This window comes from Xyrauchen texanus, chromosome 22, assembly GCF_025860055.1.
Source record: "Xyrauchen texanus isolate HMW12.3.18 chromosome 22, RBS_HiC_50CHRs, whole genome shotgun sequence".
Lineage (NCBI taxonomy): Eukaryota > Metazoa > Chordata > Actinopteri > Cypriniformes > Catostomidae > Xyrauchen > Xyrauchen texanus.
In genome coordinates, this window is record NC_068297.1 from 41,649,727 (window position 1) to 41,721,815 (window position 72,089).

The 72,089-nt window shown below is 39.5% G+C and overlaps 1 protein-coding gene across 1 annotated transcript; it reads right to left on the reverse strand.

Annotated features, from left to right (window-relative positions):
* Positions 1-16,663: 16,663 nt before the first annotated feature.
* LOC127662126 (ribosomal protein S6 kinase-like 1) lies at positions 16,664-52,097 on the reverse strand. Its single transcript, XM_052153156.1, has 11 exons — positions 51,993-52,097; positions 50,048-50,339; positions 48,837-48,961; positions 44,795-44,887; positions 44,580-44,627; positions 24,709-24,841; positions 20,484-21,689; positions 18,766-18,855; positions 18,413-18,495; positions 17,240-17,335; positions 16,664-17,164 (listed from the first exon to the last, which is right to left on the reverse strand). Exons 2-11 carry the CDS (start codon positions 50,181-50,183, stop codon positions 17,054-17,056), a joined length of 2,121 nt encoding a protein of 706 aa, XP_052009116.1. The 5' UTR covers positions 50,184-50,339; positions 51,993-52,097; the 3' UTR covers positions 16,664-17,053.
* Between the last annotated feature and the right edge of the window lie 19,992 nt (positions 52,098-72,089).

Here is a 72,089-nt window from a genome sequence, read left to right on the forward strand (position 1 = left end):
ATTAATGTGACAGAGTTGCGTATTACGCCTACGGTCAAGAGTTGAAACTAGATAATTCAGGTCCGACACCTGCCGAACAACCGTATAGGGACCTGCGTATTTAGCAAGAAAGGGTGAACCGGCTATCGGCAACAGCGCCAGAACCTGATCTCCAGGACTGAACACTCTCGGCTCAGCCCGGCGGTCATACCAACTCTTCATTTTCTTCTGAGCCTTAGTCAGATTTTCTACAGCCATCTCACAAGCTAAGAACAATTTCCGGCGGAAGCCGTTCACATACTCCAACAAGTTAGAGGGACTCTCAGGACACTTCAGCTTATCCCGCAGGACAGCTAATGGCCCACGAACTCTATGGCTAAACACCAAATCATTAGGTGAGAAACCTGTACTTTCCTGTGTTACCTCACATGCTGCAAGCAACAACCATGGAAGGAAGCCCTTCCTTCCAGTCTTTGCTGAGCTGAACACAGTAACCTCTAAGCAATGACTTGAGCGTCTGGTGAAAACGCTCCAGAGAGCCTTGACTCTGGGCGTGATAAGCGCTACTAAGCTGATGTTTAACACGCAGCTGCTCAAGCACTTCTGAAAACATACGTGATGTAAAATTAGAGCCTCTGTCACTCTGAATAATCTGAGGGATGCCAAAGATGGAAATAAACTGGGAGAGCGCCTTCACCACCGACTTGGTAGAAATTGTACGTAACGCATAGGCAGCGGGGTAACGGGTGGTCTGACACATCACAGTCAAAAGGTAAACACATCCTGACTTCGATGGAGGCAATGGTCCTACACAGTCGATTAGCAAATGCTCAAATGTGTTCCCTAAAGCCGGAATAGGGTAAAGTGGAGCTGGCTTGATCACCTGATTAGGCTTTCCCATTATCTGACATGTATGACAGGTCTTAATAAAGCATGCCACATCCTTCTTTAGGCAAGGCCAATAGAAGTACTTCATAAGTCTGTCATACATTTTCCGCACACCCAAATGGCCTGCTATATCACAATGAGCCGTCTGTAGTATCAAGTCTCTAAACTTCCCTGGCACTACTATCTGGAAAAAAGGATCCTCAAACATCTCTTTATTCTGAGACGTCCACTTACGAACCAACAGCCCATCTTGAACAAAATAACCCCTCGCTGCACTATGTCGCTCCTCAACAGGCAAAACCCCAGCAAACAGTTCACTCAATGTTGAATCCTCCTTCTGAGCTACAACAAAATCTCTAAATGACAGAGAAGATGGCAAATCGGGCAAAACAATAGGCTGTAAATCAGGCTTACGATGTTTCTCTAGAACCTCAGTTCCAGAGGCACGGTTCATGGCGCGTGTTACTGCACAGGCAGTACACACCTCAGGTAAGCTCTGCAGGCTACAATCAGTACCTGATGGGATAGATGGAACACTCTTAACCACCACAGGAGGCGGTACATCACGCCAAACACGCTCTACAGCCAAGTTATTACCCAAGATGAGATGTACACCATCTACAGGCAACGAATGGCGCACGGCAATGACAACCTCACCCTAAACCAGGTCTGAATGTAACTCAATCCTATGCAGAGGAACAGTTACTACCTGCAACCCAATTCCCCTCACCAAAACATTACCCATGCTGGACTCACTAGAAAGAGGCAAAACAGACTCTAGAAGAAAAGATTCACAAGCCCCCGTATCTCTAAGAATTTTAACTGGCACCTTTTCAGAACTGCCCACCAATGATACTAAACCATCTGTAATGAAAGGAGAGTAATCATTAACATTGGCTTCAATTACATCAGACCCGCTATACTGGCTAGATCCCACAGGGCTGTCCGCAGACAAGTTAGAGGAGGCCACACCCCCTTCAGGGTTTGACCTAATCTCTGTGTGGATGAACTCAGACCGTGCGCGCGCATCCGAAACGGCAAGAGCAACAGGTCTTGCCGCGCCAGATTTGCTCCTCTGGCCCCTTGCTCTCAAGGCCGGACACTCGTTCTTCCAATGCCCCTTCTCTAAGCAGTAATGACAAGCATCCGGATCTGCCTTACCACAAGACTGTTCTTTGGCAACAGACTGACTAGCGGGAGTATTAGAAAATACTGAACGTTCACTGAAACATCCAAAGCGCTGCTCGCGGTAGCCCCTTCCTGAATTGTGTTCTTTAAAATTTTGCCTGTGCGTTAAAACGTATTCATCAGATAAAACTGCGGCATCTGCTGCTGTTTTTACCTTCCGCTCATTTATATATATCGCGATTCGATCAGGGAGGATGTTTCTAAATTGCTCTAAAACAATTAAATTACACTTTTCAAAGGTAGAAACGCCTACTGCAGCACACCAACGATTGAAATGACAATTCAGCTCTCTTAATACCTCTGTATAAGTCTGCTTTTCTCCCTTCTTCCAATTACGAAATCGCAGTCTATATGCTTCTGGAACTAACTCGTATATTTAAGCACAGCATCTTTCACGCTTTTATAAATCCTTCATTCAGGCACCGATAAAGCAATAAATGCCTCCTGCGCTTTTCCAACTAGAACGCTCTGGAGTAACAATGTTCGTTCAGAATCACTCCAACCACGATCATCTGCCACACTTTCAAACAATGAAAAGAACACATCCGGATCTTTCTGACTAAACCTTGGAAGCAATCTGGCCATATTAGAGATATCAGGAGTGCGCGCTGGTCCAGTCGGAACATCGCCACCGGTATCACCCGTAATTTTCCCTTCTGCAATCAACCTAAGACGTTCTAAAGCAATTTCTCTATCACTTTTGATTTTAGCAATTTCTAGTTGACGTACAGCTTCTCTCTCTCTACGTTCGGCTTCACGTTCAGCTTCTCTCTCTCTACGTTCAGCTTCTCTCTCTCTTTGTTGCATTTCTAACAACTCTTTTTGTTGTTCAATGGTAAGACCAAAATTACTGCGAGACTCACCCAATGTTGCCAATGGCGTTGAAGCACCTGCAGGATCCAACTCATCCATTGGAGCTATTGATGGGAGAATTTTTCTTTCAGCCAATTTAGTTCTGACAGCCTGCCTTATCTGCACCAATTTCGCATTTTTCTTCAAGCCCAATTCAAAATTATAATGTTCACTAACGTCACACAACTGCTCCTTAGTCAACGTATCTAAAACCTGATCTGATGGAGCAGTGAAAAAATTATCCAAAGTATCCATTTATTTACTCTGCCCTTTCCTTTAACCCCTAAACAAAACAACAAAAGCACATTTATCAATGTAAGTGTGGCCACCTGCAGCTACAAGACAAAAACAAACGGAGCTGCCCTGCACACATCGATCCACTTCATGCATACCCCAAGAACAGAGATTTTTAATACACGATATCAGCGGCACCTAACTTCCCCGACAAAATGCCGTTAAAGCAGGCATCCATGACTGTGCCCTCCGCCCAGGTTATAGCACAAAAACAAATAACTAAAATAACAAACAAGCGTTAAGCGCTTAACAGGGTTCCGCAAAGCTCCAATGGCTACACCATCAATTTGTTATTCATAAATTTTGTCTCGCAAACACAGCAACGGCCCGCACCTACCCAACAACCACCCCCTAATACTATAACCCATACCTGTCAACATTTGGTTTTCAAAATCCGGGAGATTTGTTTTTGGGGAAGTATATGAGCCTACCTCTTCATGCTGTAAGAGGTAGGCTCATGCTGTTAAGTGTACTGCACGTGTTAAGTGTATTATTTACATTGCAATACCCATAAATGAAAACATAACTTAATTTATTAATATTTCTTAATTTTTTTATTTGTCATTTTATTACAACAAAACATCACAGTTTTTAACACTGGTACAAACACATAACACTGTGGTACAAACTAATTTAACACATTTATTTACAGTTCATTCCTTGAGCATCAATAACTGTCTCTCTTTTGTAAACATAAGTACAGTATGTTTTGTAAACATGAATATGTGCTCACTTTTTTTTTGAAGTGTTGTAATTGTATGTGGCAAATTTTGCTGCTCTCAGTGCCCTCTTGGACGGAGTGTATTTTGAAACCAAAACGGTGTGGTTTATTTTGCAGGATAGGAGAGAGCAAAGAGTGCTGTTATTCATGCTCATGCGATTTTCTGTAACTCTCTGTCTGTCCTTTCGTGATTTCAGATCGCCTGTGTGCCCTTACTTGCCTCTTCTGCGCGATGGTGCCGCTGTGTTTTAATGTGCTGGCTAATGTCATTTTTCCCGCCGTGGCCTACATTAAAATCAATGCGACATACCTTACAAAAAGCGTTATATGACTGGGTAAGATGCACGTACATTGTTGCGTCCAACATTGTTGAAATTTACAATTGTACTTCAGTTTCTTTGCGGGGACACCGCCTCCTGCCATCATGTCTATCGGCTCGCTTTCGGGTTAAACTTTCCGCGACTGCGCAACTGGGTTATACTAGGTTGCCAGGTTGAGGTGACAAATGGGTTGAAATTGTAAATGGTGTGTGGATTGTGTGAATATAATGCATTTAATACAATCTGGCAACTGATCAACATTAGACAAACATATTGGTCCGATTAATAATAATAATCGGCGATTATTCATAAAGGAGTTTGGGCCATGCAAATTACGGGAGTTTCCCGGGAGAAATAACAAACCGGGAGGGGTCCGGGAGATAGGGCTAAAAAACGTGAGAAACCCGGGAAAAACGGGAGTGTTGACAGGTATGCTATAACCTGGCTGTATTTAAACAACCCCAGGCACAAACGAACCAAATTTCGTCTCCCCCACCGACGTACTGCAAAAAAAAAAATCCAAACCTAATTGAACTGATCCACGTGTGTCTTTCCCAATAATTTACCCTGCATTAAATGCCCAATCAACCTTACTGCGCCGGATCACCGTAGGATCCGAATACAGTTTACAAATTTGGTACATTAATCAAAATGGCCTACGATATAACTACTCAAACGCAATTTAAGAAATGCAAAACAACAAAAAAAACAAAACGCATATTTACCGATTGATGGTTCAAAATCCCGGAAGAGATCCCCAAATCTGTTACGAGCCTGGCTCAACGCAAGCAACAGAGTAGGGAAAGGCCACACACGGAATAGGAATAAACTAGATTTATTAAATTAATATAATTTTAAACAGAATAAACTTTGTACAGCCAGTAATGAAATTGGCTTTAACAGAAATAAGAAAAAATATAAACAATCAGTGCAGTGAATAAGCAAAACAAAATCCTAAACGGTGCGGGAGAGATACAACAGAGGCTGGTGTTGTCTTGTTTCTCCCGGTCTCATCTGAAGCGTCTTTAAAGACCCAGACCAGGAACTAATTAGCACAACTCCAAACACCTGCGCCCAGCTCACCTGTAGGAGACAGACACAGCACACAGCCAGGAGGAGGAGCCAGGCAAGGCCGTAACATGATACACTTAATGTTCAATGTGACCCAACAATGAATCAGCATTAGTATAGGCCAGGCCCCCCCAAATCGAAAGTGATCGTCCCTATGCCCTACTCACTACAAAGGACTAAGCTCTTGATGTGGGCTCTCTAAATGAAGCATGGCATTACAATTTGATTGTAGCATCACAAAAAGAAATGTTGTAAAAGGGCCTTTTGTGAAAAAAATTTACTTTCTTACTTTTGTTTGTACAACCCTTTGAGTGACGTCCCCTTCCTGAAGCTTCCCCTTCCGCCTCCTGAAACTCCCTTGGCTCTGCCTCTCGAGCCTACCAGGGCACCGCCCCTCGAGCCTTCCACGGCTTCAATCCCAGAGCTTTCCACGGCTCCGCCTACCGAGCCTCCTACGGCTCCGCCTCCCAAGCCTCCCACAGCTCCGCCTCTTGAGCCTCCATCGGCTCCGCCTCCTGAGCCTTCCACGGCTCTGCCTTCCACGGCTCCGCCCCTCGAGCCTTCCTCGGCTCCGCCCCTCGAGCCTCCCATAGCTTCAATTCCTGAGCCTTCCACGGCTCTGCCTTCCACGGCTCCGCCTCCTGAGCCTTCCACGGCTCCACCTCATGAGCCTTCCACAGCTCTGCCTCCAGAGCCTTCCACGGCTCCGTCTCCAGAGCCTTCCACGGCTCTGCCTCCTGAACCTCCCTCGGCTCCTCCTCCAGAGCCTTCCAGGGCTCTGCCTCTAGAGCTTCCTACGGCGCCAACTTCCTCAGCTCTGCCTCCAGAGCCTCCTGCGGCTCCGCCTCCAGAGCCTTCCAGGGCTCCACCTCTAGAGCCTTCTACGGCACCACCTCCCTCGGCTCTGCCTCCGGAGCCTTCCAGGTCTCCGCCTCTAGAGCCCTCCAGGGCTCAGCCTCTAGAGCCTCCTACGGCGCCACCTCCCTCGGCTCTGCCTTCCACGGCTTTGCCTTCCACGACTCCGCCTCCCGAGCCTTCCTCGGCTCCGCCTCCCTCAGCTCCGTCTACGACGTTGCCTCCTGAGCAGTCCACGGCTCCGCTACCAGAAACTTCCATGGCTCCGCCTACCTCGGCTCCGCCCTTGGAGTTCCCCATGGCTGTGGTCCTGAGGCTGACTCCCAGACCTCCCAAACCTGTCCTGTGGCCGACTCCCAGGCCTCCAGACCCTGTCCTTGCCCTGTGGCCAGCTCCCAGGCCTCCTGAACCTGTCCCAGTCCTGTGGCCGCCTCCCAGGCCTCCTGAAAATGTCCCTGTCCTGTGGCCGCCTCCCAGGCCTCCTGAACCTGTCCCTGTCCGGTGGCCGCATCCCAGGCCTCCTGAACCGGTCCCTGTCCTGTGGCCAGCTCCCAGGCCACCTGACCCAGTCCCCGTCTTGTGCTCCCCTTGGACTGCCTTCTTGCCCTCTGTGGCCCCTTGGACTTCCTGTCTGCCCCCTGTAGCCCCTTGGACTGCCTTCTTGCCCCCTTGGACTGCCTGTCTGCCCCCTGTGCCCCCTTGGACTGCCTTCTTGCCCTCTGTGCCCCCTTGGACTTCCTGTCTGCCCCTGTGCCCCCTTGGACTGCCTTCTTGCTCTCTGTGCCCCCTTGGACTGCCTGTCTGGCCCTTGTGCCCCCTTGGACTGTCTGTTTGCCCCTTGTGCCCTCTTTGGTCTGCCTGCCCCCCCTCACTCCTTGGACAATTCTTGTTTTTTTGGGGTATTCCCTTTTCTTGTTTTCTGAGGAGCGTCTGGAAGCCGCTCCTTTGAGTGGGGGTTATGTCACGATCCCCTGTTGTCTGCCCCGTGTTTCACTTGTCAATTGTCATGCACTACACTTCCCATGATTCCCGGCCCTCATCACTGTGTTATTGTGCTCACCTGACTGTTGTTTTGTCATCACCATGTCTGTGTATTTAAACCCTGCTGTTTCTCCATTCCTGTGTCGATCGTTGTTGGTTGTAGATGTTGGTATATGTTAAAGTATATGTTAGTTTTGATTTGTGCTCATATATTAGTTTTGATTTGTGTTCTCCTGCTATCCGTGGATGTTTTGTTTGTTCCCCGTATTGTTTCATTAAGAAGCTGCTCTTAGATCCCCACTCCTCGTCTGCCTTCGTCTGAATCGTAACAGCCAGTCTCATAATGAACTGAAATTTTTTTTACACTTCTCATCTAAAATATTTTTGCACTTCTCAGTCTCATAATAACATTAAATAAAAGGTTGTGTTTTGCGCTCTCTCTCGTGTGCCAGTCAGTTCAGTCAGCTACTCACCCACTGCTGTAATAAAGACAAAGATCCCCCATTTAGCCTTAACAGACTGTGGGGGCAAGTGCTGTTAGCGAGCACCTATGAAGGCCGGAACGGTACACGAGGGGGTGGGTGGCCAGCACCACGCCCGACCGCCTTTTGTCTCCCCAGTGGCAATGTTTACACACCGCACCAGGTACTCATTTTAGGCTGAGTCGACCTAGGGGAGACCCAGGACCGGTTCAGATAATCGTCACTGGTGTTGGCCATGAGCGGGAATCAAACACAGGTCGCCAGGCCGCCTCCCAGGTCGCCAGGTTCGTAGCGCAGCGCGCTAACCGGTACACCACCGCTCCTACACTGCTATAAACAAAGATAAAAAAGACAAAGATCCCCCATTTAGCCTTAACAGACTGTAGGGGCAAGTGCTGTTAGCGAGCACCTATGAAGGCCGGAACGGTACACGAGGGGGTGGGTGGCCAGCACCACGCACGACCGCCTTTTGTCTCCCCAGTGGCAATGTTTACACACCGCACCAGGTACTCATTTTAGGCTGAGTCGACCTAGGGGAGACCCAGGACCGGTTCAGACAATCGTCACTGGTGTTGGCCATGAGCAGGAATCAAACACAGGTCGCCAGGCCGCCTCCCAGGTCACCAGGTTCGTAGCGCAGCGCGCTAACCGGTACACCACCGCTCCTACACTGCTATAAACTCACACACTCTCACACACACTCTAGCAGATATATGAGCTGGAGTATTCCTGGATCCGTCTAATGTTACTTGGTTGAGGATGACAAATCTTTGAGGTAAGTAATGTTAACTAACATTAAATGTATCCACTGCATTTATACACTACTCCACAAACAATTTATCATCATCAGTGTGCAAGAGCAAAAGGATAATATTACTGCCGAATTTACAATCATGATGATTAACGTAAATTAACGTTACTAGGTTAATTGGCATAATGTTACACTGCTTACGGCTTCACTAGCTAGCTATCGTTAGCAGTCTGAGGTAACGTTAAAAGATAAAAAGCTGAAACTGACATCTCTAGTTTGTACCCTGCTTTTCAGTATTAGCGTACAAAAATATTTTAAGAGACGTCAAACCCCAGATGAGGAAGAGACAGCTAACACTGAGGTAGGTAGCTGGCTAGTAAGCAGAGTAAATAAACAGGAGGGTACTGGCAAATTTTAATCTTTTTCTTTGTAGCATAACAGACTCCAGGTAACAGGAGAGACAGCCTCAGGGAAGGTAGTACCTCCAGGGAGAGGGGTAGCAGGGGAGAACTCCACAATTGGCACGTTTGCTGCGGTCCGATTCCGAGTGCGATTGTTCCCTGCGATTGTTGTATATATATTTATATATAATCTTTATAAGGTGTATAGATAGACAGACAGTATTTATAGTGTTGATTATACTTGTATGCCATTGTGGTGTCATTACTTTTTGGGACTTTCAGGAATGTGTGGATCCTCGTGTGTTGTCGAAACAAATGATGTCATCATCGGCTAAAACGCATGCACAGGTTAATTCATTTCCAGAATGAGTGTGCACCCAAGTCCGATAGCTTTCACATTCATGTGAATCGCACTACAGTTCCATTGCAACCAAACTCAGACCAACTCCTACAGGTAGTCTCGGGTTCGGTAACGCCGTGCGCATGACAGCTTTCACATTACCAACTTTTCATGCAAACCGTGCTCTGTTTTGAACTGAACTGCCAGTGTGAAAGCACCCTTAATTTTGCTCTCAAAGTGCACCAGATGGAAGTATTTAACTTTAAAATGTACAGCATTTTCTTACATGGGAGCATGCCTCCGGACCCTCCCAGTGGGTCAGAGGTCCACCCCCATAGTCTCACAAACTCCTGTGGGAAACACTGAAATACCTAAAGAATTGAGATCTGGGGATCCCAAAACGTTTAACTAAATCTTCAAATCATCTCAAAACCACTCTCATACAGGTGAAACTCGAAAAATTAGAATATCGTGCAAAAGTTCATTAATTTCAGTAATTCAACTTAAAAGGTGAAACTAATATATTATATAGACTCATTACAAGCAAAGTAAGATATTTCAAGCCTTTATTTGATATAATTTTGATGATTATGGCTTACAGCTTATGAAAACCCCAAATTCAGAATCTCAGAAAATTAGAATATTGTGAAAAGGTTCAGTATTGTAGTCTCAAAGTGTCACACTCTAATCAGCTAATTAATCCAAAACACCTGCAAAGGGTTCCTGAGCCTTTAAATGGTCTCTCAGTCTGGTTCAGTTGAATTCACAATCATGGGGAAGACTGCTGACCTGACAGTTGTGCAGAAAACCATCATTGACACCCTCCACAAGGAGGGAAAGCCTCAAAAGGTAATTGCAAAAGAAGTTGGATGTTCTCAAAGTGCTGTATCAAAGCACATTAATAGAAAGTTAAGTGGAAGGGAAAAGTGTGGAAGAAAAAGGTGCACAAGCAGCAGGGATGACCGTAGCCTGGAGAGGATTGTCAGGAAAAGGCCATTCAAATGTGTGGGGGAGATTCACAAGGAGTGGACTGAGGCTGGAGTTAATGCATCAAGAGCCACCACACACAGACGGGTCCTGGACATGGGCTTCAAATGTCAAATGTCTTACCTGGGCTAAAGAAAAAAAGAACTGGTCTGTTGCTCAGTGGTCCAAAGTCCTCTTTTCTGATGAGAGCAAATTTTGCATCTCATTTGGAAACCAAGGTCCCAGAGTCTGGAGGAAGAATGGAGAGGCACACAATCCAAGATGCTTGAAGTCCAGTGTGAAGTTTCCACAGTCTGTGTTGGTTTGGGGAGCCATGTCATCGGCTGGTGTTGGTCCACTGTGCTTAATTAAGTCCAGAGTCAACGCAGCCGTCAACCGGGACATTTTAGAGCACTTCATGCTTCCTTCAGCAGACAAGCTTTATGGAGATGCTGACTTCATTTTCCAGCAGGACTTGGCACCTGCCCACACTGCCAAAAGTACCAAAACCTGGTTCAATGACCATGGTATTACTGTGCTTGATTGGCCAGCAAACTCGCCTGACCTGAACCCCACAGAGAATCTATGGGGCGTTGCCAAGAGAAAGATGAGAGACATGAGACCAAACAATGCAGAAGAGCTGAAGGCCGCTATTGAAGCATCTTGGTCTTCCATAACACCTCAGCAGTGCCACAGGCTGATAGCATCCATGCCACGCCGCATTGAGGCAGTAATTAATGCAAAAGGGGCCCAAACCAAGTACTGAGTACATATGCATGATTATACTTTTCAGAGGGCCGAAATTTCTGTATTTAAAATCCTTTTTTTTTATTGATTTCATGTAATATTCTAATTTTCTGAGATTCTGAATTTGGGGTTTTCATAAGCTGTAAGCCATAATCATCAAAATTATATCAAATAAAGGCTTGAAATATCTTACTTTGCATGTAATGAGTCTATATAATATATTAGTTTCACCTTTTAAGTTGAATTACTGAAATTAATGAACTTTTGCACGATATTCTAATTTTTCGAGTTTCACCTGTATATGTCACAAAGTGTAGTAACCCCCTCACTCTGACCAGCAGAAAGGGGACTTCTTAATACATCATTTAGGGTTCAGCTATATGCTTGAGGCAAAATCTAAATAAATGTCCAAATTAAACACTCTGGACACTTTTGTCCATACCGAGTGCAAATGCGAGATAACGGGGTGTAACTTAACTTCCCCGAATAGTTTTTGCAATGGCAAAATAGGGGCAAGAACTTCCTGTTCTCTCAGGTGGAAGCGACCAATGAGACAAATGTCTGAGACCGAATGCATAATAATAAAACTTTTTTCAATCGGCCTACTGTATATAATTTGTTGAAATTTAATCTGGGACGCTTACCATTCCAAATGAAGGACTTCACTATGCTATCAAATTGATTGAAATAAGAGAGGGGGACATCTTCCAGGGCTCTGCCTCTAGAGCTTCCTACGGCGCCAACTTCCTCAGCTCTGCCTCCAGAGCCTCCTGCGGCTCCGCCTCCAGAGCCTTCCAGGGCTCCACCTCTAGAGCCTTCTACGGCACCACCTCCCTCGGCTCTGCCTCCGGAGCCTTCCAGGTCTCCGCCTCTAGAGCCCTCCAGGGCTCAGCCTCTAGAGCCTCCTACGGCGCCACCTCCCTCGGCTCTGCCTTCCGCGGCTTTGCCTTCCACGACTCCGCCTCCCGAGCCTTCCTCGGCTCCGCCTCCCTCAGCTCCGTCTACGACGTCGCCTCCTGAGCAGTCCACGGCTCCGCTACCAGAAACGTCCATGGCTCCGCCTACCTCGGCTCCGCCCTTGGAGTTCCCCATGGCTGTGGTCCTGAGGCTGACTCCCAGACCTCCCAAACCTGTCCTGTGGCTGACTCCCAGGCCTCCAGACCCTGTCCTTGCCCTGTGGCCAGCTCCCAGGCCTCCTGAACCTGTCCCAGTCCTGTGGCCGCCTCCCAGGCCTCCTGAACCTGTCCCTGTCCTGTGGCCGCCTCCCAGGCCTCCTGAACCTGTCCCTGTCCGGTGGCCGCATCCCAGGCCTCCTGAACCGGTCCCCGTCCTGTGGCCAGCTCCCAGGCCACCTGACCCAGTCCCCGTCTTGTGCTCCCCTTGGACTGCCTTCTTGCCCTCTGTGGCCCCTTGGACTTCCTGTCTGCCCCCTGTAGCCCCTTGGACTGCCTTCTTGCCCCCTTGGACTGCCTGTCTGCCCCCTGTGCCCCCTTGGACTGCCTTCTTTCCCTCTGTGCCCCCTTGGACTTCCTGTCTGCCCCTGTGCCCCCTTGGACTGCCTTCTTGCTCTCTGTGCCCCCTTGGACTGCCTGTCTGGCCCTTGTGCCCCTTTGGACTGTCTGTTTGCCCCTTGTGCCCTCTTTGGTCTGCCTGCCCCCCCTCACTCCTTGGACAATTCTTGTTTTTTTGGGGTATTCCCTTTTCTTGTTTTCTGAGGAGCGTCTGGAAGCCGCTCCTTTGAGGGGGGGGTTATGTCACGATCCCCTGTTGTCTGCCCCGTGTTTCACTTGTCAATTGTCATGCACTACACTTCCCATGATTCCCGGCCCTCATCACTGTGTTATTGTGCTCACCTGACTGTTGTTTTGTCATCACCATGTCTGTGTATTTAAACCCTGCTGTTTCTCCATTCCTGTGTCGATCGTTGTTGGTTGTAGATGTTGGTATATGTTAAAGTATATGTTAGTTTTGATTTGTGCTCATATATTAGTTTTGATTTGTGTTCTCCTGCTCTCCGTGGATGTTTTGTTTGTTCCCCGTATTGTTTCATTCATTAAAGAAGCTGCTCTTAGATCCCCACTCCTCGTCTGCCTTCGTCTGAATCGTAACAGCCACAGTCTCATAATGAACTGAAATTTTTTTTACACTTCTCATCTAAAATATTTTTGCACTTCTCAGTCTCATAATAACATTAAATAAAAGGTTGTGTTTTGCGCTCTCTCTCGTGTGCCGGTCAGTTCAGTCAGCTACTCACCCACTGCTGTGGTAAAGACAAAGATCCCCCATTTAGCCTTAACAGACTGTAGGGGCAAGTGCTGTTAGCGAGCACCAATGAAGGCCGGAACGGTACACGAGGGGGTGGGTGGCCAGCACCACGCCCGACCGCCTTTGTCTCCCAAGTGGCGATGTTTACACACCGCACCAGGTACTCATTTTAGGCTGAGTCGACCTAGGGGAGACCCAGGACCGGTTCAGATAATCGTCACTTGTGTTGGCCATGAGCGGGAATCAAACACAGGTCGCCAGGCCGCCTCCCAGGTCGCCAGGTTCGTAGCGCAGCGCGCTAACCGGTACACCACCGCTCCTACACTGCTATAAACTCACACACTCTCACACACACTCTAGCAGATATATGAGCTGGAGTATTCCTGGATCCGTCTAATGTTACTTGGTTGAGGATGACAAATCTTTGAGGTAAGTAATGTTAACTAACATTAAATATATCCACTGCATTTATACACTACTCCACAAACAATTTATCATCATCAGTGTGCAAGAGCAAAAGGATAATATTACTGCCGAATTTACAATCATGATGATTAACGTAAATTAACGTTACTAGGTTAATTGGCATAATGTTACACTGCTTACGGCTTCACTAGCTAGCTATCGTTAGCAGTCTGAGGTAACGTTAAAAGATAAAAAGCTGAAACTGACATCTCTAGTTTGTACCCTGCTTTTCAGTATTAGCGTACAAAAATATTTTAAGAGACGTCAAACCCCAGATGAGGAAGAGACAGCTAACACTGAGGTAGGTAGCTGGCTAGTAAGCAGAGTAAATAAACAGGAGGGTACTGGCAAATTTTAACCTTTTTCTTTGTAGCATAACAGACTCCAGGTAACAGGAGAGATAGCCTCAGGGAAGGTAGTACCTCCAGGGAGAGGGGTAGCAGGGGAGAACTCCACAATTGGCCCGTTTGCTGCGGTCCGATTCCGAGTGCGATTGTTCCCTGCGATTGTTGTATATATATTTATATATAATCTTTATAAGGTGTATAGATAGACAGACAGTATTTATAGTGTTGATTATACTTGTATGCCATTGTGGTGTCATTACTTTTTGGGACTTTCAGGAATGTGTGGATCCTCGTGTGTTGTCGAAACAAATGATGTCGTCATCGGCTAAAACGCATGCACAGGTTAATTCATTTCCAGAATGAGTGTGCACCCAAGTCCGATAGCTTTCACATTCATGTGAATCGCACTACAGTTCCATTGCAACCAAACTCAGACCAACTCCTACAGGTAGTCTCGGGTTCGGTAACGCCGTGCGCATGACAGCTTTCACATTACCAACTTTTCATGCAAACCGTGCTCTGTTTTGAACTGAACTGCCAGTGTGAAAGCACCCTTAATTTTGCTCTCAAAGTGCACCAGATGGAAGTATTTAACTTTAAAATGTACAGCATTTTCTTACATGGGAGCATGCCTCCGGACCCTCCCAGTGGGTCAGAGGTCCACCCCCATAGTCTCACAAACTCCTGTGGGAAACACTGAAATACCTAAAGAACTGAGATCTGGGGATCCCAAAACGTTTAACTAAATCTTCAAATCATCTCAAAACCACTCTCATATATGTCACAAAGTGTAGTAACCCCCTCACAATCCACTCTGACCAGCAGAAAGGGGACTTCTTAATACATCATTTAGGGTTCAGCTATATGCTTGAGGCAAAATCTAAATAAATGTCCAAATTAAACACTCTGGACACTTTTGTCCATACCGAGTGCAAATGCGAGATAACGGGGTGTAACTTAACTTCTCCGAATAGTTTTTGCAATGGCAAAATAGGGGCAAGAACTTCCTGTTCTCTCAGGTGGAAGCGACCAATGAGACAAATGTCTGAGACCGAATGCATAATAATAAAACTTTTTTCAATCGGCCTACTGTATATAATTTGTTGAAATTTAATCTGGGTTGCTTACCATTCCAAATGAAGGACTTCACTATGCTATCAAATTGCTTGAAATAAGAGAGGGGGACATCTACAGGGAGAGATCGAAACAGGGAGTTGAATTGTGGAATACAATTAATTTTAATAACGATATTGATTCTGTATAAATTTCTAACAAAAGTGGAGCCAATTCTGCAAAGCCATCTGGCCCCGGAGCCTTCCCAGTAGGCAAGGCCTTAATTACCTCACCAAGCTCCTCTAAGGTTATCTCAGAATCAAGAGATTTTTTTTTCTCAGTTGTCAGTTTAGGAAGTTCTAATGGTTCCACAAAGTTTCTAATATCTTCATCAGTAGACAAATATATAGATGCAACTATAGAGATCATTATAGAATTATTTAAAAGCATCATTAATATCAATGGCCAAGGTAAATATTTCACCACCAGCAGATTTGGTAGAGGGAATGGTAGAAATCTCTTTCACCTCACTGGCCAAATAGAATTGGCTTTCGGCCTGTTGCTCAGGAACTTCAGCTTGAATACGAAAGTGTCTTTTAATGTCTCCAGAGCCCAAGGATTTTGAATTCTTTGACATATTGTCTTCCTAGAACAGTTAAGAATCAGAGTGTATCGAATCTCACTGGCCTATGACATAAAAAGCATTAAAACTAGCAAAGTGCGCAGAGCTCGCCATTCACACGTCCGAACCTGACATGGTGCCATGCGACTCCTCGAAAGACATTACTTTAACAGTGGATAGAAAAAGGTCTTTAAAGAAATAGTTCACCCAAATCTAAAAACTGTCATTATTTACTCACTCGAATGTCTCTCCAAACTATGTGACTTTCTTTCTTCCGTAGAACACAAAAAGGGAATTTCTAAAAGGTTTTTACAGGTTTTTTTTTTTTTTTTGCCATATTATGACAGTGAATTGTGACTCTGGTCTGTCAAACTCAAAAAAGGATAAAAAAAACCCCACCATAAACCCACAGTATAATTAATCAATATGACTAATACGCTACATTCCATGTCTTCTGAAAAAATACGATCATTTTGCACAATGAACTATACTAAAGCCAAAAGATTTTAGAATCGTTCTATGACAATATAAAAGTCAATTATTTCATTTTGCAAGCAAGCCAAAAAATCTGATTTATGCATTTCAATTTCAGAACAAAATGTCATTAAATTGAATAGGAACTGGAACATGAAAATAAAGGTTCTTCCAGTTCAGGGTCCCTCACAAGGGGATCCACACATTTGAGGGTTCTTGGCATCAAAAAGTTTGAGAAACCCTGTCTTAATATTTTGTGTGTGTGTGAGACTGTCACTCCCACATGGTAAACATGGTACATGGTAAAACTGACAACATTTAACCAAAGTAGTGAAATTATTTTGAATTCATCCCCATGTTCATTTCATTGTGATTTTGTGATGAAGAAAACGTTACAAATGTTTTTCTAAACAAAACAAATCTCTATATTAATAAATTAGTACAATATATTAAGACATGCAGACACCCGGAGATTACCAGCAAAGTGAAACCCTCAAAACTGCCACTTATAATGCATGTCATTGGTATTCTGCAAGCTAATTAGATAATTTCCTGCAATTACATAAGAAGACAACAAAGAAAACTAGTAAGAAATGAGTGAATTTATTAAATGCAGTCACACAAGTTAAATAAATGACATTCAAAATATAATTAATAAAAAATGGATAGGTTCTGCATGCTTGAAACACATGGTTGAATGTTTTGGTGTTCAGTCATATTGCGTTTTACCAGCACATCTGCATTACACCAGGTGCACATTTTAATGCCCAAAATGCATGTGTTTATATTTCTTTGCTCTCAGGCAGGTACGAACATTTCTGAATTAAGTATAAGGACATGTGTGTGACAACTTGATAGTTTCAATGGGTTTTCCAGAAATTTGACTTCTAATTGACTTCACTGCAGGTGGTGATGTGATGAGGAGTCCATCAATCCTTCTGATATCTCATGGTTCTTTGAGACTTGTTTTTAATACTCTATAAAGCATCAGTTAACTGTTGAGTGTGAGCCACGGGATGCTGTTAAAGAACGGATGACACTTGATGTCACTCACACCCCCTCCTCCAGATCCCAGACGATAACCGGCATCATATTGGAGAAGCTGCAGGAACATAAAGACAGAAGTGTTCATGTAATTGAAAACATAGTTACATATGCAAGTTTTATTCAGAGTTACCTCTGTGAGAAGGGATGTGGCTGCTGTGCTCAGGACTTCTGGGATATGTAGCGAAGTGTGCGGGTGAATGCCTGTAGGGTGGCACTGCCAGAGAGGCTGCAGAGACACAGAGTTCAGAGGTCATGGCCATCTCAATAACAAACTGTATAAACTACCTCTAGAAACAGGTGATGGCTTGACGTGCTGCATAATTAAAGCAGTACATTTAGATTAACCCTCAAAGACCCGGAGCAGCATAGTTGGAGTGTTTGTTGAAAGCAATTAAAAAATGAATTTTTATTAAATATGGATAAAAAAACATATAATAGCGGACACTCTGACAGCAACAGTTTTGGCAGGAAAAAACTTTGCATATTAAGTGTCAAAGCTTGCAAACATCACACAAAAAAAATCACAACTAGTTCACACAACTGCTAACTAATTTTCCAAGTAAGTATTTCACCTGTAGTACTTTTTTCTTCTTACTCAATTCCTAACATGTTAACTGACTGAAAAACGATTACACCCCGAAAATATTAACTTTCATTCATTTGAGAGAAGCAAAAATGCAATGCTGGGCATAAGCGATCAAACTATTTCTATAGCACAAGATTTTCAGCTGCTTTCTGTGCTGTTCTGTCATTAAAAATCCTTTTTAATATAGTATTAATATACAGTATTAAATATACTACATTACGTAGAGATGGGTATTTTTATTACTTTGATTATATATCATCAATATCTATCCTCAATAGTTTTAAATAGTAAAATGTATTAAATGTTCATGAATTTACCCATACTGCTTTTAATATATACTTTTGTGTGTTCAGTTGCATTATGAATTTGAAAATGCCACTTGCTATCTAAAGAAACAGCGGTGACCATAAATGTCCAGCAATGCAGCGGTTTTCCAAAATTCACCCCAAAACAAAATATATGGCTTTCTAAGAACACTTTCAAGAAGAATAAAAAAATATATATTAAGAAAATCAATACTTGGGTCTCTGAGGGTTAAAGAAAACTGCTATAATACCTCAATAGCATAATAATTAATAAATATATAACAATAGCCTCAATAAATGATAAAACAAAGACACATTTTAATGTCATTACTAACACAATAACAATTCTTATATTGGATTACTTTTGATTTGATTCATTTTAAACATGCAGAAACAGAGTAACTTTGTTTACCATGCCTGTAAGCAGCTCATATAATAAAGCTCCAAGACTCCACCAATCACAAGCCTCTGTGACTTTTGACACGCCTCCGATTTCTGTTGCGAATCAGTACAAACAAATTCATAAAAACACTTTATGGCAACCTAGGAGAACATAGTATGGCTAATGTAAGTACAGTGGATGTGCATGTTATTATTACAACTGAGGGAAATGCTGTTGATCGAGATTAACTTGTACTGAACCCGGAACATTCCTTTAAGGAATATTTGCTCTTTTTTTTGTCGCAAAGTGTATCAAGATTAAAAAAGCACATTTATTTTAGCCCTACTGTATCATATAGAGATGAACTGTTTGAAATGCTTCACCTGGTGCACAGTACATCTGTTCCATTGATTTTGGGCTGATTTCAGGTTGAACTTCTGTCCACTGTCCAAAGTATGTAAGACACACTTCTCCTGTGTACATTATGTTTAATCAGTTATACTGACAAACTTATACAATACTGAAACTTAATGGAATAGCTCTACCAAATAAGTTTGATAACATTTTGTCAACATTTACACAACCCCATGCCATTCCAAACTATTGTTTTATTTCTTTGTTGAAACACTAAATGACATGTTAGATAGCATGTCCAAACTGCTCTTTTCCACACAATGAAAGTGGATGGTGATGTTTACTGTCAAGCTCGAAAAGGACAAAAAAGAACCATAAAAGTAACATGAAAGTAGTCTATACAACTTGTGCGCGATATTTGACATCTTCTGAAGTCTAACAATATATTTGAATGAAGAGTTCAATTTAAAGTCAGTGTTCACTGATGATCTTCCCCACTGCACTTATAGCAAAGGGTGAAAATAATTTACAAATCCCTCATTTTTGTTTTTATTAGCATTTTTCAAACTGTCCAAACATTTTTGGAATTGGGGTTGTAATTAATCTACTATTCTGTAACCATTTGATTCTATTTTAATTCAGTCATTATTAATTGAATGAGAGAGATTTTAGTTATGATCTTTTTATTATCCATGTTTTTATATGGTTCGGAAAGCATCCATTGCATACAACATATCTACCTCATGTAATCATTAAACTGAAAAATCGAATTTTTGTATGATTTTATTGTCATATTAGGTGACTGTGTGCCGTATTAGGCCTTGTGTGCTCTTTGTCGTTCTCTGTGCTCTTTCCTAATTTTCCTCAGATGGTGAGACCCTGCATTCCACCAAGGTTAGGGGGAAGGCCTCCAGTCCTTGAGGAGATAACACCAATGTCTAAATCATTCAGTGTTTGGATTGTTTATTGTGCCCTTTAACATGTGACTTTGCCATAGACAAAAACTTTCAAAGGATTTGAATTGCTCTCTTTGGTACCTTCTTCAGTTGTCATAACTGATAGCTAACCCATGAAATCTGCACATGAGTTCTGTAAAACCAATGATGGAAACTTGATTAATGTTATGGTTAACAAATTATTGTTTGCATGAAGGTGGAAACAGTCCATATTTGTAATCTGCTAAAATGTTTGAAGTGACCTATCAGAATCTTAGAATATGTCGTACTGTGACACCTCTAATAGCATTTGCATTTTAATATAATTGCTTGTGAACGTTCTTGAATGGGTACTTCTATTGCTCATTCGTCTTCTGTATTTCTGAACTACTGGATCCCATTGACTTGTGATGCTTATTGGAACTGCAGAGAACAAACAGTAAACTCTCTCTCAATTGATTGCAAACCTGACTCTGAGTTTTTATTCCTCAATATCCATATTAGGGACCAGCTGTTTCCCCCAACAGAACAAAATGTGAATGTGAATTGAGAGCTACAACTGAGTGAAAAATGTTAATTCAAGCCTAACTTTTCATATTGTGTTTCACAGAAGAAAGGAATTAATACAGGGTTGGAACGACATGAGGGTGAGTAAACAATGACAAAGTTTCCATCTTTAGATGAATTATTCCTTTGATATACCAGACGATTATGCAAGTAACTTCTAACCAAAGATAAATTAAACATTAATGCAGTCATTACTTTGCAAATGTAATTGTCAATACAAGATTTTCAGGATAAAAGAAACGTACCACTGCTCCTTAGCAGAATGTTTCTGGGGTTGAGGTCCTGGCACACAATGCCCTGCTCATGAAGACTCTCCAGGGCCAGCAGGATCTGAGCCACCCAAAGTCGCACCTCCTCCTCTGGAAGTCCCCATCCACCCTGCTTAGATTCTGCATTGAAGCTTTTGGCCTTCAGTAAGGGTTGATGGCCCAAGTTGTCCACCTCAACCAGCTGTTCGACATTAGGGCTTTGTAGTTTATTCTTACTCAAAAAGGAACTGTTCAATGTAGGAGCTGATTCAAAAAAGATAGTGCCCTCCTGTGGATGTTTAAACAAAGGGTTGAGGAACTCCCAATTGTCCATGCCCTCTCTCACAGTATCATCAGAGCTCCCCCGAGAGGCCATCTTTGTGAAGTCTAACAAGATTCCTTCTTGCTTTTGAAGTTTACATTCAACTGGACAGTGATACAAATTTTCTACGCTCAATTCGGCCACAAACTGCGAAAGCTGTCCATTTCCACTCGGTTTAGAGTTAATGGCGCACTGTTCGTGGTGAAAGCCGTCATGCGCTTGGCTTTGTGGAGGTAAATTAGATGTGTTAGAAACTATACGCACCCTCTGTGGAAGAACGTCAACAGTGCTGCAGAGGGTCGGTTGGGTGTTTCCACCAAATAAAGTGGCGGGAGTGATCTGAGCTGCAATGCTGAAACCGAGAATGTCAGAGTTTGGCCCTGGAATAGTAAAACTCCAGCGGTCTTGAGCAGGTTCCAAAGCATTCCAAGCTTTGTTCAAATCTACGCTAGAGTCAATCCGCTCAATGCGGACATCGTTTCCTAGAAGGTCAGAAGTGACATCAAGAGGATCCCGAGTGTCCACGATCACACAGGGATGAACAGGGAGAGGAACATTATCCTGAGATGAAGACCTTAGACACTGACCATTGGACAGACTGACAGATGCCAGGCCATAATCTGTCCTTGCTGCATACAAAGCTGTATCTTTACAGTAAGAACGGGTTTCACAGTTCTCAACACGAGGATTAGTAGGGCTTCCTGGCCTCTCAAGAGGTGCTGTTACCCCACAATTCTCATTCAGGTAACTCTCCTGGCTGAGGGCAGGGAGGGTGTAGCTGTTCTTCATGTGGATCTTGTGCTGGCTGGGACTGAGACACTCGGGATGCTCCCTGACTGCTTCGCTTCTGACCCTGCAGAGTCTGGAAAAGAGCCTTCCACCTGTAAAGAGGGAGTGTTGCTTGTAAATGTAACAAGTCGTTGCTTGAAGGTTTCTGTTGTTGCCATTAGGGATGGGAATCGTAAGTAATTTAATGATTCTGGTTCCGGAAACTATTTCAGTAAACGATTCTTTTAGGACTTTTAAGGACGAATTATTGGAAAAAAGATATGCAATTATTATTCACAGTCTGTTGCCAAATTATGAGATATTTTCAAGTTTCTACACAGCAGATACTACAAAATCAGAAATACATTAAAAAAATTATTGTAAAAGATATGTTTGCAGACTTTTTAGAGACATAAATGCAATCCAAAAATTGATCCTTACTCTATTTTAAATCAAAATTATAAACAAGAAATTTGATAGCATGTTTCCTTCATTCATTTTATACAATTCTAGACAAGAACCGGTTGTTTGTACCCAACCCTGACTGCCATACAGTGAACAATATGCCATTTTGAGATGCTGTACCACTTTTACAGTAATCGAGTGACTAGTGATGGGCACGAGTATCTAAATATTTGAGCACTCGGAAGTGACAGCAATGATCATGAAATCATGAAGATGATCATGAAAACACAATTTCGTGACTTCACTTTTTTGACATTTCAGACTGATCAAAATCCAGTAACATCTATATGCAACCATTCCAGAAAGGAGCCTTGTAATCAAAATAAAATGACTTATTTTGATTTTGCATCAGTCCTGTACACGGAGGTGTTTTTTCATGAATATCTGTCAAACTTGTTCATAAATACATTTGTGCGTAAATCGTTGCATTTATTTAAATGGGATAATTTATGTTCAAATGGTCTTACATGAACAGGGTTCTTGAAATGTGTTTATTAATATTATAAAAAATAGAGCAGATGGGTACACCCTTTGACTACAGATTTATCTGTTGAGCACTCAAGCAGACAAAATGACTAAAATCTCCATCCCTACAATGAAAAACTTAAGACATGGCAACTGTTGAAATAATATAGAATTTCCATTGCAATTAACAGGGTGTGTGTAACAATAATTGTTCCCATCAGAAGATTCAATTTGACGATCAGTACTCGATATTCCCTGACAATGGTTCTATCTTATTATTAGACCACAGAGCTGATTTTGATCCTATAGAGCAGTGTTTCCCAAACTGGGGTATGCGTACCCCTGGGGGTACGTGAGGTGACAATGGGGGTAAGCGAATAACATTCTGAGATTTACCGTTCTTTCAATTTCATCAGTCTAAAATTACATTCAAACCCAGTTCATGTATTTCTCACTGGCAAAAGTATTTTGTGTGCCCTCTAGTGTAGAAACACCAAAATGGTTGTGTCATAAAGGTCAGAAAAATATGATCTTTTGCGGTAAAACAAAAATGCATCTACTCATGCGTCGTACGTCACACAAATGACGTAGCTTAGTGATAGCAAGTAAAATACATCACTGTTTTACCAGACTTGCGCATGTCAGTCATCCACGATTTTATTACATTTTTTTCGCAGACTGAAACTAACATTCTCCCTAAAACCTCCTTTTGAGTTCCACGGAAGATAGAAAGCCTTCTAATACAGGTTTGGAACAACATTATGGCAAGTAATGATGACAGAAGTTTTAGTAACACTTTACAATAAGGTTTCATTCATTAACATGAGATAATGCATTAGCTAAAAATGAACAGTATTTTACAGCATTTATCAATCTTAGTTAATGTTTGTTACTAAAGAAAAACAATACAAGTGTTCATTGTTAGCTCATAGTGCATGAACTAATGTTAAAATATACAACTTTTTATTTGAATGTAAGAAAGTTTATTAATATACTGTATGTTTGAATTAACATTAACCAAGATTAATAAATACTATAAAAGTGGTGTTTATTGTTAGTTCATGTTAACTGATGTAGTTAACTTATGTTAACAAATGGAACCTTTATGCATTGAAAATGTGAATGGATAAAATACAGAGAGAACTAAATCAGTTATGTTGTATATTCAAAACAAATATTAAAGATGGATAATGTGTTTTCATTGTGTGTAATTTATTAATGTTATAGAGTTAATATTATTATAATGTGTTTTGTTATATACTATACGTTTCTATATACTCTACAGACGGTATTATTACACAAAGCATTTCTGCAATTTCGGACTTTCTTGCTGTTTTATGAGGGAGCGCCATGATGTATCGAGACAAAATTATATTTCTCCAACTTTGCACGCTTACGATGAAGAAAGCTTTGTTGATTATTAACAGGAGCAATAGTTTTATTATATCACTCACTTATAGAGGCATGGCACAATACCATTCACATGTCCAATTAACAGGTTTATTCCTGTATATACAATATATGTAAATCTAAAGTTCAGTAAATATGCGCTTCCCCACTGCTCGCACTAACAAGCTGCTGAATACTGCAGCACGAGTGAAGGCGAGAGTGACACACTACAGGGAATTCCCTGCATTTTGAAAGTGAAACACACAGGAATAATTAAAATTGTCCTCAATCCCAGCAATCCCGTGCTATTGAGCTAACATTCGCTATTGAGATTTGAATCAGGCTACTTGATTAAGTCTGGTCGGGCAAGTAAAATTCTCTTTAATTTGCCTGTTCAAAATTGTCCAAACAAGCGTTGATGTCGAGCCCTGCCTGGTGAAGTATGGTGTGCCACAAGGCTCTGTCCTAGGTCCTCTAGCGTTCTCTTTGTAAATGACAGAATTAGGTAGCATAGCCTATTGAGGACTGGATGGCCAGCAGCTAAGTTCTGATAAAACACAAGAATTGGTAATTTGACCAAAGCCTTCTAGATGTTAGCTGCTTAAATACAGTATTTGTCTCGATGGTTCTACTGCAATGCCATTCACTACAGTTAAGGACCTGTGTGCCATGACTGGTAGCAATTTGTAATTTGAAATCCAACTACTGTAAATACTTAAATTAGTTGCTCTGTAAAGCTGGTTTGGAGCAATATTCATTATGAAAAATGCTGTACAAATAAAAAGAAATTGGATTAAAATTGATTTGACTCACCCTGAACATGCTCTAGATGTAGGAACACAGAGTCTTCACTGACGTAGTACTTCAGCAACTTTACCATGAATGGAACACCCTGAGGAATGATGGTTGACCTCTCACGACTCTCCCAGCTGGACTTGGGTAAACTCTGAACAGGAAGCACAATTTTACAGTTTACAGTGTAGTTTAGACTGCAATTACATTTTAACATTTATATTTGTAATCAACCACTGGACTATATCAGTAAACTGCTAGAAGGCATTTAAAATGGTGACCAGATACACCACCTAAAATTGACACTTTCCCTTATAAATATATATAAATTATAACCTAAAATCATGAAAAATTATGTCCATGTTATTTGTCTATTCATTGATTAGACAAACTGGAATACAATTTCATCATGATTCACTTGTGCCAACCTTAGCATATACCAAACATGTACAAAATACCCAACTGAGCTAATCCCTTCTGTTACGATCCCTTGTTGTCCGTCTCGTGTTTTCCGTTTTCACTTATCACGTTCTGTGTCACGATCCCATGTTGTCTGTACCATGTTTTCTGTTTCACTCATCACCGCCGTCTCTGTGTTATTGTCCGCACCTGTTTGTTATTTTGTTATCACCATGTCTGTCTATTTAAACCCGCTTGTTTTCCCCTTTCCTTTGTCGTTCGTTGACGTTTCATGTTCGTGCCTACGTTTGTAAAGCTCTTTTGTGTTCTTAGTTCATGTTCTCTGCAGTTTGCTGGTTCGCTCGAGGATAACCCTGGTTCGTTCGAGGATAACCCCGCTGTTCATGTTTTCCTGTTGTTTGTTCGTTCGAGGTTACCCCGCACTTCGTGGATGTTCGCTCCCTGTTCACCCTTGTATGTTATCTCATGTTTTAGTTTCTTTTTCCCATCGTGGACCTTTTCATTTGTTCCTGTGTTTTGTGTCCTTCCCTTGCTTGTAAAATAAACCGCGTTTGGATCCAAACCTCCCGTCTGCCTTCTCCTGACTCCCCACATCATAACAGAACGAACGACCACTATGGATCCAGTGGTTCAACAAGCAAACTATGACCTGCTCTGCTTAAAGCAGGCTCCCTCAGCTCCGCCTCCAGAGCCTCCCTCAGCTCCGCCCTCTGAGCCTCCCACGGCTCAGTCAACCACGGCTCCGCCCCCGGAGCCTCCCTCGGCTCTGCCTACAGAACCTTCTATGGTTCCGCCAACCACGACTCCGCCTCCGAAGCCTCCCCCGGCACCGCCTTCTGAGCCTTCTGAGCCCTCGCCTCCTTCGGCTCCGCCTCCTGAACTTCCCTCGGCTCTACCTCCAGAGCCTCCTTCAGTCCCAGCTCCTGAGCCTCCCTCGGCTCCTCCTCCAGCGGTTCCCTCTGCTCTGCCTTCTGAGCCTTCAATGCCATTTCCTCCCTCGGCTCCGCCTCCCGAGCCTCCCTCGGCTCCGCCTACGCCTTCCACGGGGCCTCCTCCCAAGCCTTCTACGGCTCCGCCTACGCCTTCCACGGCGTCGCCTCCCAAGCCTTCTACGGCCCCGCCTCCGAAGTGCTCCTTGGCTCCGCCCACCATGGTTCCGCCTCCTGACCCACCCAAGGCCCTACCACCTGAGTCTGCCATGGCTCAGCCTACCTCTGCTCCGCCCCCCGTGTTTCCCACGGCTGTGACTGCCTCTGCTCCGCCCACAGTGTACCCCACAGCTCTGCCTGCCTCTGCTCTGCCCCCAGGGTCTCCTGCGGCCCTACCTGCGCCTCCCTCGCCGGCGCCCAAGTCTACGACTGTGCCGCCTCAGAAGTCTTCCTTGGCTCCGCCTCACGCGGCTCCGCCAGCTTCCCCAGAGGCCACTCCTCCTCCCAGGCCCCCCGGACCGGCCCTTGCCTTGTGGCCAGCCCCCGGGCCACCCAAACCTGTCCCCATTTGGTGGCCGCCTCCCAGACCACCTAAACCTGTCCCTGCCCGGTCGATACCTCCCTGGCCTCCTAAACCTGTCCCTACCCGGTGGACGCCCCCCAGGCCACCTGACCCGGTCCCCGTCACATATCCCTATGGACTGCCTGTCGGCCCCCTCGGCCTCCCTGGTCTGCCTGTCCGTCCCTTGTGTCTCCGTGGTCTACCTGGTTGCCCCTTGTGCCTCCCTGGTCTGTCCCTGTGTCCCTTGTGCCTCCCTGGTCTGTCTCTGTGTCCCTTGTGCCCCCTTTGGTTTGTCTGTTCTCCCCCTCTTCTAGCCCCTCTCTCCTTGATCATTTGTTTGTTTTTTCCTTTCTTTTGTTTGCTAGGACCGTCTGGAATCCGGTCCTTTTGAGGGGGTTAATGTTACGATCCCTTGTTGTCCGTCCCATGTTTTCCGTTTTCACTTATCACGTTCCGTGTCACGATCCCTTGTTGTCTGTACCGTGTTTTCTGTTTCACTCATCACCGCCGTCTCTGTGTTATTGTCCGCACCTGTTTGTTATTTTGTTATCACCATGTCTGTCTATTTAATCCCGCTTGTTTTCCCCTTTCCTTTGTCGTTCGTTGACGTTTCATGTTCATGCCTACGTTTGTAAAGCTCTTTTGTGTTCTTAGTTCATGTTCCCTGCAGTTTGCTTGTTCGCTCGAGGATAACCCTGGTTCGTTCGAGGATAACCCTGCTGTTCATGTTTTCCTGTTGTTTGTTCGTTCGAGGTTACCCCGCACTTCGTGGATGTTCGCTCCCTGTTCACCCTTGTATGTTATCTCATGTTTTAGTTTCTTTTTCCCATCGTGGACCTTTTCATTTGTTCCTGTGATTTGTGTCCTTCCCTTGCTTGTAAAATAAACTGCGTTTGGATCCAAACCTCCCGTCTGCCTTCTCCTGACTCCCCACATCATAACACCTTCATAGCATATTTACAATAAAGAGTACAAAATTACAATGACAAAAGTGACTGAATGGAATTTCGTGAACTCAATTTGTCTTCAACGGTTAAACATTGTGAGAGATCCATAATATTGTAAGAGATCCACTGGTTTGTCAGATAATTGCTCTGTATTGTCTGCTAACAAATACATGGCCAAGTTGCACCAAATGGTACAAAGTACAAACAGTGTTGATTATTCCCTATTTAAGGGTTGTGCCCCTACCACCACAGTTACCATAGCTAAACCCCATATCATTTAGATGTTAGACCTTTACTGCCCAAAAACAGAAGGTTTTCTACTTATACTACACTGCGATATCTCTGTCACACAATTCAGGACTTCTATGATGGCACTACAAAGATGGCTGTTCTGAAGTCAAAGAGTGTCCCCACTAATTACTATTAGGTCATTTATATGTACTGTATGTATAATTACTTTCTTTTCTTTTGCCTCTATAGTCTAATATCTAGATATGTCATATCTTGTAGCTCTGATTTTGACTGATTCTTGAGTGTCTGGTTACAGTAAACTGAGATGAGTTTGACTCAGAACTTCACAAGAGCTTTAAGCACAATCAGTCCACACAGACTCTTGGTAATAAAAGAAGAGCTGGGTGTATCCCAGAGGCATGATACACTCAGCTGGCCTGACGCTAACAGCACTCAAGCAGCACTGTGGTCGCAGACAGACACTAGGACAGGGCAGTGCTTCTCAACTGGTGGGTCATGGCCCAAATATGGATCACAGGTCTGCACTTATACATGCATGTCACGATTCTAAGTGTGATTGTTTGAGATAACAGCGATTATTGTGCATTTCACATTCCAATCACATTTTATTGCGCGAATTAGGGAATATTAACCAAATACGGAATTTCACGAACGGCGCGTTCTCATTTTCCAGTGTTATTGAATCATGCGAGCACTCCGAATTAACGCTCAACATGTAACGCACTCAAAGCAGCTCCTGAGAAGCGTGCAAGGATGAACCACTTCTGAAGTGCTTTGATGTGTATGCCATCTGTGCAAGTTCATGCCAAACACCCGTAAAAAAATAAGCGAGGGCATTGATAGTGAATGCAAAGTGTTCTTGGTCGTTGCAGGTTTATTATATTATATTATATTAAATTATATTATATTATATTGTATTGTATTTTATTGTGAAATTTAATATTTTATTATATCATATTATATTTGATAGGATTAGATTAGGGCTGTTAATCTCAAATGATTAAAAATTATAACTGAAATAATTAAATTATATGCTGATGAATTAATTAAATTAATTGTCTCAATATTTGCCCCAGAAAGGCCCCAGCCAACCTGAATATTATATTATATTATATTTTCTTTATTATATTGGATAAAATTATATTTAAGTAATATCACACGAGTGCTATTTGGCCCTACATCAGCACTGCTGTGATTCGGCCGTAGGTCGAGTGCCGTAGGTAATTACAGCAGTGCTGTTTTAGGGTTATATAGCATGATTGCGAGTGTGATATTGCTTATATACAACAGTTCAATGAACAAGTACATTTTAAAAAATTAGGAAAAACTGAGTACGGGCATAAAAACGCATTTTTGCATGGAACTACTTTATTACGCGACCGATCAGAATCTGCTGTTGCTGTTCAAAACAAATTATGCGTCCAAACCTCCGTTAGTAATTCAAAAAGTTCACTTCAGAAATAGTATCACGGCTTGTGCTGTTTCGAACAAGTTATTGGATAAACAAGGATGGATGTGTGTGTGTGTGAGAGAGAGACAGAGCGTGTGTGATCACCTGATGCCAAACCCAAGCAGAGATGATGTCAGCTTTCTGAAGGTCAGCATTCTCAGTGGAAAAAAAGTGTCCAAGCAGGGGTATTTATCCCTATTTCGTGGTAACCAGTGTCATTCACTATAGAAACAGCGATGTCCTCTGCCATTTTAGTGTGAGTCCAATGTGGAAACTAGATAAGAGGTAAGCGCCTTGTGTTCTGTAATCAAACAGTCTATGAGTCTCTCAGCTGTGATGAGCCGTAATGCTGAAGTTGTTCTTTTAAATCCGTTTAAAACAATGTCCTAGCTTAAGTAATGTAGTAGTATTACGAGCGATCAAAAAGCGCTGTTCTATGTAAACAATGACTAACAGATTCACTTTACGTCACCAACTGGCTCATATTACACACAAAATTATATTTTGCCACCACCTGCTGGCTAAAATATGTAATTTAAAAAATAAAGACAATCATTAGTTCTCCTTCTGTCACTCACTCGACATTGTGTCGAATGAAGTGACACAAGGGGTCTTCCTGGGACGCCAAACGTACCTCTGAACCTGGGAAAAGGCCAATGTTAAGTTGGTAGACAGAATTTGCATGCCCCGGAATGGGTATAAAGGGAAGCGGGGCAGCGAGTGCCAGTCAGAATTTTTCTTCTGAGCCGAACAGTTGTACAACAGCAAGCTGAGTTCACTACTGTCCCACTCACCTATACTGGCGATAAACACTGCTGTTGGATCTACGGCGTGTTTCCAGCTGGTGTTCTCTCTCTCTGCACGCTGTGCAGTCTACGCCCCTGGGCGCTTCGACAGCGCATTCATTGCCTGAAAGAGTGTTTCCCACTCCTAAAAGAGCAATACACAGCAGGCTTTGAACGTTCTTTTCAGGACGCGTATTTTTAAAGATGTATTTTCCGCCTCTGTGTAGTTCCTGGATGCGGTTGATTTCTCTCCACTTCTGACGGTCATAAGAGCTGCCTCACGTGCCTGGGCTGCGATCACACGCAAGCAGCGTTTTATGAATGGTTCTTGTTCTCAGTGCAAGAACATAGACATGGCAACATTGCGATCGTGTATTTCTTTTCTCACGAATATTATATTCTATTATATTGTTATGTTATATTGTTGTTATGTTAATTTATGTTATATTATATTATAAATATTATGTTATATTATATATATATATTATGTTATGTTACTTTGTTATATTATATAATATTGTTATGTTATATTATGTTATATTGTATTAAATTGTTATATAATGTTATATTATAGTGTTATGTTATATTATATATATTATAATATATTATATAATATTGTTATGTAATATTATATTGTTGTTATATTATGTTATTATATATTCTATTATATTGTTATGTTAAGTTATATTGTATTATATTGTTATGTTATATTGTATTATATTGTTATGTTATATTATATTGTTATGTTATATTATATTGTATTATATTTTTATGTTATATTATATTATAAATATTATGTTATATTATATATATATTATGTTATGTTACTTTATGTTATATTATATAATATTGTTATGTTATATTATGTTATATTGTATTAAATTGTTATATAATGTTATATTGTTGTTATGTTATATTATATTGTTATGTTATATATTATATATATTATAATATATTATATAATATTGTTATGTAATGTTATATTGTTGTTATATTATGTTATTATATATTCTATTATATTGTTATGTTAAGTTATATTGTATTATATTGTTATGTTATATTATATTGTTGTTATGTTATATTATATTGTTATGTTAAGTTATATTGTATTATATTGTTATGTTATATTATATTGTTGTTATGTTATATTATATTGTTATGTTATGATATATTATATTGTTATGATATATTAAATTGTTGTTATGTTATATTACATATATTCAATTATATTGTTACGTTAAGTTATATTGTATTATATTGTTATGTTGTTGTTATGTTATATTATATTATATTGTTGTTATGATATATTCAGTTATATTGTTATGCTATATTGTATTATATTGTTACGTTAAGTTATATTCTATTATATTGTTATGTTATGTTATATTGTTGTTATGTTATATTATATTGTTATGTTGTGAAATATTAAATTATATTGTTATGTTATGTTATATTGTTGTTATGTTATATTATATTGTTATGTTAAGTTATATTGTATTATATTGTTATGTTATGTTATATTGTTGTTATGTTATATTATATTGTTATGTTAAGTTATATTGTATTATATTGTTATGTTATGTTATATTATATTGTTATGTTATGTTATATTGTTATGTTAAGTTATATTGTATTATATTGTTATGTTATATTGTTGTTATGTTAAGTTATATTGTATTATATTGTTATGTTATGTTATATTATATTGTTATGTTAAGTTATATTGTATTATATTGTTATGTTATGTTATATTATATTGTTATGTTAAGTTATATTTTTGTTATGTTATATTATATTGTTATGTTAAGTTATATTGTATTATATTGTTATGTTATGTTATATTATATTGTTATGTTATATTGTTGTTATGTTAAGTTATATTGTATTATATTGTTATGTTATGTTATATTATATTGTTATGTTATGTTATATTGTTATGTTAAGTTATATTGTATTATATTGTTATGTTATGTTATATTGTATTATATTGTTATGTTATGTTATATTGTTATGTTAAGTTATATTGTATTATATTGTTATGTTATGTTATATTGTTGTTATGTTATATTATATTGTTACGTTAAGTTATACTGTATTATATTGTTATGTTATGTTATATTGTTATGTTAAGTTATATTGTATTATATTGTTATGTTATATTGTTGTTATGTTATATTATATTGTTACGTTAGTTATATTGTATTTTATTGTTATGTTATGTTATATTGTTACATTAAGTTATATTGTATTATATTGTTATGTTATGTTATATTGTTATGTTAAGTTATATTGTATTATATTTTTATGTTATGTTATATTGTTGTTATGTTATATTATATTGTTACGTTAAGTTATATTGTATTATATTGTTATGTTATGTTATATTGTTGTTATGTTATATTATATTGTTACGTTAAGTTATATTGTATTTTATTGTTATGTTATGTTATATTGTTACATTAAGTTATATTGTATTATATTGTTATGTTATGTTATATTGTTATGTTAAGTTATATTGTATTATATTTTTATGTTATGTTATATTGTTGTTATGTTATATTATATTGTTGTTATGTTATATTATATTGTTACGTTAAGTTATATTGTATTATATTTTTATGTTATGTTATATTGTTGTTATGTTATATTATATTGTTACGTTATGTTATATTGTTGTTATGTTATATTATATTGTTACGTTAAGTTATATTGTATTATATTGTTATGTTATGTTATATTGTTGTTATGTTATATTATATTGTTGTTATGTTATATTATATTGTTATGTTAAGTTATATTGTATTATATTGTTATGTTATGTTATATTGTTGTTATGTTATATTATATTGTTACGTTAAGTTATATTGTATTATATTGTTATGTTATGTTAGATTGTTACATTAAGTTATATTGTATTATATTGTTATGTTATGTTATATTGTTGTTATGTTATATTATATTGTTATGTTGTGAAATATTCAATTATATTGTTATGTTATGTTATGTTATATTGTTGTTATGTTATATTATATTGTTATGTTATGATATATTATATTGTTATGTTAAGTTATATTGTATTATATTGTTATGTTATATTATATTGTTATGTTAAGTTATATTGTATTATATCGTTATGTTATGATATGTTATATTGTTATGTTATGATATATTATATTGTTATGTTAAGTTATATTGTATTATATTGTTATGTTATATTGTTGTTATGATATATTATATTGTTATGTTATGATATATTCAATTATATTGTTATGCTATATTGTGTTATAGATATATTATATTGTTATGTTAAGTTATATTGTATTATATTGTTATGTTATATTATATTGTTATGTTAAGTTATATTGTATTATATTGTTATGATATGTTATATTGTTAAGTTATATTGTATTATATTGTTATGATATGTTATATTGTTATGTTAAGTTATATTGTATTATATTGTTATGATATATTATATTGTTATGTTAAGTTATATTGTTATGATATGTTATATTGTTATGTTAAGTTATATTGTATTATATTGTTATGTTATATTGTTGTTATGTTATATTATATTGTTACGTTAAGTTATATTGTATTATATTGTTATGTTATGTTATATTGTTGTTATGTTATATTATATTGTTACGTTAAGTTATATTGTATTATATTGTTATGATATGTTATACTGTTATGTTAAGTTATATTGTATTATATTGTTATGTTATATTGTTGTTATGTTATATTATATTGTTACGTTAAGTTATATTGTATTATATTGTTACGTTAAGTTATATTGTATTATATTGTTATGTTATGTTATATTGTTGTTATGTTATATTATATTGTTACGTTAAGTTATATTGTATTATATTGTTATGTTATGTTATATTGTTGTTATGTTATATTATATTGTTACGTTAAGTTATATTGTATTATATTGTTATGTTATGTTATATTGTTGTTAAGTTATATTATATTGTTATGTTAAGTTATATTGTATTATATTGTTATGTTATGTTATATTGTTGTTAAGTTATATTATATTAATATGTTAAGTTATATTGTATTATATTGTTATGTTATGTTATATTGTTGTTATGTTATATTATTGTCATGTTCATTGGTGTCTTTTGTCTTCGTGCTCTTATTTTGAAGTTCAGTTTAGTCCTTGTTTCCTGTTTCCTGTTTGGTTTCTGTCATGTTCATTGGTTTCCTTTGATGTTGTGCTCTTATGTTGAAGTTTAATTTAGCCCCTGTTTCCTGGTTCCTGTTTCCTGTTTGGTTTTTTGTAGTCCTTTGTAGTTTGTTATTATGTTTGATGTTAACCCGGTGTATCTTTCCCTCCCGAGTTCCCTGTTCGTGTCTACCTTGGTCAGCTTACTCATTTTATGTTTCATTTCCCCATCGTGGGTTGTTACTTTGTGTTTTTCCTGTGTTGTTCACTTAATAAAGTTCAACTGCGTTTGGATCCGCATCTCCTCGTCTGCCTCGTTAATCATTCATAACAGAACGATCGACCAACTATGGATCCAGCAGTTATACGGGCCAACTGCCGGTTGCTCAACCTCAAACAAGAGGGCCGCCCTGTTGAAGACCACATCAGCGACTTCCTCGCGCTGGCGAAATTCACAGACTTCCCGGACTCAGCCCTGGTGGTCTTCTTCAGGGACACTTTACACGGTTCGCTCAGGGAGCGTTTGCCGCCGGCAACGCTTGGTTGGACTCTCCACGACTTCCTGGAGGCGACCTTACTGGTCTGCGGCTCACCCTACACCGTGGTCTTCGCCGAGGAGGATTCCACCTCTCCTCCCACTGTGGTGACTCCCCAGTCGTCCTTGGCGCTTCCTGTCGCGCCAGCCCCACCTGTCAGCGAGCCCGTCCCCACGCCAGTCGCCTTCCATGAGCCAGCGCGGCCCACTGTGTCTGCCCGGAGGAGGGAGAGAAGACGGGCTTCCGCCTCCCGGCCCGCGCCAGCCCCGGTCTGCGAGCCAGAGCCCACGCATGTCACGGTGAGCGAGCTAAAGCCCACGCATGTCACTGTGAGCGAGCCTGAGCCCTCGACCGACCCCGAGCCAGTGCCTGTAGCCTCAGACGTCAGTGAGCCAGTGCCGTTAGCCTCGACCGTCCCTGAGCCAGTGCCGTTAGCCTCGACCATCCCTGAGCCAGCACCTGTAGCCTCGACCGTCCCTGAGCCAGCGCCTGTAGCCTCGACCGTCCCTGAGCCAGCGCCTGTAGCCGTAACCGTCCCTGAGCCAGCGCCTGAAGCCGTAACCGTCCAAGAGCCAGCGCCTGAAGCCGTGACCGTCCAAGAGCCAGTGTCAGTAGCCGTGACTGTCCAAGAGCCAGTGCCAGTAGCCAGGTCCGTCCAAGAGCCAGCGCCAGTGGTCGTGCCCATCCTAGAGCCAGCACCTCTCGAGCCTTCCAGTGCTCCTCCTCCCGAGTCTTCCAGGGCTCCGCCTCCCAAGTCTCTCGAGCCTTCTAGGGCTCCTCCTCCCGAGCTTTCCAGAGCTCCGCCTTCCGAGTTTCCCGAGCTTTCCAGAGCTCCGCCTTCCGAGTTTCCCGAGCTTTCCAGAGCTCCGCCTTCCGAGTTTCCCGAGCTTTCCAGAGCTCCGCCTCCCGAGCTTTCCAGAGCTCCGCCTCCCGAGCCTACCAGGGGTCCGCCCCTCAAGCCTCTCGAGCCTTCCAGGGCTCCGCCTCTCAAGCCTCTCGAGCCTACCAGGGGTCCGCCCTTCAAGCCTCTCGAGCCTCCTAGGGCTCCGCCTCTCAAGTCTCTCGAGTCTTCCAGGGCTCCGTCTCTCAAGCCTCCCGAGCTTTCCAGAGCTCCACCCTCCGAGCTTCCCAGAGCTCCGCCTCTCAAGCCTCTCGAGCCTTCCAGGGCTCCGCCTCTCAAGCCTACCAGGGCTCCGCCCCTCAAGCCCCTCGAGCCTTCCAGGGCTCCGCCTCTCAAGTCTCTCGAGTCTTCCAGGGCTCCGTCTCTCAAGCCTCCCGAGCTTTCCAGAGCTCCGCCCTCCGAGCTTCCCAGAGCTCCGCCTCTCAAGCCTTCCAGGGCTCCGCCCCTCAAGCCTCTCGAGCCTGCCAGGGCTCCGCCCCTCAAACCTCTCGAGCCTGCCAGGGCTCCGCCCCTCAAGCCTCTCGAGCCTGCCAGGGCTCCGCCCCTCAAGCCTCCCAGGGCTCCGCCTCTCGAACCTCTCGAGCCTTCCAGGGCTCCGCCTCCTGAACCTCTCGAGCCTTCCAGGGCTGCGCCTCTCGAGCCTTCCAGGGCTCCGCCCCCCGAGCCTCCTACGGCTCCGCCCCCAGAGCCTCTTGAGCCTCCTACGGCTCCGCCCCCAGAGCCTCTCGAGCCTCCTGCAGCTCCGCCCACGGGGCCTCCTGCGGCTCCACCCCCAGAGCCTCCTACGGCTCCGCCTCCAGAGCCTCCTATTGCTCCGCCTCTCGAGCCACTCAAGCCTTCGACGGCTCCGCCCTCAGAGCCTCTCGAGCCTCCTATGGCTCCGCCTCCCGAGACTCCTCCGGCTTCGCCTCTCGAGCCACTCAAGCCTTCGACGGCACCGCCTCCCGAGCCTCTTACGGCTCCGCCGCTCGAGCCACTCAAGCCTTCGACGGCTCCGCCCTCAGAGCCTCCTATGGCTCCGCCTCCCGAGCCTCCTTCGGCACCGCCTCTCAAGCCACTCAAGCCTTCGACGGCTCCACCCTCAGAGCCTCCTACGTCTCTGCCCCCAGAGACTCCAGAGTCTTCCTGGTCTCCGCTCCTAGAGCCTCCCACGGCGCCGCCTACCCCGGCTCCGCCTCCTGAGCCTCCTTCGGTTCCACCTCCTGAGCCTCCCTCAGCTCTGCCTTCTGGGGCTTCTGAGCCATCACCTCCCTCGGCTCCGCCTCAGAGGTCCTCCTTGGCTCCGCCTCACGCGGCTCCGCCCGGCCCCCTGTGGCCACTCCATCTCCTAGGCCACCAAAACCGGCCTCTGTCCTGTGGTCATCGCCCAGGTCCCCTGAACCGGCCCTTGGCCCACGACCACCGCCCAGGCCACCCAAGCCGGCCTCTATCCTGTGGCCTCCTCCCAGGCCTCCTGACCCGGTCCCTGTCTTGTGGCCTCCTCCCAGGACTTCTGACCCTGTTCCCGTCCTGTGGCCTCTTCCCAGGCCCCCTGACCCAGTCCCTGTCCTGTGGCTTCTCCCCAGACCTCCAGACCCAGCCCCAGTCCCGTGGCCTCTTCCCAGGCCCCCTGATCCAGTCCCTGTCCTGCGGCCTCCACCCAGGCCTCCTGACCCTGTTCCCGTCCTGAGTCCTCCCTCCTGGCCTCCTGACCCAGTCCCCGTCCAGTGGCCTCCTCCCAGGTTCCCTAAATCTGTCCCTGCCCGGTCGATACCTCCCTGGCCCCCTAACCCTCATCTCCACTTGTGCCCCCGTGGACTGTCTCACCTTCATTCGTGCCCTCGTGGACTGTCTCATTTCCCCCCCGGACTTCCTATCTGCCCCTGGCACCTCCCGGACCTGCCTGTCTTGCCCTCTGTGCCCCCCGGACTTCCTGCCTGCCCAGTGTGCCCCCCTGGTCTGCCTGTCTGCCCATGTGCCCACTTGTACTGTCTGTTTGCCCCTGGTGCCCTCATGTTGTTCTTCCTGTTTTTTTTGTTTTGGATCGTCTGGAATCCGATCCTTTGAGGGGGGGTTCTGTCATGTTCATTGGTGTCTTTTGTCTTCGTGCTCTTATTTTGAAGTTCAGTTTAGTCCTTGTTTCCTGTTTGGTTTCTGTCATGTTCATTGGTTTCCTTTGTTGTTGTGCTCTTATGTTGAAGTTTAGTTTAGCCCCTGTTTCCTGGTTCCTGTTTCCTGTTTGGTTTTTTGTAGTCCTTTGTAGTTTGTTATTATGTTTGATGTTAACCCGGTGTATCTTTCCCTCCCGAGTTCCCTGTTCGTGTCTACCTTGGTCAGCTTACTCAGTTTATGTTTCATTTCCCCATCGTGGGTTGTTACTTTGTGTTTTTCCTGTGTTGTTCACTTAATAAATTTCAACTGCGTTTGGATCCGCATCTCCTCGTCTGCCTCGTTAATCGTTCATAACAATTATATTGTTACGTTAAGTTATATTGTATTATATTGTTATGTTATGTTATATTGTTGTTATGTTATATTATATTGTTATGTTAAGTTATATTGTATTATATTGTCATGTTATGTTATATTGTTGTTATGTTATATTATATTGTTACGTTAAGTTATATTGTATTATATTGTTATGTTATGTTATATTGTTGTTAAGTTATATTATATTGTTACGTTAAGTTATATTGTATTATATTGTTATGTTATGTTATATTGTTGTTATGTTATATTATATTGTTACGTTAAGTTATATTGTATTATATTGTTATGTTATGTTATATTGTTGTTATGTTATATTATATTGTTACGTTAAGTTATATTGTATTATATTGTTATGTTATGTTATATTGTTGTTATGTTATATTATATTGTTATGTTGTGAAATATTATATTATATTGTTATGTTATGTTATATTGTTGTTATGATATATTATATTGTTATGTTAAGTTATATTGTATTATATTGTTATGATATGTTATATTGTTACGTTAAGTTATATTGTATTATATTGTTATGTTATGTTATATTGTTGTTATGTTATATTATATTGTTACATTAAGTTATATTGTATTATATTGTTATGTTATGTTATATTGTTGTTATGTTATATTATATTGTTATGTTAAGTTATATTGTATTACATTGTTATGTTATGTTATGTTATATTATATTGTTACGTTAAGTTATATTGTATTATATTGTTATGTTATGTTATATTGTTGTTATGTTATATTATATTGTTACGTTAAGTTATATTGTATTATATTGTTATGATATGTTATATTGTTGTTATGTTATATTATATTGTTACGTTAAGTTATATTGTATTATATTGTTATGTTATGTTATATTGTTGTTATGTTATATTATATTGTTACGTTAAGTTATATTGTATTATATTGTTATGTTATGTTATATTGTTGTTATGTTATATTATATTGTTATGTTAAGTTATATTGTATTATATTGTTATGTTATGTTATATTGTTGTTATGTTATATTATATTGTTACGTTAAGTTATATTGTATTATATTGTTATGTTATGTTATATTGTTGTTATGTTATATTATATTGTTACGTTAAGTTATATTGTATTATATTGTTATGTTATGTTATATTGTTGTTATGTTATATTATATTGTTATGTTAAGTTATATTGTATTATATTGTTATGTTATATTGTTGTTAAGTTATATTATATTGTTACGTTAAGTTATATTGTATTATATTGTTACGTTAAGTTATATTGTATTATATTGTTATGTTATGTTATATTGTTGTTATGTTATATTATATTGTTACGTTAAGTTATATTGTATTATATTGTTATGTTATGTTATATTGTTACGTTAAGTTATATTGTATTATATTGTTATGTTATATTGTTGTTATGTTATATTATATTGTTACGTTAAGTTATATTGTATTATATTGTTATGTTATGTTATATTGTTGTTAAGTTATATTATATTTTTATGTTAAGTTATATTGTATTATATTGTTATGTTATATTGTTGTTATGTTATATTATATTGTTATGTTATGATATACTATATTGCATTATATTATGTTATATTGTTATGTTATGATATATTATATTGTTGTTATGTTATATTATATTGTTGTTATGTTATTTAATTTTGTTATGTTATATTATATATATATATATATATATATATATATATATATATATATATATATATATATATATGTATATATATATTATAGTTTTGTTTAGGGATGCACCGAAATTTCGGCCGCCGGAAATTTTCGGCCGAAAATGGCACTTTCGGTTTTCGGCCAAAAGAGAAAAAAGGCCGAAAATACGAGCCGAAAATATATACCTCCTCGCCCCGCCCCTCAGATTTCACTCTGGATCGATCTAGCCCTTATCACAGCGCTACCAAACAAAGGCCGATCATGTCAGTGGTGTGGAAATTCTTCAAAGTTTCTGATAAGGACATCACATTTGCGATCTGCAGTGTTTATTCAGCAGAACTTTCAAGATATATATATACAGAGTACAGCAAGAGATTCTACAGGAAAATGCCACAACTAGCGCAGCTACACCACAACTTGAGACGTATTTATCTGAACTACGCCAGAAGCGACAATCCCCTTGACTACGGGCGCATAAACAATCCCCTTGACTACGGGCGCATAAACAAAGACCGCTTTCCTTTGCTTGCGCGGATTGCGCACAGGTATTTATCTGCCCAAGCACCAGCACAGAGAGTGAGAAACTGTTCAGTGCAGCATCTCATGTTCTTGATGAGCTTTCTGACAGGAGAGACTGTCAGAACGTTTAGCAACTTTTGTTCTTGAAGAGAAACCTGTCACTTGTAGTTAAATAGAAAGCGGTCCAATATGATGTGTAAAGCAATTACATTACACTTGTTCTTCACTTGAGGATACATCTGTCGTTTACAGTTGCCTTTGGATTTAGTTCAATTACTGCTGTTTTGCACAATAATGTTCACTTAAAGTGTACATACGTTTACATAAACAGAATAGAGCACTGATCTATATATATAATTATATATTATAGTTATAGATCAGTGGAATAGAGGCCCTCTGCCATTCTGTGTTCTGCCTTTTTGTTTTAATTAAAATTACTGTTGCATATTTAAACTTTTTGAAAGATGCTAGCTAAGTTCATTACTTGACTGTTGTTTTGCATATAATAGTTTTCTAAAACTTTACATTATTTGGATAATTGTTAATAAAATCTGTAAAATTTGATTTTTACAGAACTGAAAGAATAATATTTAATATAGTTGTAATATATTTTTTGTCCAATTTTGGTGTTACTTTCAATAAAAGTGTGATTATTTTATTGGTTTGTAGTTTTTCAATTCAGATTAATAAATCTTTATTGATTAATTCTTTTTTTTTAAATAGGTAAAAATTTCGGTTTCGGTTTTCGGCCAAGTGCATCCTGGATTTTCGGTTTCGGCCCAGAATTTTCATTTCGGTGCATCCCTAGTTTTGTTATGTATGTTATTTTATATAATATTGATATGTTATATATTATATTGTTATGTTCTATTGTATATATTTTGTTATATTATATTGTTATATTATAATATATTATATTGTATTATATTATGTTACGTTATGTTATATTATATTGATATGTTATATTATATTATATACCACAGTTAGTTCCGGTCCTCAAATCTGATTGAGAGGCGTTCCATGAGCACTGACGGTCTGACAGGATCAGCACTCGGACGCTTCACTATGTGTGTATCACTACGCTTGTGTCCGTGCCTTTCTAAACTAAGGCGTAAGAGCAGTATATATCTGTTAGGAGTGAAATTACATATGTTAGCCAGCAGGTGGTGGCAAAATATAATTTTTGTGTGTAATATGAGCCAGTTGGTGACGTAAAGTGAATCCGCTAGTCATTGTTTACATAGTACAGCGCTCAGTGATCGCTCGTTTTACCACTACATTACTTAAGCCAGGACATTGTTTTAAACGGCTTTAAATGAACAATTTCAGGATTAAGGCTTATTATAGCTGAGAGACACACCAGACTGTTTGATTACAGAACTCGAGGCGCTTACAGAGTTTCCACACTGGATACACACCGTTTAAAAATGGCGGAGGAAATCCGCCACATGTTATGTTATATTATATTTTTATGTTATATTAATTGTTATGTTATATTATATTGTTATGTTATATTATATTATATTGTTATGTTATATTATTTTATGTTGTTATATTATATTATATTGTTGTTATGTTGTATTATATATTATGTTATGTTATATTATATATTATGTTATATTATATTATATTGTTATGTTATATTATATTGTTATGTTATATTATATTATATTGTTATGTTATATTATTTTATGTTGTTATATTATATTATATTGTTGTTATGTTGTATTATATATTATGTTATGTTATATTATATATTATGTTATATTATATTATATTGTTATGTTATATTATATTGTTATGTTATATTATATTCAGGTTGGCTGGGTTCCAAAAACAACAGTGTAAATGTAAAGTGGACCAAAACTAAAGTTGACCAAAGAGAGAGACATATTTCAAGTATTTGGAAATATTTTGATATGTAAAATATTCATGTCATTTTACTCATGTTCCAAAATTTAGCAAGTTTTTAAAGCCCTAAAGCAGCGTTTCTCAACGGGGCAGTACCGCCCCCTAGGGGGCGTTTGGACAGTGTTGGGGGGGCGGTGTGAACGAGGCAGCAGAGAGGGGGGCATTGTTGCCAACTTTGCGACTTTTTCGCTATTTTTAGCGACTTTTCAGACCCCTTTAGCGACATTTTTTCAAAAAAGCGACTAGCGACAAATCTAGCGACTTTTTGGACAAACCTTAGCAACTTTCCAAATTCCAAATATCGGCAGTACTGCAAGCGTGAGGTCTTACTTCCCCGCTGCGTCTGCTCTGTTCAGTGAGTGGCTGAGAGGAGCAGCACATTCCGTTGACTGCACGCCAGCGGACATAGACATGAATGAGCTGCGCATGTGCACGCTGTGTTAGCAGGAACCAATCAGTGATCACATAGCACCTGCCTTCTCCTTTGTTTTAATTCAAAACATTTAATTTGACCATTTTTTCTTGGCATGCGCTTATATTCACTACTAATCAGAGTTTTAGTTCATTCCGGTTCGGTTTCTGAACTCTCCGACTTCAGATCGTATATTTACAGACTCTATACATTTTACTTATCCAACCACAACAATAAACCTTCTTCAAACTCATAAACATGTAACGTTAGCTAAGTTCCGTTCCGTTCCGTTGTCTAACAGAAAATATGTAATTGAGAAGCGTTTTACTGGACATTCGGCTATATACTTATATAAAAACAGTGTGAGCACGGTTTAGGGGAGATAACCGTTATTATAAACTGAAGTAGGCTACAGTACCGACAAATTAGGCAGAATGCAAATACGACGCGATGACGTCATTAATATGCTAATGACGCATGACGTCATCTGGTGACATTTAGCTACTTTTCGAGCAGGCTTTAGCTACTTTCCATTGAAAATAGTTGACAACACTGGAGGGGGGCGCTCAGGCACAAATGGGGGGCGTTACTCAGAGGTACTCAACAGGCGGCCTGCGCAAAAATCTTTTCAGCTCTTCTCCTTAGCCTATGTCTTCGTCTTGCTCGGATTACTGCTGCCACTTCACCAGGAGGATATGCCAGGAGAGCCGCTTCCTAAGTTACACATGCTTTTAAGAGGCGGAGAATTTTCAGCGCAAAATAGAGGCGCGCTTTCACCGGCTTTTTCTGTACATAACGCGGAATACATAATTAGGCGCATAATTAGTGCTCAGGGCTCACACTAGTGACCGTAATTAATAAAAAAAAAAGTGGCTGTTTTTGACGTCGTTTTTTCTTCGGTTCAGTTCAGGTGGCCGAGCTGTTGTCGTCTTTGTTCGTCATTTGAAATCAAATGACCGTTTGTAGGCTATTCAAATTTGAAGCCTAGTATATATTGCCTAATTGAGTGCAGAACGACCGCTGCTTTTTCATTGGCCATTTAGGTTAGTTACGTTATTGTTCACGTGATTGGTTCATCTTAAAAAAATTTGTGTGTGAGCCTGAATTTGTTTGAATTTCTAAATACATTTGCAATACCTTTCAAACAATCCATGTGTTTTTGCATTTTTTCCAAACACAATATTACTCAACTTGAGGCTTTTACATGTAGTTTAAATACAATAAGAAACTTCTGTTTCAGTTTTTTTACCAAAACTCAGGCTTCAGGTATCAGTGTTGCAATTGTTTGGCTGTAATAGTATTTCTGAAGTGTTTTTTTTTTTTTTAGGGGTGGGGGGTTAGAAGGATCATGAAGAGGTCAGGGGCGTTTGTTCAAAAAAGGTTGAGAACCACTGCCCTAAAGGAATAATATGTCCCAATTTTATTATATGGTTTAAAGTTAAACATCCATAAATTACTTCTTAGTATCTGTGTATTAAGCACATATACACCTTAAAAAGTATGAAAAATAATCATATCAACCATAAAAAGTGCCCTTAAACAGGTAATCAATGAACAATTATTGATATGACAATTAATCGTCAGCCAACTTTCATAATAGTGACAGCCCTACACCTATCAACTTTTAAATGGATGAGAACATGCTACACGGTTCTTTTTTGGTTATGTCAAAAGCAGTGTATCCAATCAAACTCTACATTGTTTTGGCACATCTACAGACAGATCAGACAGATGCCAACATGGAAAGGTCACGTGACATGCCCTCACCCTCAAAAACATCAACAAAACTACACAAGGTGAAAGAATATACAGAGTATATAGAGTACTTTAAATACGGGTTACAGTTTTGGTACTGTGTTATGTTGCCACTTGATGCCAATATAAAACCTGGTCCTGAAGCAAAACTAGTTGCAAACCACTGTGCTTCTGTTTGAAATGTCTACCTTAACGATAAATGTCTCCTTGCTTATCAAACTTTCCACCATCAGCACCTGTGGAAACACACAAAAACACACATTTATTTTTGATGCCTCTAAAATCTGAGCTAGTTTCACTTCTTTTTTATAGAAAATGAGTGACTTTCACTTTCACCTCATATATAGAACATTGACTGAGAGGTCATGAAGGGCTTAACAAAGAGCACATATTTCACACATACCTTATCAATAATTCGAGTTACTCTGCACATGGCCAGATTCTCCACAGGTGAGCTGAGGTGTCTGATCGACCGAAACCGTAAGCTGCTGTAACCCTGACAATCAGAAAAAAACTATATATAAATGGATTTTGTCTTTGTGTTGCATCTGAAAGTCTCAGACAACAAAGCCGAATATACAGTTGTATTTGTGCATCTCTTGGATATCTTTAGTGTGCAATATACATCAGACGGACAGTTAATGGAGCAGTCCGTGAGCACGCCGAGACTATTCTCTACAACAAAACACTGAGACTTTCATTAGGAAACACACATCTGGGGGATTATACAACATAAAGCAAGATTATAGTAACACAACATGAGAGCTTACAGTAATATATAACACAGACATTTGGTTCTTCTTGCCTCTGTTAAAGAGAATGAAGGACACTATAGAAAGCTGGAACCAGTTCTGTTTTAGTAGTTTTGTTCTGAAGTAAAAATATCTAAACATGTAAAAATGACATTCCTAACGTGTATTCTTATAACAAGAAAAACTATAGTACATATATATATATATATATATATATATATATATATATATATATATATATATATATATACAGTACCATGCAAAAGTCTTAGTCTGTCCCAAAAATATTTGTCTTCAGACGGTTATTCTGTATATTTTGCTTTTACTGTATCAGTAGAAAATATCAATTTTAGATTTCAACATTCTCTTTGCAAACAGAAGAACAAGGAGCCCTACAAAAGATGCTCAGATCTGAACATCATTGAGCCCATCTGGAATTACATGAAGAGACAGAATAAATAGATAGAAGAACTGTGATGAATTCTCCAAGAAGCTTGAAACATCCTATCTGCCAACAACCAAGAGAAACTGTGTCCAGGTGTATGTCGGAGAACTGGTGCTGTTCACATTTTACTAAAGTGCCTAAAACATTTGCAGAGTACTATACAGTATACAGAATATATGTACAGTGTATATATATATATATATATATATATATATATATATATATATATATATATATATATATATATATATATATATACACCACAGTTAGTTCCGGTCCTCGACTCTGATTGACACCATCCTCACTCGGATGCTTCACTGTGTGTGTGTGTCACTCCGTTGTGTTCATGCCGTTCTAAACTACAGTTTAAGAGCAGTGCAGATCTGTTAGGAGTTACTGTAATTACCACATATCTGTTGCATATCTGTAAGGAGTGAATCCGTTATTCATTGTTTACATAGAACAATGCTCTGTGAGTTTCCACATTGGATACATACTGTTTAAAATGGCAGAGGACATCACTGCTTCTATAGTAAATGACATTTGCACACCGGCTACCCCGAAATAGAGAGGAATACCCCGCTTGGACGTCTATATTCCACTGAGAAAGCTGACCTTCAGAAAGCTGTAAGCATCTCCGATTGGGTGTGGCAACAGGTGATCCACATGCTCCATCTCTCTCTCTCTCTCTCTCGCTCTCTCTCTCTCACACACACACACACTAATCCATCCGTCTATCCTTGTTTATCCAATGACTTGTTAGAAACAGCACAAGCCGTGATACTATTTATGATGTGAACATTTTGAATTACTAATGCAGGTTTGAAGCATCATTTGTTTTGAACAGCAACAGCAGATTCTGATCGGTCGCGTAATAAAGTAGTTCCATGCAAAAATGCGTTTTTATGCCCGTACTCAGTTTTTCCTAATTTTTTTAAATGTACTTGTTCATTGAACTGTTGTATATAAGCAATATCACACTCGCAATCATGCTATATGACCCTAAATCAGCACTGCTGTAATTACATACGGCACTCGGCCTGTGTCCGAATCACAGCAGTGCTGATGTAGGGCCAAATTGCACTCTTGCTCGTGTGATATTACTTAAATATTTTTTTTTCTTCGGTGTACTGTGTTGTGCTATGAGACCAGCTTAAACCAACAAAAACCAGGAAACCAGCTTTTCTTTTTTTAGATTAAAATGTATTTTCCAGAAGGGCTAAAAACACCAAAAACCTTTCGTTTGCCCTGTTCTTAGTGCAACTGCACTTACAATCAGTATGACTAATAAAAGTGTTTCGATTTGTTTTGATTTATATCAAAATGCAGATTTGGGCCAGTCTGGTGTAGTATTGTTAGTAGGGAAACTGTTGCAAAGGACTTTTAATGAGGGCAGAAACATTTGCAACGGAAATTTTTTGTAATGGTAGAATGTGGTAAACATTTATAAAATTAACATTACACAGACAAACATGGTCTCTTATAATCACGTTACTATACCTACACATTTGCAGAAATTCTGTGGCTTGTTGTACGTATGGCATCAGTTTCCTGGTGAAATGAACACTAGAAGCGCTACAACAGCAATCACTTTTATTCTCATTCACACAAATCACGGGTAAAATGGCAGATTATCATTCATAAACACTTACTTTTGACATCTAAACACGTTTACTATAGTCAGGGTTGTGAAGATTACTTTTGAAATGTATTCCACAACAGATTACAGAATACATTCTATAAAATGTAATTTGTAATGTATTGTTACATTACTCAAAGTCAGTAAAGTAATCTAAATAATTTGGATTACTTCTTCAGCACTGGTAGATATTTTCACTTGATTTGACTATAAAAACAAAATACACGTTAAAAATACATTCTCTGAAAAACCCCAATATCTGATGCAGTGTTGTTTCTAAAACAAGATTAATTGATTTTTAAATATTTTTACAGTAAAACAATACAAAAATTATTATCAAGAATATGATTTTTGCCCTAATATCAAAGATCTTACAAGAAATAATGATCTAATGTGAATTTCCTTGATAAATAAATATGATTGTGTCTGGTCACATGTGCATGTAAAATGGCTGGAAATAGCATTTTAGCTCAGCGTAAAGATGACAATTTACACAAGGTTTATTTCTATTTCTTCTGCTCCAAACTTACTTCAAACGTACTTCTCTGTCTGCTCGTATGAATGTAACACATCATAAGAAAGTGTTTCACCGCTGTTCAAATGCACTTTATATCACATAATTTATATGTATAAATGTTTTCCATCTGAAAGGACTAAATATTAAATCAAACAAATGACAATAAAATGCAAAATAATCTCTTCAGTAATCAAAATACTTTTTAATGTAACTATTCTAAATACCAATGATTTAAATTGTAACTGTATTTACTTATATTTTGTATTTCAAATATGTAATCCCGTTACATGTATTCCGTTACTCCCCAACCCTGACCCATTTTAACATTTGCATTACATAACAACCACATTTTCAAGCTTGTTCGAGTAAGATCATATTGTGCGGTAGCTCGACTGATAGAATGTTGTAATTATGATGTAAAGCAGCGGGTACGAGTCCTGAAGAGCACGAGTCGAAGCGTGAGCCGAAAGTAATTTTAGTTACAGCAGTTGTGCTTTTTAATCTCAGATTTGCCTTTTCTGACACTATGGGTTAGGTTTAGGTTTAAGGTTTAGGGTAGGGTGGTCGGTTTTGTTGATTGAAAACTAGGTAGAGCATTAAAATTAAAAACCTCTTCAGTTTTGGAACTTTGTTTAGTGCCACACAGTGGACATTTCACCTCGCAACTGCCGCAATGTGTGTAATGGACCACATAATATTATTATACAAAACTTGTGCCACAATTTTCATGAGATCTGGCTCAGAAGCAACGCAATAAAGCCAAAAGCGATTAAAGCCTTTGAGTATTATCCTGACCACCTGCGACTGTGACAAGTGACAGGACATTTTATTTTCACTGTCTTCTACTTCTGTGGCACCACGCTGGGAAGCCCCACCCACAGAGAAATCTAACTGGTGCAATGTCCTGATCCAAATAACTGTATATTCAAAATCAACAATGTTCTTATTGGCTGTGATTGTGTCATGCTGTGCAGCAGTTTTGGGTTTAGTGAGAACAGACAAATTACTTGATGGTGGAAAGTTATTGCATCACGCCTGTTTAGGACGCAGCACTACATTATGCTTATATATTATTGAACATGTGTCACCTACTCCTAAGTGAGCGGATCCTTTAGTGATGTTGTCCTGTAAGTAAGAGATGAAGATGTCCTCTGCTCTCTTCAGATATTGAGTGGTCTTCCGCTTCACGGCCTCACGTCTCTCCTTGTTTGGATCCACTGAAAGACACAGTGAAGAGACATTACTTGACCCATAACATGGACATTATTTAGCTTTTTTCTAATGTTCATCCATGGAAGTCCTGTGTCAGACTTTAACTCATAGAATGTTTTTTGTTCTTTGTGATCAAACAACCAGCTAGTGATAGTAGGCAGAGCACTGGAGTTTTATGGATTACTGGCGGGCCAAAAAATAAAAAATAGCCACACACATCATTAATTTATCTGTACACACATTTTATCATCACATGAGAAATTACAGAAATAAGCAAAGGTTTTATTACAGTTTGTATTTTGACCTAAATTATATTACATTATTATGAATCCCAGTTCTCAGAATTCAAAATATGTTGAGAATCAGATGCAAGTGCTTGGATGTAAGTCAGATACATATTTGAAAACCACATTTGAAAGTGGCCCAAATCTAATCTCACAAGTGATTTTGCTGTTTTACTGAACACACGTGCAACAAGTACTGATATGTGCCAGATAATTGATCAAATTAAGAAAAATATCTGATCTTTTTATTACTATTTGTCGACTAACAGTGTCCATCAGCGTGTGTTCATGCATCACAGGAGATTGTCATTCAAATCATTCAAATTCATTTCCAGCACATCTCAAATTCTGTTTTGTGTTTAATAGAATTATGTGATGGAAATGATGCTGATTGGAACTATATTTGTAATAATTAGTATTCCTATAATGGATTTTCATAGTTTAATATTGAAAGTCTGTGTCTCGGACAGGACAAAACAGTGAAATCTATATATAAAAGACATTTGAAAAGTACCAAAAATAAATGATGAAGACCTGGTGAAAAGTTCACAATTCGGTTTTGAATGAGACCAGTAAAAAATAAATTTAAAAAGCTTAAATCTGTTTGTCATGAACTAGCCCAAAGTTAAAGAAACAGCCTTATTCTGTGTGTATTTTGAGAGTTTTTGTGTATCAGTGTTCTTATACACTGTCACAAATGTTCTATTTCTATATAATCTTTTGATATTTCTACATGCAGTCTTTATGGCAGCCATATACCTGGAAGATATATTTGACCAATGAGAATAAATGGAAATGACACTATACCTTGAACTCCATTTAGCAGCAGATCCACTCCGTTCTTATAGTAGCTGAACGCAGCTTCATAATCCTCGTTGATTTCTCTGTCCAGTGCCATTCGAATCTGTTGAGCTGCGTCGACCAGATAGTCTTTCTTTGCCATGTTTGTCTATCAGATGCAACAAACGTCCACAGTAACCAGATGAAGGATCAGTAAATGTAAGATCAGTGAAGCAGCTCATTTCTGCTCATTAAAGACTCTTCCAGCAGCCACTTCTCTATTGCATTCACACACATGTGGATCAAGACCAGCTTTCTCCTGCAGAACAGAAGAAAAATTTACAATGTAGTATAAGACGAGACTGTGTGAAATATTCAGTTGTTTTACACAAAGGCTCTTGTCTTGTGTGGCTTTAAACTGTAGTATGTAAAATACCAAAGCACTGCAAATGTCACTGGGAACACAAAATAAAGAGATGCACCAATGCAAAACTCCAGTTGGAATAGTTTTGTTTGTAACCAGGTAAAACAATAAGTACACTATGGTGTGAACTCTGAAAATATAATTGTAAAAAAACATGCTTACCACGGTAAAATTACAAATGAATAAGTTAGTGCTGCAGTAGACCACAAAAAATAATTAAAGTCACTGGCCAATATTATATAAACTGGCAAGCAATTAAAAATGTCAATGATAAATAAAAACATAATAATAATACAAAAATGTCACCATTAAAGGAATATTCTGAGTTCAACACAAGTGAAGCTCAATCAACAGCTTTTGTGGCATAATGTTGATTACCACCAAAAATGTATTTCGACTCGTTCCTCCTTTTCTTTAAAAAGGCACAAATGAGTGTTCCAGTGAGACACTTACAATGGAAGTCAATGGGGTCCATTTTTTGAGGGTTTAAACACAGAAATGTGAAGTTTATAAATTTATAAAAGCACATTAATTCTTCAGGTAAAACTAATTTATTATTTGAGCTGTAAAGTTGTTTAAATAACAGTTTTTACTGTTCTTTTAAGGTTTAAGGTATTACATTAATGGCAACAACATTGTAAAATTGTTTATATGTTTTACACAGAAAATGTAAATGATTTAATGACAGTAAAATCATGTTAACACACATAGTGTTTATGTCTTGAGTATATACTTCTGAAACAGTGAGTATTTTAATGTTTACAGATTAAACCCCATTGATTTCCATTGGAAGAGTCTCACTGGAACACAAATTTGTGTTACAAATGCTGTCGATTGAACTTAACTTGTATTGAACCCAGAATATTCCTTTAATTGTGTTTGGCGTTGCCCGATATCAAGCCATTGATTCCCAGATTATTTTAAAAATCCTGCTCAGTTTTTGGTAAATGAAAGTGAAATCCACAAACACAGGGAAACAAATTATGTCCTCCAGGCATATTGATATTGACCATAGTTTCCGCCTAAATACCGTAGCTACTACACTTTCACCTCAATATAACTGTAATAACTTCGTATTAGCCACTGCTGTCACTGAAATTAAATACAGTGACAAGACACGAAATCAACGACAGTTTTTAAAATTGTATATTCATGTTTTATTGTTTTACAACATAGCGTTTTATTAGAAATCGTGGTTTGTTTTGTAAGGCTTCAGTGCGTAACGTGAACGCATGACTGCACGCAGCGCATGTGACGTCACTCCTGCGTCGCGTCAGGGAATTCTCAGCGCGTTTCCTAAATCCCATTGTTTTATAATGATGATGATATCATGACACGGCTGTCTGAAGTTACACAGTAAATACTGCTCTGAAATTAATCCGCGAATCAAAACATGACGTTGAAGCTTTACGCCTACTACAATAGAGCGTTTATTGTTTCTCATACGGTACTGTAGGAGTTCCATACGCTGTCACGCGTTTAAAGCTGTTAACGGTAGTCGACATACACCGACCTGACAGAAAAATACAAAAGAATCACAAAACGCACCTTCATCTTCCTTCTCACAGCAGCATCAGCACCAGCACACACGCTCCTGCAAGCTTCACAAAATCAGGAAGAGACCAGATACGCTTCCTATTGGCATATCATGATGTCACCGAGTGACGTCACCGCGCCGCCGTACCTGGAGGGCGTAAGAAATCAAGAACTCCTGCATCATTTTTGCTATTTCATGTGCTTGGTTGATTTACTCCTAATAAATCTGTATATCAATTCAATTTGATAAATCACATTCATGTGTTAGTTCAATACTGAAATATTTCAATATAACATGCAATACACAAATATAAATGTTATGTAGCTCCATTGTGTCAATTTATATTGGATTTTTAAGCAGGTTAAACCATTTAATTTATTTTTTGTAATTTTTGAGAAATTATGTGAATTTTGTGAATGGTGAAATATAAACTTCTATAAAGTTGTTACTCATCTCTTTGTATTATTTTGTGTGTGACCAGGAATGTCAGGAACCCCCTTAAAATCATTTTTATATGGCCTTATTTATTATTGTTGTTTTAAATCTATTTATCTACAGTATTTTTTGCTTGGATTAATATATATAAAGGTATTATTCGTTTCTAATTATTATTTGTATCTAACAGATCATGGATTGAGGTACACAATTAAATACAACAAATCTACTCAATTAGCTCATTGAATGGCTGTGAAATTTAGATTGATGATGGAGTGAAAATTTGTATTCTGTTGTAAATAATAGGATTATTTTGTTAAACTATTTAAATCATTAATGCAGATTTTAAAAATATCCCCAGCAATATTTTAAATATTATTATTACTGTTCTTGTATATCTATATATTGAATATGTCTTTAAAATATTCAGAAGACCAAAAACTAATAAATTATATCTAGAACAATTTGGCTTTATATTTAATTATTTTAAAATGATCTCTCTTTCAGTGTGTGTTGAGTGTGTGTGTGTGTGTGTGTGTGTGTGTGTGTGTGTGTGTGTGTGTGTGTGTGTGTGTATTTATCACTTTGTGGGGACCAAATGTCCCCATTAGGATAGTAAAACCTGACATTTTTGACCTTGTAGGGACATATTGTTGGTCCCCATGAGGAAAACAGCTTATAAATCATACTAAATTATGTTTTTTGAAAATGTAAAAATGCAGAAAGTTTTCTGTGAGGTTTTGGTTTAGGGGGTTGTGTTGGGTTAAGGGGGTGTGTTGGGTTTAGGCGTTGTGTTGGGTTAAGGGGGTGTGAGGTTTAGGGGGTTGTGTTTGGTGTAGGGGTTGTGTTTGGTTTAGGGGTTGTGTTAGGTTTAAGGGTTGTGTTGGGTTTAGGAGGTGTGTGAGGTTTAGGTGTTGTGTTTGGTTTAGGGGTTGTGTTGGGTTTAGTGGTTGTGTTAGGTTTAGGGGTTGTGTTGGGTTAAGGGGGTGTGAGGTTTAGGGGGTTGTGTTTGGTTTAGGGGTTGTGTTGGGTTTAGGGGTTGTGTTGGGTTTAGTGGTTGTGTTTGGTTTAGGGGATGTGTTGGGTTTAGTGGTTGTGTTGGGTTTAGGCGTTGTGTTGGGTTAAGGGGGTGTGAGGTTTAGGGGGTTGTGTTTGGTTTAGGGGTTGTGTTGGGTTTAGGGGTTGTGTTAGGTTTAAGGGTTGTGTTGGGTTTAGGAGGTGTGTGAGGTTTAGGTGTTGTGTTTGGTTTAGGGGTTGTGTTGGGTTTAGTGGTTGTGTTAGGTTTAGGGGTTGTGTTGGGTTAAGGGGTGTGATGGGTTTAGGGGTTGTGTTGGGTTTAGGGGTGTGTTGGGTTTAGGGCTTGTGTTGGGTTTAGGGGCTGTGTTGGGTTAAGGGGGTGTGTTAGGTTTAGGGGGTGTGTTGGGTTTAGGGGTTGTGTTGGGTTAAGGGGGTGTGTTCGGTTTAGGGGTTGTGTTGGGTTTAGGGGGTGTGTTGGGTTTAGGGGGTGTGTTAGGTTTAGGGGTTGTGTTGGGTTTAGGGGTGTGTTGGGTTTAGGGGTTGTGTTAGGTTTAGGGGTTGTGTTGGGTTTAGGGGTGTGTTGGGTTTAGGGGTTGTGTTAGGTTTAGGGGTTGTGTTGGGTTAGGGGTGTGTTGGGTTTAGGGGGTGTGTTGGGTTTAGGGCTTGTGTTGGGTTTAGGGCTTGTGTTGGGTTTAGGGGCTGTGTTGGGTTAAGGGGGTGTGTTAGGTTTAGGGGTGTGTTGGGTTTAGGGGTTGTGTTGGGTTTAGGGGTGTGTTGGGTTTAGGGGTTGTGTTGGGTTTAGGGGTGTGTTGGGTTTAGGGGTGTGTTAGGTTTAGGGGTTGTGTTGGGTTTAGGGGTGTGTTGGGTTTAGGGGTGTGTTGGGTTAGGAGGTGTGTTGGGTTTAGGGGTTGTGTTGGGTTTAGGGGTGTGTTGGGTTTAGGGGTGTGTTGGGTTTAGGGGTTGTGTTGGGTTAAGGGGGTGTGTTGGGTTTAGGGGTTGTGTTGGGTTTAGGGGTTGTGTTGGGTTAAGGGGGTGTGTTGGGTTTAGGGGTTGTGTTAGGTTTAGGGGTTGTGTTGGGTTTAGGGGTTGTGTTGGGTTTAGGGGTTGTGTTGGGTTAAGGGGGTGTGTTAGGTTTAGGGGGTGTGTTGGGTTTAGGGGTTGTGTTGGGTTAAGGGGGTGTGTTAGGTTTAGGGGTTGTGTTAGGTTTAGGGCTTATGTTGGGTTAAGGGGGTGTGTTGGGTTAAGGGTGTGTGTTAGGTTTAGGGGTTGTGTTGGGTTTAGGGGGTGTTTTAGGTTTAGGGGTTGTGTTGGGTTTAGGGGTTGTGTTGGGTTAAGGGGGTGTTTTAGGTTTAGGGGTTGTGTTGGGTTAAGGGGGTGTTTTAGGTTTAGGGGTTGTGTTGGGTTTAGGGGTGTGTTAGGTTTAAGTGTTGTGTTGGGTTTAAGTGTTGTGTTGGGTTTAGGGGGTGTGTTGGGTTTAGGGGGTGTGTTGGGTTTAGGGGTTGTGTTGGGTTAAGGGGGTGTTTTAGGTTTAGGGGTTGTGTTGGGTTTAAGTGTTGTGTTGGGTTTAGGGGTTGTGTTGGGTTTAGGGGTTGTGTTGGGTTTAGGGGTTGTGTTGGGTTAAGGGGTTGGGTTGGGTTAAGGGGTGTTTTAGGTTTACGGGTTGTGTTAGGTTGAAGTGTTGTGTTGGGTTTAAGTGTTGTGTTGGGTTTAGGGGTTGTGTTGGGTTTAGGGGTTGTGTTGGGGTTAAGGGGTTGGGTTGGGTTGGGTTAAGGGGGTGTTTTAGGTTTAGGGGTTGTGTTGGGTTGAAGTGTTGTGTTGGGTTTAGGGGTTGTGTTAGGTTTAGGGGTTGTGTTGGGTTTAGGGGTTGTGTTGGGTTTAAGTGTTGTGTTGGGTTTAAGTGTTGTGTTGGGTTTAGGGTTTGTGTTGGGTTTCAGTGATGTGTTGGGTTTAGGGGTTTTGTTAGGTTTAGGGGTTGTGTTGGGTTTAGGGGTTGTGTTGGGTTTAGGGGTTGTGTTAGGTTTAAGTGTTGTGTTGGGTTTAAGTGCTGTGTTGGGTTTAGGGGTTGTGTTAGGTTTAGGGGTTGTGTTGGGTTTAGGGGTTGTGTTGGGTTTAAGTGTTGTGTTGGGTTAAGGGGGTGTGTTAGGTTTAGGGGTTGTGTTGGGTTTAGGGGGTGTGTTGGGTTAAGGGTGTGTGTTAGGTTTAGGGGTTGTGTTGGGCTAAGGGGGTGTGTTAGGTTTAGGGGTTGTGTTGGGCTAAGGGGGTGTGTTAGGTTTAGGGGTTGTGTTGGGTTTAGGGGATAGAATATAAAATTCATACAGTATAAAAATCATTATGTCTATGGAAAGTCCCCATAAAACATGGAAACACAAGTGTGTGTGTGTGTGTGTGTGTGTGTGTGTGTGTGTGTGTGAGAGAGAGTGTGTGTGAGAGAGAGAGAGAGTGAGTGTGTGTGTGTGTGTGTGTGTGTGTGTGTGTGTGTGAGTGAGTGAGTGTTTTGTATGTGTGTGTGTGTTGTTATTCCATTTGTGTATCTATGCACATGTAATAACACTTATGTTTTTTTCTCTCGTTGCAGAATGTGAATGAAATAAAAACACATCTTTTGTTTTGTGACAGTAATGTTAAAGGGTGGAAATTTAGCAGGCTAATCGTTAATCGGTTGCTACATGAAAACACGAGAAACGTTTGATTAGACCATCGGCGGCTTCAGTTAAATCCCGTTAAATTGTGAAGTGATTAATTGACGGTTTTTGATAGTTAAGATTACACGAATCAGCAAGTTCTCGCTCATTTTGTGGTGATTTACAATCAGGCACTGAATTGACCAGTCGCTCAGGGGTCCTTGTGTGCTTGAATGGGAGTTTGGATTCAGCAACAAACGGAGCAGACGCGAATGTAAAACTGTGTGAATAACTGAATACATCTACACTGAGAAAGCAGATATATAGTGTGAACCTTGACAGACTTTGCTGCAGGTTTGTTTTATCATGTGGTAGTTTTATAAAGTCATTCCAATACCCTCTATAGCTGACCAGTGTGCTGCATTCACATGATGTAGTCCAAGCAAAATTTCGTTTAAATTTCCAATATTGAGCGTTTTGTGTCTGGTATAAAATTCCTTAAATACCTTTTTTCTTACTTCTGACCACTGGAAAGCTTGAAAATGAATCTTCTTCAAACTGTGTTTTATCTCTATGTTAAGACGTTAATCACATGAAAATCTTAAAATTACTCTCATTTCTGATCTTCAAACAGTCAATCTGCTGTGCTCCCCTTTTCATTTCCACCATTACTAAAAACACATCAATATTTAAGATAGGCATATACGTCATTGTCTGTCAATATATATATATATATTACTTTCTTAATAAGCCACTTCTTCAGTTCTGTGTTTTAAATTCTACAAATAAGATTTGAGTCCTTTTAAAATGAATTGTGTGACTCTTTTGCTCATAAATGGCAGTGATGGCACAGTTTGCTCTGCACACTGAGGTGAAGCATTACATTGAGTCTGGCCTTTACCATCTGAACACAGTCAAAGGAGGAAAAGTCAGGAAAAGAACTGTCAGAGCTACGGCCAAGGATTTCATAGTAAAAGGTAAAGGTCACAAGATTCCTCAATTCTTCCTTGTGTTCAACAGAAATTACATGAATGTGAGTTTACAATGACAGAATATTAACTTTTTGGATGACCTGGCCCTTTAATATTATTAGTGTTGCAAATCACTTGAACGGTGCAAATTTTTAATTCTCATGTTATTTAGATGGACAGCTGTATTACACAGGCAGAAATGGTACACATCGTCTGGTGGTGATGAATACAGAGCAAAAGGAAGCAGTGCTTCGGGACTGCCATGAAAACGCAGAGACAGGTCGACATCAAGGCCAGAAGAGGACATTCGCCCTGATTACATCATCATACTACTGGATTGGCATCAGTGCAGATGTCAACCAGTGGGTGAGATGTTTGATATTGATGTTCTGCTCTTGTTTGTAGCATTACAAACACTTACAAATTGAATGGTGACTGGGTCTGTCAAGTTCTGAATGAAAACAAACACACCAGAAAAGTAGTCCATATGACTTGTGCACTACATTTCAAGTCGACTGAAGTAATATGGTAGTTTTGTCTGCCAAACAGACCCAAATTTAAGTAATTCTGAAATGGACTACAAATGTTGTATGTACTACTCCGAGCATGTAATACAGGTTTGGAACAGTATTAGGGTGAGTAATATATGACAGAATTGTAATTTTTGTATTATGTATTCCTTTATTTTTTTCAGATTGCACGTTGTCCTCAGTGCAAGTTGAAGAACACTATTGATACAACCGTTCCGGTGTTGAACACTGTCAAAGTCACCAAACCGTGGACTGTCTTAGGTCTGGGTTTGATGGGACCTTTTCCAGTCAGTCTTCAGGGGAACAGTTATGTGCTCACAATGGCTGACCTCTTCACGAAATGGGTCATCGCAGAACCCTTGAAGATTAAGACAGCAGCTGAGGTGGCGGCAGTTGTCATCAACAAACTGTTTGATTTTGGACTGGTGGAAAACATAATCACAGACCAAGAGAGAGAGTTTGTGGACCAGGTTATTATTACTTTTAATAATTTTACTGTTGTTGATATTGTTGGTGCTATTTGCTAAGGCAAGCAGCACTACATTGCAAAAAATCATTTAGGTAATCAGGATTTTTATATGGTTTTCTAGTAAAACCATCAAAACATACATTTAAACCAGATAAATATACTTAAGCAAAATTGCACAAGATAGTTCCCTTTCAAGTTGGTCACTTCGATGCTGCATCAGTAGCTGATGCTATGGGAACCTCCTCCCAGGAGTGACGATCTCTGAAGCCCTTTAAAATCATGCCAATCTATTGCAGGGTTCGTACGGGTGCTTGAAATCCTTGAAAATGCTTGAATTTTGATGTTGTGTTTTCAAGGTTTGAAAAGTGCTTAAATTTTGGATAAAATGCTTGAAAATGCTTGAAATTGTATTTTTTCCCCACAACAAATACCTATGTGACTGAATAGTCTGTTTATTAAATGGAGAAATAAAATGTTAGAGAGCCTAAAATGAAAACTGCGGTGCTGCGTGCATGTGTGACTGGCACTGCGATCTGCCGACGTGTGACTCGCCGTCCGCCCCCATGATGAAACCACTACTGCAACATGCCGGGAGGTTGTCGTTTCAATGAACGTTGGCTGGAAGATGCGAAATTCAAATTATGGATTAAACGGGGACAAACTCCACGAGTTGCCTCGTGTAAAGTCTGCAAAAAAGACGTGCAGCTTTTCACAATGGGCGAGTCTGCTCTCTCGAGTCACATGAAAGGTAAGTCATAAACTTTTCAATTAAGTCAACTGAAGTAGCCTACTGTACACATTAGCGCCTATTTGTTTACGCTAGTAACTGCTAACTTAGCTAGGAATTCGCATTTTGTGACAGAGTACTTGGTGTGATGATGTAATGTTAGTATTGCATGTCTGTTACACGTTCATTTGTGAACATAGCCAAAGTTACAGCACAGTAAATGTAACGTTAACTACCCGCAAATTAAAACCTGCAAACGTTAGTCCAGTGCGTAACAAAACAATCGTTGATTGCTGAACAGAAATCGTGTCAGATGGAGTGTCATACATGCAATATTTACACTGCTCTATTCCAGTAGATAAATGTATATGTTTTGGCAATGAAATAATTTTTTATAATAATTAATTCATATAGGCTATTTATCAGGCAGGTGCACTGTCAGAGTCTTCTGGGTTAAAATGGAATTACAGGTTGTTGTTGCACTGTCTCAGATTTTGTTAAAACCTTGTCTATATCAAGAATGTGTGCCAAAACCAAGGCCTGTAAAAAAATTCTTAATTTTTTCAAATCCTGTCTTCATATTTTCAGCCCTTGAAATTACTTAAGTTTTACAGCCTGGAAATCACATTATCTGGGAAGCAATATTTGTACATTAAATTAATATAATGAAAAGTATTATTCACAGGCAGCCCACATTTTGTAGGGTGGAAGACAAACATGTAAATATGACTGAACCATTACAAGTTTGTACGGCACGCCCTGGATTTGGAAAAAAGTGTGAAAAGACTGACATTCAGGGTAGCATAAACTTTGAGCAAAATCTAAGAGAGTGCAGCAACTGTTTTCCTGGATTCTGTCTGATTTGACACAGAATGACTCAGCTGCATGTCATTTGGCTCAAATCCTTCCATTCAGTGCTACTCTCCATAGCTGTCTTACTGTATGTTATGTTATGAACCATGAAGAGATTAAACCTTTTAAAGGTGATAATTCAGCATTTATACAGCAACATAGTTAACTGACAACTATAATTTTCAGCATCTTACTGATAATTGTATTGAGAATAAACATAATTAATAAAAAAAAATAACATTTCCCTCCTATTTTTGTTGTTACATAGGAAAAAAGCACCAAGACCTGATGCGAAGTCATCTGAATACAGGTCCAGTAGTAAGTGATTTTTTTGGGCAGAAAAGCACAGCTACATCCATCAATAAAACCAGCAGGGACAGTGCAGTGGAAGCAGCCGGTGGAGTAGCCCCTCTACCAGCCACATCCACTCCTCCAGTCCAGTCTTCTAATCCACATCAGGCAACCAGCAAGACCACAAGCACCATAAAATCATTTGTCAGCTCTAATCCAACACTTCAAGCAGAAATATTCTGGGCAACAAAAGTTGTAACCAGCCACTATTCCTACAAATCATGTGAGAATGCTGCAGACATGTTCAGAACCATGTTTCCTGACATTGACATTGCAAAGCAGTTTACTTGTGGGGAGAGAAAAGCAGCATACCTCACCACATTTGGGATTGCTCCTCATTTCTCTTCACTAATGAAGGCCAAAGCCAAGAAAGAGTCTGAATATGTTCTTCTGTTTGATGAAAGTCTAAATAGGGAAATTAAGAAAAGCCAGCTTGACATGCACATACGATTTTGGGATGGTAACCAAGTAAACTCAAGGTACCTAACATCATTTTTCATGGGTCATCACACTGCAGAACAAATGCATGAGAAGGTTGAAAAGTGTGTTCGGATATAGGCTTCCAGAACCTGAATCAGCTGTCGATGGATGGCCCAAATGTGAATTTGAAGCTTTTCTCACTGGCCCAGCAGAACATTGACAAACAAACAGGCAAGAAAATGTTAAATGTTGGAACTTGTGGATTGCATATACTACACAACTCCTTCAGAGCAAGGTGTGCATCCACAGACTGGGAGCTGGGAAATGCTCTGTCAGGCCTTAAATGGCTATTCAAGGATGTTCCAGCTCGCAGGGAGGACTACACAGAAGTCACTGGTTGCACATCCTTCCCTCTTAACTTCTGTAGTCATCGGTGGCTGGAAAATGTGGAGGTGGCTGAGCGTGCCCTTCAGATTTGGCCCTCTCTGAAAATGTACATCAGTGCTGCTAAAATGAAAACTGTAACAGAACCACTTACAAAGTCTTTCAAGACGGCTGAGATGATTGTGTAAGATGCCCTCTTCCCAGCAAAGCTGAACTTCTTTCTAATGGTAGCTAGGGAAATCACACCATTTTTGAAGTTATACCAGACGGATAAACCCATGCTGCCGTTTATGTGCGGTGATCTCACAAATATGCTGAGGAGTCTAATGGAGAAGTTTGTCAAGCCCAGTGTCATGAAGGATGCAACTACCCCTGTAAAGCTTCTTCAAGTTGACTATGCTAACTCAGTCAACCACATAGATGTCACCAAACTGAGAATCGGATTTGTCACAGAGCGAGCCCTAGAGCACATGAAACAAAACTCCTCTGAGAAGCTGAGCCTTGAGTTCAGACAGAACTGCAAGCTGTTTTTACTGAAGATGGTGTCCAAACTGTTTGAAAAGGCACCACTTAAATATCCGCTTGTTAGAGGCCTGTCTGTCCTTGATCCAAGGGTGCTCCTCAAAAGCAAAGAGACAAGTGTCCGAAAACTGTTCACTGTTTTACGACTCCTCGTGGAATCTGGCCGCATTGAAGAACAAAGCTGTGATGACATTCTGAGGGAGTTTGGCCACTTTTATGACCACAATCTGATGTGTGCATCAGATTCCTTCAGGAATTTCAACCCACAGATGGGAAGGTTGGGTGAATTCTACCATGAACATTTATCAAACAAGGCAGAGTTTCGCCATCTCTGGGAGGTAGTAAAACTCGTCCTGGTCCTCTCACATGGTCAAGCCTCTGTTGAGAGAGGGTTTTCAGTTAACAAAGAGGTGATGGTGGAGAACCTGAAAGAGCATTCTCTGATTCCTCAGCGGATCGTTCATGACCATGTGAACCATATTGTAGGGCTGCTCAACATAGTCTACACGAAAGAGCTACTCCTCTCTGCAGCTGCTGCCAGACAGAAATATCACAATTATCTGAATGATCAAAAACGTCGAAAACAAGATGAGCAGACTGCTCAGAAGAGGAAGGGTGTAATAGAGGAGATAGGTGAGATCAAGGCCAAAAAGAAGAGGGTGGAGGAGGACATCAGGGTCCTCCTGAAATCTGCAGATAGTAATGCAGAGAAAGCTGAATCGGTTGGAAAACTCAGCTTCATCTCGAAATCAAATTGTCTTCGCAGAGCTGCAAAAGAAAAACAAAAAAGTCTGGAGGCTGTAGAAAAACAGCTAAACGACAAGCTGATGGAGCTCAAAGACACTCCTTCATAGGTCCTTAATGTACCATATGGCCTTAACATACAATGATCTGTTTAGTGCAGTTTTTTTTTTTTTTATTCAACAGAGGGCGTAATTTTGGTGTATGTTTTGTTGTTGTTTTATTGTTGTTGTTTTTTTTTCAACAGGAGTGGATAAAGTCCACTGAAGTCAACTTTAAGTTGACTTGTTTACTTGAGTTGATTGTTAAATTAAGTTAAATATGCACTTTGAGGTTATAGACCATATACATAAAATGTAACCTTTGGCCTAATCTTTATAACGCACATGTAGCACTTTTGGCCGCATATACTTTTGCACTATTTTGTGTTGTTAATTCTGTGTTTGACAACTCAAGTTGTTTTGATTTGCACAATATTGTTAAAAAAGGTCAATGAGCTGAATCTGATTGACTGTCTACCTCAAAGACGAATGTTTGCATTTTTTATATTTTCAATAAATTAATTGAAAGTGAAGTGAACTTGTTGAGTGACTTTTGTTTGGGGTAATTGTTTTTACATTGATTCAGGCAGGTTAGATAGTAAGCAAAGTCTACTTAGACACTGATACATTTTGAAAAATAAAACTTGTGATTTGCTTAAATATCTGATACTTCTGCTGCTATTACAAAACACAATTTTGGCTGTTTATAGCATTTAATGAAATAAAAACACTACATATTCATTTTGACTATGTATTGGTATGTAATTAACGGTGGTGTAAGGTGCTGTAAAAAGCTGTAAAATGGACCTTGAAAGTGCTTGAAAAGTGCTTGAATTTGATCTTGGAAAAGGTGTACGAACCCTGCTATTGGCAGATGGCACTTGATGCTCAAAATGTTTCTTTTCAGATTTGCGATAACATCTCTCAAGCTCTGTATGCCAACATTTTTATTTTGTCTTTGAATCAATCCGCACATAATAACAGCTAGTGGGAGATAGAAAATAATCCACTCCCTGCCTATGCTCCGCGTATCCTTCATCACTTTCGTGTTTGAAATGCTATTGCATTGTGATTTGTGTTGTGTGTTTTATTGACTGTAAAGCACATAAGAGCCTTTGCTTAATGTTTTTTCAGTGGGCCTGGGTAACTCAGCAAGTAAAGTTGCTGACTACCACCCCTGCAGTCGCGAGTTCGAATCCAGGCTGTGCTGATTGACTCTAGCCATGTCTCCTAAGCAACCGAATTGGCCTGGTTGGCCCGGTAGCCATACACGCTATGTCTCCGCTGTAACACGCTCAACAAGCCACGTGATTGTGTGGATTGTTGGTGTCAGACTGAACTGAGATTCTTACGCCACCATGAGGACTTAGAGCGCATTGAGAATTGGGCATTCCAAATTAAGGAGAAAAGGGGAGAAAAACAAACAAGATGGTGTTTTCACAAATATTTTCCACCTTGTGAGCAATATATCCATCTGTCAGTTGGCCGTGAGCACTATTTAATATAAACAGTACTGGTTTAAACTGCATTCAATGTGAACACATGCAACTCAAGACGCTTTGCTCTCGCCTCACTTTTGTTCTAAAAGCCGAAGCCTCTACTCCAGCTATACTGCTTTGAGATGACAGGATATAGGGCATGGTGAGTTTGAGGATGATTTGAAATGGGATTAAGCCTTGCATCTCTCCTATTCTTCATCTAAAGCAGTTTTGCCTTGTCAGTTCAGCCATGGCGATTTGCAGCTCGCGCCAGGTCCTCTGCTATCTTTCACGTTTGGTGGTCAGGGATATTTTATTGCTTGTGAGACATGTATGCACTCGGGTGAGATGCTTACCGTAATTTCAAGCCACAGATATGTAAAAGGGACAAGTGGCCTCTGAGACAGAGTTTCTTGAAGTTTCTTGCTTGATTCTCATAAGAAAAAAAAAGAGGATCTTTCCAGAGTTTATTATGACTTTACATTATCCCTGTTCAGTGAGAATTCAGGTCTCTGGCGATGCCATCTTTGCAGTGCTTGTTAAACATGCATTACCACGAATTGGCTCTCCGATCACCAAGGGTTCTGCCCAGGAAAATGGCAGATCTATGGGCGACCCGGTGTTTATGGAGTGACACCCCTGGGAATTTGCTTTTCACTTGAAGACACACAGTTGTCATGACAGATTTGTTCAACACAGGCCGGAAAGCCCTGTGACCCAGTCATTCAGCCTTCGGCACCTGGATGAGTGCGTAAAGTACATGGTACATAAATCATCTGGAAGTCCTATTGGCTCTGGGAGCTTTTCAGACAGACATGCAGATTAATGGTCTGAGCCCCTCGGACAACACTGCAGTTGTGGCCCTGGAAACTATATACCGTCGCCTCTGGTACTCCATGTCTGTGACTTCACTGAGCTTGAATGCCCTAGCTCACAACTGGCCAGTAAAATGCAAGAATGTGTTCCCTCCTGCTTGTTACCTCCCTTGGTTCCCGGAGATGGTGGAGTTGTTGGCATGTGTGGGTTCCCCATTAGAGCCACTTGATGCAGTAAGCCTGGGCGTACCCTCTCTGAAGACGGCACTGTTACTTGATTTGGCATTAGCCAATGTGTTGTGGATCTGTCGGTCCATTATTCTTGCTACCAATCTCCAAGCAAAGATTTTTCACTGGGCGTCGAAACCATTGCACTCACTTATGACTCACAAGGCATGCAATGTCCCATGGGTGTTAATGTTCAATCTTCCAGGAGCATGGCTTCCTCCTGGGTTTTGGCAAAACGTGTGTTCTCGATTTCCACCTGGCTGCCAGCTGGGCTTCCCTTAACCCCATTGCCAGGTTTTATAACTTCGATGTTTCTTCTCTCTGTTTCCAGATCCTTGCTGTGAAGGAGAGTTGATTTCTCAAGTTGGTGTCATGACCGTGACATGAATCTCTGTACAGTGTTTCTCTACCCTGTATGGCTAGTGTCATTGTAAAAAAATGTATTTTCCTTCTATTGTTCAATAAGAAAGGGGAGGCTATGTCAATGCCTTTTCAACTACCCTAATGGCATGTAGGCATTGCCTCGTGCATGTGAATCAGTAGCATAACACATTTTCCCATAGCATCAGCTACTGACACAGTGACAAAGTGATGACTTGAAAAGGAAGCATTTTGGGATAGACTGTAGCGCTTGTTCCCTGAAAGGAGGGAACGAGATGCTATGCTCGCCACACTACTGATTACTCGCTGTTAAGGGACCAAGAGATGATGATGACAAATAGATCCTGATGAAATGGCGCCGTGCTCCGTTGTATACAACCGCGGTGATAGGTGCATCAGTGGCAGAGCGTCAAGCGCCATCTGCTAATAGATTGCCTTGATTTTAAAGGGATTCAGAGATCATCACTCCTGGGAGAGGTTTCCTATAGCGTCAGCTACTGATGCAGTGTTTTGTTCCCTCCTTTCAGAAAACCAGGGTTACAGTTGTAACCAGAATGATTTCTCTTGTCACAAGTTATTTATTTTTTTCTTTTATGCATAAACAGTTGTTAAATTCTTCCTTAAACAAAGGCCCTTTTAATACCTGGCATTAACATGTATTTTTTATCTGGATAATATCTGGATGTTCTTTAGCTGGATTGCATTAACCCTTTGCCATCAAGTACATTTCCACTGTGATCAGATCAGAAAATGGAAAACGGTGTGACAACTGAAAATTCTGTTTAGAAAATTTTTAAAACATTGATTAAAGATTCAAATGACAGTTAAATAAGTTGTCTCTCACGACTTTTGAAATATTTCCACAGTAAAGGATGCTAATAGTGATTAAAAAACAAAAGTGGGGATTTGAGGAGAAAGATGTGAGATTCCAAGTGTATTTCAATCAAATAATTAATGGGATATTATTCATTAGATCAGTTGGCAAGATCGCAAGATGGCAGTGTCTGATGTGTTCTACACATTGTGATGGTAGACTAAATAGAATAAGCCAAGAACCTGCAACACAGCGCTTTAATAACAGATGACTGAAGCACAACAGGGTCACCGCTGAAGTAAAAATTTACATAGTTGTATCCGGATAACAAAAATGCATTTTCATTTATATGTGGTCAGAATCCGTCCCTGACGATCTTAGAATGTGGTTTCAGTGATCCGATGTTATGCAATTTAGATTCTTAAATGTATCTTGAGATTTTTTCCCAGTAAACAAGACAAAAATCGTTGATAAAAAAAATGTTATAATTATTTCTTGCAATTACTCACACTTGTAGTTTGATTTGACCACTAACATTCAGAGCCAAAAATGAATAGGGGCTAGCTCAAAAATGCCACTGAAAGTGACAATTCCCCCAAAATTCTAAATGTTGCTCCCATAATAGATTCCGTTATTAACAAATATTTTTAAACCCAATACATATAATCACAAAATATGAGTTAATGCTGATTTAGATTAGTAGGTAACAGCTTTACTGAATTAATTTAAAATCTGTATAAATGACATAAATTGATTACATTTAAGTATTTTACATAAAAAGATGCGCTTATATAGATTAAAAAAAATAATAATAAATGCAGCAAAAAAAAAAAAACTACAAAAAATAAATCACATCTAGGGAATTTCTAACCCCGCCTTGTGTTACAATTTGGTGTGTAAGTCGCTCAACAATGTTTGGCATGAATGTGGAGGGAGGCTTGGACAATGAAACAAAAATAGACATGAGTTAATAGTGAAAAAAATCACATAGACTTACATTGAAGGAGAAAGTTAATTGTATTTTTGAATATCTTTCTGAAATCAGGTCAACATGGACATGTATAAAGTCCTTGGAGTGAGGCGGTGTATGACATCCGCTTACTACCCACGGTCAAAAGGACAACTGACCCGGACCAATCAGACTATAAAGAGAGCGCTGTCCAAATACTGCAATGATGAGCAGAATGACTGGGACCAGCACTTGAAAGGAGTCGTGTATGCCATCAACACCTCAAGACAGGTGTGTTCAACAGAAGGGATCTTATCAGATTTATTTGACCAGTCAACATTTTTCATTGGCCCCACAAAACAATAATTATTTTTAGCAATGTATTTTTTTTATGTATGAGGAGAAAAAATATTTATATTTGGTATAAAATGTTATCTCTTTAATGAAATATACACTACTGGTCAAAAGTTTTGAAACACTTGCCTGAAATGTTTCTGCCACCATATTAATTTAATTATAAAAAAAAAAAGATTTTGTAATTGATGACTTGGACCGAATAATAAAGAAAAGAAGCCAATAAGTGCCCAACACAGATTAACTCCTTCAATACTGTTTAAAAGCATCTCAGGATGAAACCTCAAGAAGTTGCTTGAGAAAATATCAAGAGTTCATGTCTGCAAATTCTAGACAAAGGGGGACAACTATGAACATGATCAAATATAACTCAGTTTTGATTTATTTTGGATTATGTTTAGTCACAACATAATTCCCATTGTTCCATTTATACTATTCAATAGTTTTGATGACTTAACATCTAAAATGTGAAAAAAAAGAAATGATAATAAAAGAATGAGTAAGTGTTACAAAACTTTTGACCGGTAGTGTATCTATATATTTATATATTTTTTTGTTGTTGTTTTAAATGAGTTATGATCCATTCAATACTTAAAAGTATAGATAAAATATAGTTTTTAAATAATAGTAAAAATTAAACCTTTTTTTTTTTTTTAACCCAAAATATGTATGTGTGGCTTAGTATATTTATCTTGTAATTTCTCTCATGTCTCTGAGTTGAGTCGAGTCTCACTTTTGCTGGAAAATTATGGCATACAGTCCAAAATATTTTATAAAATTTGAAAATGTATCATTATTACGTTATTGCCAATAGCAATAACTAAGCTGGTGGAAATGGCTGATTACTGATTAATCGGCCAATAGTTGTTAAAATCGATTTATTTAAAGTTCCTTGTCTTTGCTTTCTACTTTGACAGGCACTGACATAGAGGCAAAAAGAGTCTAAAGTGAAGATGAAGTTTATATTGCAACCAAAATCACTATAATAACCAGAACAGATTATTTGGAACATAACACAGGGCTTTTAGCTATAAACAAGCCAGAAACACACCGGGACTCTTATTTTGAAATGTCCAGCTTGCACAAACACACAAGGGAATCAAAACAAGCACTCTTACAATCAACTAAAGTGTTACAATATATTCACTATTACAGGGATAGTTCACTTAAATTCTCTCATCATTGACTTACTTTCTTCTGCAGAACACAAATTAAGATTTTTAGATGAATATTTCAGCTTTGTTGGTCCATACTTTGCAAGTGAATGGTGACCAGAACTTTGAGCTCCAGAAAGCAAATAAAGGCAACATAAAATAATCCATATGGCACCAGTGGTTTAATCCATGTCTTCTAAAGCGAACCAGTCAGTTTTGGGTGAAAAAGGTAATTCCTTTTTCACTATATATCTTGAGAGCAGTCTCCTTGGCAATCATGATTTCAAGCTCGATTACATTTCCTTGTGCTTGATGCATGCGCAGAGTGCTAGATGGAGCTATATGAAGTGTAAACGAGCTTGAAATCATGATTTGTGTTCAGCAGAAGAAATAAAGTCACACACATCTGGGATGGCATGAGGGTGAGTAAACGATGAGAGAATTTTCATTTTTGGGTGAACTATTCCTTTATGTAGACATTGTCATATGGGCTAATAAATACTGGATGAGTTGTAATTCATCAACAGTAGATCATCAGCAATCGCTTGTTGTCATTGTCCAGTATTCCAGTAATATATAAAAACTTTTTTCCTTATCTTTAGGGACACTGTTAGTCAAAACCAACACAAACTCATCAATAAAGAAATGTTAAATTAATAAATGTTCAATAATACCTATGCTTCATATGTCTTTCTTTTTTTTTTTTAGAACTTGTTGAATTAATAATCATGCTTTAGTCTGTTAACTGATGGTGATGGAGACTTGGTTTGATTACAATGCTCCACTTCTAAGCATTCACCAAATTAAGCATTTGCAGAAAATAACACCGAAATAAATAATAATAAAAAAAAACAATAGGGTTTCTAGTCCTTCGGGCTAATTAACAGTCTAATTAACTGTTAACAGACTGTTAACAGTCTTGTTCCAAAAGCAACTATCGACATGATTAATAGGTAAAACCGATTGACCTCGAATTCACAGCATCAATGTTCAACACGACAACTCTCTAAATAAATTTGGAGTATTATAATGGATATGAAAAGTTAGTAGGTTTGGTCTTGGTAGACTAGATCTGCTTACACTGCTTCTGCACAATTAGTCATACATACAATTCCTGAGTAGCAGATGTAGAGAGGTGATGCCGAGGAGGAGGAGGGTCTCACTGCAATTTGACCGGCTTGTCTGCAAACAACTGAGGCAATTTAAATATTACACAAAGAGAGAGTATGCAAGTGGATTGATTAAATGTCAAAGGACCTAACAGCTTGGACCATGTAGAGTTTCATGACAGAACTTAGAAGTATTTAAAGGGGCAGTCGTGCAATTATAAAATACATGAGGAATACTGAAGTATTTTTAATTAAGTTACACTGCATTTGTGTTCATTTATTTAGGAAACCACAAAGTACCAACCATACTTCTTGATGTTTAACCGGAATCCGCTCATGCCAGAAATCATCAACAACAAGTCAGTGGCAGAATCAGAAGCGGGTTGTTTTGTCATTGATAATCCAGAGCTCGGTACAGAAACGAGGATTGGGGAGGCGACGGCACTGCATGCTAAGGTGAGTCATTTATATTTACTCTGACAGTCAAAACTTTAGACACACCCTCATTATTATGACTACTTTCCGCATAGTAGAATTATAGTGAATATATCAAAACTATGAAATAACACAAATGGAAATATAAAAATAATGGAGTGACCAAAAATTAAGCAAAAAAAAACATCTTCAAAGTATTGAAGATTATAACAAAAATAGTTTAATAAAGAAATGTATACATAGGCACAATTTGCATTTAAGCTTGAAAACAGTTAAATTATGTTTTATTTTAGATCATGAGAAATTGAAACATACAATTCTGTCCAAACATTTGACAGGTAGTGTAACTATGTGAGTTCACCCCACATTCCTTTCTGCATTCTTTCTGTCAGGTGTTGTATAGCATAGAAAAAGCTCAAGGAAGGCGAAAGACTTTCAGCGAGTCCCGCAAACGAAGGAATGTGTTGGGCAAAAGAAAACGTGTGCAGTCGTTTCACATCCACGAAGGAGAGACTGTATTGTTGGCAAACAAAACAAATAAAGGACAGAAAGGTGGAAAATTGGAGAACGACTGGATCGGACCTTTTCTGGTGAAAGAGATTTCGGAGAAAGGTTTGGTTACGTTGACAGACGAATCCGGCAAAACACGCAAAACAAACGTTTCCAACCTGAAGCTGTACTTAAAATGTGACAATGAGTCAGATGGTGAGATCCATAACATTACTTGATTTGTTATTGCTCAATTATTTTTTTTAACCAAACTGTCGGTTTTTGTAGGTGATCATGACTACTGTGTGAAAGCAGAAACAGATGTGACAGAAGCTGATGCATCAGAGTGTGGTATGACTTCATATGATGTGTGAATAAGGCCCACACAGAAGACATTCAGTGTTGAATGTGCATTTATAACAGCTGTAAATGTGTTCACAGGAAACCACACTTTGTCAGACATTGCTTTGCAATCAGAGGCTAAAAGAGGTAAGATCGTAAAGTACTTGATAATAATGTTGTCAGAAGTACCGGTACTTCGGGTACGAAGTGGGTGCTAAAATATAAAAAGATGTCACGAAACCAGTGTTTCTGCAGTACTGAACACTGACTTAATTCAGTTCTAGTGCAACGTCTGATTAACACAACTGCTTTTCAAATGCTCATACTTATTTGTGCATGTGCTGTGTTACTCATTTTACACTGAAATGCACAATGAATCATATTAAAATCATTATATGTCCTAGTGTGATTATTAAACTACAAAATGCTGCAATCTTAGTCTGCATGAGCTTTGTGTTTTAAATGAATGTGTGAAGCAGACCGATCATTCACTGGAAACTCCTCAGACATTTAGAATAATTTGCATTGTATGAGATAACAAAATAAAAGCTTGCATCAAGATAAAAGCACGATTCAGAATAAAATTTAGAAGCCTTAAATTGAAGACATGCAACAGAAATATATTACAAATGTATAGTAAAATTATTAATAATTATAATGTTTAATAAATTACAATAATGATCAATATATCAATGTACTGTTTTACTGAAATTTCAGTAAAATTTCAGTTTGAAAAGTAATTGTTTTAGGTTCACTTGTTAAAAGTTTAGAAAGAATTTGATTAGACACCATTTTGATAATGAAATTAAATTTAACTTTAAAAACATGGAATTCTAGACAATTATTAGATAAAAAAGGATTGGGAAAAATATAAAACATATTTCAGCAAGACCCTACATAAAAACACTAAAGCGATGCATACTTAATTGAAACATGCATTTCATTTTTTTATGTTTAACATTTTTTATTGATTCATACATTAAACAAAGAAAAGCAAAACATACATATATATATATATATATATATATATATATATATATATATATACTACATACATACATACATACATACATACACACACACACACACACACACACACACACACACACACATACATATACAAACACACACACACACAGCATCAACATTAAATATCCATTATTACCCCTCCCAATCCCCAACCGGTGCAAACCCGTCTGGCCTCGGAGCCTTGCCAGTAAACAGCCTTGCCAACAATCTCCTCAAAGGTTATCTCAGAATCAAGAGAATTTTTTGCTCAGTTGTCAGTTTAAGTTCTAATGGTTCCTCAAAGTTTCTAATATCCTCAACAGTAGACGAAGACGTGGAACTGTAAAGATCAAGATAGAATTCTGTAAAAGCATTATTAATAACAATGGTTGAGGTATATATTCCACCACCAGCAGATTTCACTGAGGAAATGGCAGAAAATGACTCTGTTTATTATATATCTAGCTAGAA

Bases quoted from the DNA above. Each gene is read 5' to 3' on its own strand.
- LOC127662126 (XM_052153156.1), bottom strand. From the start codon at position 50,183: ATGGCAAAGAAAGACTATCTGGTCGACGCAGCTCAACAGATTCGAATG. The intron at 44,628-44,794 runs GTATGTGTGAAA...GTGTTTCCACAG, and splicing joins TAACTCGAATTATTGATAAG to GTGCTGATGGTGGAAAGTTT. The intron at 18,856-20,483 runs GTACGTTTCTTT...TAATGTACACAG, and splicing joins CATTCTGCTAAGGAGCAGTG to GAGAAGTGTGTCTTACATAC.